Source organism: Anabrus simplex, chromosome 1 (genome assembly GCF_040414725.1).
Source record: "Anabrus simplex isolate iqAnaSimp1 chromosome 1, ASM4041472v1, whole genome shotgun sequence".
NCBI lineage: Eukaryota > Metazoa > Arthropoda > Insecta > Orthoptera > Tettigoniidae > Anabrus > Anabrus simplex.
In genome coordinates, this window is record NC_090265.1 from 265290741 (window position 1) to 265362829 (window position 72089).

Genomic DNA, 72089 nt, shown 5'->3' on the forward strand with positions numbered 1-72089 from the left:
AAAGCACCCATTAACAAGAGAAAAGTTGAAGATATGAAGGAACAGGTACAGTGACTTCAAACAGCTCATTTCTTGGCCTACTGTGGTACTAGAAAAGGTAAATGAAATTGATGGTTATAGAAAGTAAACGGTTTTTTCTAATGACATTTCAGTACCTATTCTGTATCTTTATACTAGAAAATATATTGTTATTTGATATCAAAATTAATATTCAGATACTTTTGCGTTAAGAATTAAAACATGTCTAAAGAGTGTGAGAGTTTAGGGATAATTCCAATAGTTTAAAAAATATGCAAGTGTAAAATACTGGTTAAGTTAATGAAACCTATTCAGAGGAATCCTAACAGTTATCGTCTAATTAATCACGATCAATAAAACTACGCACTCCAGGTAGTCCTTCTTGATTTCCTACAACTTAGTAAAACTGGACTAACTGCTCTTTTCCTTATGAACTAATTCATGTGTGTATTAAGTCCGTACTTATGGCCGGATCTCTTGCCTGAGCCCAACGATATATGGAAGGTTGTATTAACTATTACATGTTTCTTTCTTTCTTTCTTTCTTTCTTTCTTTCTTTCTTTCTTTCCTTTACGAGTGGTTTAAGCTCCTAATGCAAGATAGGTTTTAGATAACGACAAGATAGGGAATGGCTAAGATGGGGAAGGAAGCTGCCGTGGTCTTAATCAAGGTAGAAAACCAGCATGTTCCTGATGTGAAAATGAGTACATCACAGAATTATCTGAAGAGCTGCCGCTCGCGAATTCATGCTCAAAGCTACGCGGCCCGTGGCAGCCAGCTGGTTCGGTGTTGCATATATCTGTGGCGGACAGTATTGTATTGTATGTAAATGAAGATGTTTACTGCATTAAGGCGAACACGGACAACAAATCCCCGAGCCGGAGGAATTAACCAGACGCCGCTAAAAGCCCTGGACAAGCCGTAAATCGAACTCGGAGCCTTCTCAACAGAAGGCCCCTACGCTGGGAGCCGGACCTTAGTTATCTGCAGTGAATCTTAACTCTCTCTTGAGACTTGTCAGTCCTTCATTGTTTCTTAATGGAACTACACGGACTTTGAAGGGGCTGTAAGAAATGTTGTTCGGCCGTAACGGTTGTTGATCTTACCACCGGAAACGGATTGTCAAATGACTATGACCTTTCATTGTGTCGTAACAAAACTTTTAAGTGCTTTGTGGATTATACCTTTCTAAGTAAGATTCCACAGCAGGTCCCTATTTTAGAAACAGCTCATTCCTGAGTGTTTCATGTTTCAGATAGAATAATTCAGTAGTATGTATAACTGATAATCTGACTACCAAAGGCTTATACAGGAATATCAAAACGATGGATGCCTAAACCAGGAGTTCCAATGGATCACCTGTTCTTCGATATACAGGAATAAAGTTCGAATCAGCAATGCCTACCCCAGCCGCAACAGCTGCTACGATAGTTCATATCTATGCTTCGTACCGTTGATGAGCAAGACCAGGGGCCACTTGCTCTACTTTCTGAAACATGGTGCCTGTATTGATATGAAACTCTATTACAGTACATTCAAGTACAGCGACCTACGGACCATGATATCACAAGCCCCTAAAATGAAATAAGAAGCAATATCTGTTTGTGGGACTTTATATAATTTGAATGAAAACTAACCAGTATTAAGTTCCTGAAATCCCTTTTACCGTTTCCTTCCAGACTGTTCGGTTCACTGAGGACGAGAGGTCCCTGACCTTCGCTCACAGCCTTTTATTCCAGAATGGATTTTATCGGCGCTCCACAAATGTATGGGACTATCGATTGATGATATCGATAACTTGCCTCTTCTGAAATTCAAAGTGTACCTAAAGAGAAAGATATTTAAATAAACTACCGCTTGTGTCTGTGAGGATATGACAGACTGACAGGAAGTATATGAAAACATGCATAAGGTGATAATTTGAATTTATTATTTAACTGATTGACTGAATGATGAACGAAGGGCGAAAATTCGTGTGTACACATTTTTACACTTTATTTATTTATTTATTTATTTATTTATTTATTTATTTATTTATTTATTTATTTATTTATTTATTTATTTATTTATTTATTTATTTATTTATTTATTTATTTATTCATTCATTTATTAAACCATCAAATATTGTAACTATCATCATTTAAAGTATAGGTGATGGAAGCACTGCGCGGTCTCCAGAAGGCCAAGAGTAATGTACAAGAGGATTCGTTGCGCTGACCACGCGGCTTTCGGGCTGCGCAGTGGCCACTTGGTAGACCAAGGCCCATAAGGGCTGTAGCACCATTTATTTTTCTAGGAAGCCAAATCAAACTCCATGGCGCAACAGCCTGGAAAGGCCATAGCGTACCAAGCGACCGTTGCTCAGCCAGAAGACTTGCGGATTGCGAGGGATTATCGTGTAGTCGACACGACGAATCCACTTGGCTGTTATTCGTGGCTTTTGACAGGGGGGCTGCTATCTCACCGTCAGATAGCTCCTAAAATTTAATCACGTAGGCTGAGAGGACCTCGAACAACGCCTCAAACCCAGGTCAAAATCCCTGATGTGGCCGGGAATCGAACCCGGGGCCTCGGCGTAAGAGGCAAGACGCAGATAAGGGACCCCTACACCACGGAGCCAGCTTTATTTAAAAAAAAAGCATTGCTTACATACGTCCATAAAAAGTCTTTCATGGCCACAGATCTAAATATCACAGCGACAGAAAGCATTTCTTTGGGTAGTTAGACCGTGTGCGTTTGCACAGTTTCGCCCAGACGTGCCATTTGGGCTCATCAGTTGGATTACCACGCCCTTCCAAGACAGCTTAGCAGTGGAAGACCAACTACTACTACTAAAACTTTTTCATCCTCTGAAGGGGGAGGCGGTCCTCTTAGACGGTAACGCCGTCTGCCAGGCCGGGAGATTTGTTACGGTGAAGGAGACGCACGGAGAAGATGAGGGGTTGTTGGCCGTGGCCTATACTAGGAACTGTCCCGGCATTCGCCTTAGTGCAGGAGAATGAAACACCACAGAAAACCATTCTCAGGACGGCCGACGGTTGGGACCAGTCATGAGGTCCATCCTTGTTCCGTCGTCCGAATGCAGAGGCGTAGAGCCACCGTAGAGCCGTGGCCACCCCTCCTCTGCTCGGTTGGCCGGTCAGAGTGCAGAGTTGTTGGACCACGGACCAGCCGTGGCCACTTGTGGGCCGAGACCCACTCTGCATTCACCGACCGACCGACTACACGGTCCCGCCGACTTAGCATGTAGGGATTGCTAACCTGCTAAAGGAGAAGTGCATTCTCTATCTGGGGAGAGGGGTCCAATCCAATTTATGAGCCCAAATGGTACGTCTGGGCGAAGAATTCTGCAAACGCACACGGTCTAACCACCCTAAAACGGGTTCTATTGCTGTGATATTTCCCTGTTTCTGCTTTCAAAGTCATAGTAAATACATAATACTAAGACTAATTCAAAATTACAAGAATTAGAAAACTTATGGTTGGAAGCTTTAATTATAGGCTTGGTCATCAGTGAATTAAACTTGTGTAATGTTACAAAAAGACTCAAATCTAAGATTTGTGCTGGTTCAGGATATTTTCAAGTGTTGATGTATGTTTACGTCACAGGAATATGATTACAATCCAATGACTGATCACTTTTCCGCAGGCCTCGACATTTTATAACAGATGCCAGGTCATTGTATTGTGACCGTGAGGCCACAAATGAGTGAACAGGTGTTGGTGCGGCTTGTGTTCGCTTGTCGGCGAGATGGGGTGCGCGCGACCTTGGACAAGGGCGAGAACGAGTTTTTTTTGTGCGGAGAGCGGCCGGCTGGCTAACGGAATAAAAATAAAAAAATGAAGGTTGGCGAGTGAAAGAAGGAGGCCAGCGCGTGTCACCTGTAATTGCGAGGAACGATATGAATGAAATATTTGTAATATCTTTGGTGGCGACGTGCATAATTACGGAAGGCTCAAGGGCTAAAGTAAAATAAACTGGATAAAAGAATAGCACATTTGGAGGATATAAATTAAAAAACTGAAATTTTGAAATAATTTACACGACCTTGTGGCTAAAATGGTGATGAAGTTGTAGATTCGTACAGTAAAAGAATTTAGTGTCTAAATTGACTTTACTTCCGTGCATGTGCACCAGACATGATATTTAAGTCATGTGATACGAATACTCATTCTCACACACTGGCGTGTTCCTGGACGATCACCTTCAGTCGCTCAGCGTGGAACGTCGTGAATACTGGCTTCACTCCTGTGCTCTACACCTCTGAAAATTGGATATAATTTAGAACAGTGCTGTGATCAGACGTCGAATGTGCAGATATTAATCCCTTAAGTACGTGTCATTTCCAAAATACAGTTACGTGTGTGTTTGGAGCCTACTCTAAAGCATTTTGTGTAAGTTTCAGCTTTCTTACGAGTGGACGCGGAAGACGTGGACGTGAATATTTCCAGAAGAGGACGGAATCTCACATCATGGATTACCAGTGCTTCGCCATGAAGTTCTAAACTATTGACCATCGTCAGCGGCGTCGGGATGCAGATTCTTTCGTCCTGGCATGGCTGATTGAGAACCCAGACTTCCAAACATGAAGATTTCTCTATAAGTTAAGTCGATTACGTCTCATTTATATCTGTTCTATGTAGTTTTGTTCTATTCTTTCTTTCTTCTTAGTAAGCTATTTTGACACATTTTATGGTTGTTATTTGCTCGAATACGTCGTAAAACTGACACATGTGATTACTTAATGACCATGTGGCCATGAATTTGACAGTGAGGGTTCTGATAGAGTTATCCATGTGTTATCGACACCATCTTTGCTTATTGAGTAAATTTCGTCACGAATATGAATTAATTTATGTCCGATGGATTTAATGGTAGGATATTTCGTCCACATTTTCTGTATTTCCTTGTAATGGAACTTCTACTTGTACCTCGTGTCTGAGACAACGTGTCATCGGGATATTGAGTCCGAATTCTATGTACGAATTTAATGTGAACATGTGCATTGGGAGCATGTGATAATTAGTTGGAGTAATTAATCATCGAGACACTTTTAAGTGGATATTATGTATTTGTAGGACGTTGGTAGGTCCTGATATTTCATGACTACACATATTTGAGATTAGGATGCGACGAGTTAGGGTCGTCATTGTGGTACACTGTACGTGTAGAGTATATGGAATAATTGTGCATGGCACGAATCTTCGCGAAACTGAGCTTTTCACATGTTAATGGATTATTCGCGATAAATGCAGTGTAGTCTCATGTTAGTGTCTTCAGATGAAGAAAATGAAAGTCCATGTTAATCGATGTACTTTTTAATTCGTGGGAATATCCCAACTTTTCTCAAGTAATCCAGTCATTTCAAGCTCAAGGTACAGGCGAATGTTCGAGAAGGCCTTAGGTCTAAAGAACAGGTCTTCGACGAAATATCTAAATAATATCTGATTCGTGACTATATCAGCTCATTCGTTGATGCAATTTTTCGCTCTCATGTGATAACTCAATCTTGCTGTAACTCAATAAATTCGTTAATAGGAGAGTAATACGGTTGATCGACACTCGTCGACATGTACATAGTGTAGATATTTTCTTCTTGGTACTTACAGTCTTCTTGACAATTTCCGTAGTTAGCTGTATAAGTAGTTATTTGTTAGTATTTAGAGGATTATTTTTTTATGTGTTCTGTTCTGAAATATGTGACACTGATATTATCGATTGATAGTGGACAGGATCTCCACATGGATGGTATTCTCCCCATTTACTTACGTTTGCAAGCCCAGGAGGCGTTTTATTTTGTTTAATTGTTGGTCAAATACTTAACGTTTAGTATAATTCTCACGGAAAGAGATGTGAGACGACGTGAACAGGTATATCCGACGTCTCGGATTAACTTAGAGAAAACCAAGGCAAATTCAACTTTTCATTTTATTGTTAAGACAACGACTGTAAATTTTATTTTTTGCTATGAGTGTTAACTTTTGAATCTTGGATATTTCTTTATTATACTCGTTCTTACAATTACTGCATTTTTTCCAGATTATCGATGAAGGCTTGGCCCAGACCTCATTTTTTCTGAATGAAAATTTTAATTCAGCTTTAAACAAATAACTTAATAACTTTAAAGACGAGAAAAAAATTTTTTTCACAATGTAAATACTCTGTTAGAATGTCAGGGAAATAACTGTCGTGTACCATCCCATTTGATTGCACATAGGTTTGTTACATCAAGAGCCATATTAAATTCCATAACGTAACGATCATAACCATAATCACAGATTTCAGGATGGCCAATACTGCATTTAATTAAATAAAAGTGTCACATTTGTTCTATACTTGGAACGTGCTTATTTGATGAACCCTATGATAATCCTGCCACATTCATTTATTTTATAAGCCTACAGCCACCGAACTGAGCACCCCTGGGGTGTCTCGTGTTCGCAGACTGACTACGACGGGCACAGTATGATGTTTAATACCCAGCCCGAAGGCTGGTTGGAACACTCATAGATCCACAATCGCTGTCACAGATAACCTAGGCTTCACCAAAAAGGTATATAATAAGTACATACAGTTTGTTGTTGCTTTCTTACTGTGCCAGAAAATGGCAATACTGAAATGCACACACGAACTGACCCAGTGAGCAACACTTTCACGTTATTCACAACAGAGACTGGCTGACTGATGTAGAAATATAGTGCATAGCCTTGCGCCCCTCTGCTATTTACATGAATACGGCATATGCTCGTGCTAAGCCAGCCTACGTTATTCTTCTCGTATGCCCACGACAGGGTTGGTCACGATGAGCACCGAGGAATAAATAACCGGAAATACCAACACATAGACAGACAGAAAGACATCGAAAAATAAAAAAATAAAAAATAGTGGAAGCTCCAATCAACCAGAGGTAACGGGGCGATGAATAAATACCTACCTATCAAAGTTTGCGCGGACTGGGTCGAAAATGACCAGAAACAAAAGTCATGAACTGAACTCGAGCCTATTAAATCAAAAGAGTGAGATTTAAAAGGCTACTCCCTCAATAATAACGCCGAGTATCAAACGTATAGTTTATTAAATAAATATCATATAAAAATAATATCAATGGCCGCACGAAAATCAGAAACGAACAAAATAATTAAAGAAAACAAGCCTCGAGGAATCATTACATATAAACCTGTTCACTACCATCATAGCGCCGGACCTATCCATAATATGATCCAGCCAACGGGTTTAACCTTCATAAATAAAAATATAAATAATATAGGGAAAGAAATTTTTACCTTAGGAACAAAATAGCCTTGTTGCATTACACAGACCTCGTCCCAAAGCAATATATCATTTTGATATCCATATCAACAGCACGAGGATTTACAGGTGGCGACACACGGTTCTAAAATGAAATGCAACTCACAACAATCGTTTCCAACGAACTTCAACAAAAGACGGAAAGATAAAATATGGCCGGATCAAAGATCAAAAGAAAGGGAGGGTAAAGCGCAAGCATGGCGCCTACGATCAGGAACAAACAAGGATTTGCTAAGGAAACACACCAAAATGCAAGTGGCCAATAAAATGCAAAGATAAGAACAAACAAACGACACAACTAGGCAATATGATATGCGTCGTACATATCTCACATTCGAACACTCACGCAATAGGTTAAAACGGCGCAAGGAACAGAGAACAACGGTCAGAAGACACTGCAAAAGTGTAGAAGTACGGTTCATAAATAACGTCTCACGTGGATATTCGAAGCCAAAACTCACACAAGATCGGAGACCTAATTGACATCATCAATACGTCTCTCATATACAACTCAAATGAGAACGTTGCACCAGCCTACCATGTACTGACTTTTCAGATACACAACCACATAGCGGGGACATCGGAGAGAAAATTGGTACATGAGTAATAAGATAGAGACCTCCACAACCTGAACCGTAGAACAAAGTCGACGTAACACACTTTCGAGGTGCAACAGAGCTCATTCACGCTTAGTATAGGTTTAGTGTAGTTAAGCAGTTAGTTTAGTTAGATGTAGAGGTATCGTCTTTCATGTGGAACTGGCTATCCGCTCACGTGTGGGATGCTATATAGTATACCTAGTAGAAAATTAACTAGATTTAGTGGAGTCAAGTAGTTGGTTCTCATGAACTTCTTTATTACCTTATACTGATGGCTTGTGTACTATGGTTGGCAATAAAGATGATTGTTTAGTCTTTGCTTAGCTCATTCACGCAATACAAACACTCAAACAGGTTAATGTACCGAGTTGTGACACCAAGAAAAACATAGCTATTATAAATAATGTTATATAGACAACAAAGGACCGAACAAAGACCGGCCACAAAATAAGTAAATAGCTACGGAGAATAAAGAAATAGTAGCCAACCACAATGCCACATGGTGAAATAAAACAAACATGATTCACGAGGCCAACCCCTAAAACAGGGAGAAAAAAAACTCGAAATGACTATTACCTTAATCAGGCCATTCATGTAAGTGCAATAAAGCCACGTTGGAAATCTCCGAGACCAATATTGTTCATATCCTAAAACGTTTGAAATAACGCCTGTAAAAACAAGCGTCGAGAAACATCATGCCGTTCTCTATTACCCTTCACCAAGATAAAACCTTAGAAGAAGAGACATGGAAAAGCCAGATAGACAAGATCGGGAACATAAAATCATAAAATCACAAGACGACAAAGGCGACATCTTTTATCTCCTTGGGCTAAGTTTGCGTGTACAATTAGAAGTCAAAGTCGGCCGTGATAGCCATGTCAATTAGCACACTTATGCAACAGAAGGCAAGAAGTTCATCAGAAAAGCGAACGAGATGAAGACAGAGATGGCCAGGTATGACACTGTACCGTACCCAGGGGTAAGTAACCTCTAGGACGATGCCTCCATTCCTGTATAAACATCCGACTAACTCAGGGTTGGGCAGAGAGTGGGTTGATCGTCGATGGGTCAGGCTAAAAGTCGAAGTTCCGCACTTAAATGTAAGTAAATGACAGGAAAATGGAGGTATAACTCGAATGAGAAACAATAATATGGGGTAGGATGAGTTTATTCACAAATATCCCCGAATCATACTAATAGAAAATCCAAGTAAATCAAATAATAAAAATGTCACTAACAAAATCTCGAAATTGAAGAAAGAACAGGACATTAAAAAAGTTAATTGATCAAAGAAATAAATGTGAAATGAAGTATCAAACACAACATTGAATATCTGAATACTTTTAGAAATGATCTTCTTCTGTTTGTCCATTGTTCATATATCTAATAATAGACGTACGAAAATACTGACATGTATTCATTTCGGATGGAGTAACACACTATAAGTTATCACATTGATAAGGGGTTTGTAATTTATTTGAGTCGTCGCATATTAAACGTTAAAAGAAAATTACAATAAAAGAAAATTACGATGAAAGGAATAAGATAAAAGAAAAATTAAGACGCAATGGAACATGTTATGAATTATGGAAAGTACTAGTGGCATATCCCTACGCTATATTTACAATGAAAAACATAAGCAAAATATCACACCTATTTACATCGGATAAAGAGAAGAAAATCTTACATACTACACTGATTCGACGTGAATCGCGGTTCACCAAAAGTATCTAGTGAGAACTAGATTGACCATCAATATTACTCAGCACTCGGGCTGTTCCCCATTAAACAAGACAACATATCCAAACAACATTAAACATCAATAAACACCATCCTGTAAGAGAAAAGCATATAATTATCCTTATAAAACATGTGGAAAGCAATAGGCAACATTGCTTTCTTCTGCTGCATTTGCGCACTCAAAAGCGCGATCATCCGTCACGTATTTCCTGCTATGCTGTGAGCTGAAAGTAAATGTTGGAACTCAACACTGTACTAAGGCTTGGTTTCTGTCCGCCAAGATTGTATCACGGAAATACCATCTCATTCACGCTGTCTAAGTAAACAGGGCCAATATATCAGCTTGCAGTGCGATATCATCTCTCTTCGGCTGCACGGAAACTCACGTATAATCGTATTCCTTCCTAGCATGCTTCGACAATTTACACAAATCCGACTCATTGGTTTGGAATCAAGTCCGTTAATTCTGATAATTAATATTCTCTCAGAAGACAATAGCAGGTGCATATCCACTGCACATCATTCTTTCACTTATCAGGCAAGCAACCGGCCTGCATAATCACTTTATAACTCCGCATGCATTATAACCTCTTATATCTCTCACAATTCTCATCAGCCTTTTACATTATGAGACCCCGTACAAATCATTGGGCAAGACAGTTTCCAACGAAAGTCATAAGATCCTATTCTTTCAACGTTGTTATGCAGCTCCTTACTGTTCTGCTTCTGAAATACCATGCGCAATGAAATTTAACTGTTACTAACTCTCTAAATGACCAAGATTTAATTGAATTTACACTCAACGTAGCAAGTGTTTAACTTGGAAATTGGATGAACTTGTCAATCTACTCCTCCTAGCACTAATATACAAAGAAAAATCGGAATAATACTAAGCTAAATTATCATGCATAAATTAACAACAAATAATCCTAACAACTCCCTCATTATCCCATCTAACTAGTCATAAATCAGAATAAAAATAAAGAGAACATGCATTTCTCTCTTATCCGTATTTACAACAATACAAAAGTGAAATAAACACATGCCGTCAGGCTTACTTTACGTTAAAGAAAATCCCTACACTAAACTGCACTAGTATTTTAACATAACCCATATAACATTCCATAATTAAAACATGCGCCTTATCTAGGACGACTCTCCGGACACATGGCAGCGGCTCACATCCCTGCTTCGTTAGGTGTTTTCTCCATGTTGATCACCGCTTTAACACATAGAAATACTCTTCCTTCTTCAATGGGCGATGCCATCTTCTTGCTGAAAGTTATGGAACACTGCAACACAGAAGGCTTTGGATGAATATCTCTTCGCCGCTCAATTCTGCACGTGCCGAACAACCCTTTGTTGACTACAAACTCAGCCAACACACTGACACTTGAAATTTAACACTTTAGGGTATATATACACAGTTATTGAGAGCGGTTCACGGTACCGATCGAGAGTTCCTCGCGAAACGCGACCGACACGAACATATGAGACAACTGAGCGTCTCTGCTTCACTTTTCAAACTGCGGCTAATTATCACCGTCTATTTATTGGTAGTGAAATTTGCGCTATAAAATGATCTGCAATTAGACTCTGGATCAGTTAATTTATTCAACTACACGACTGAAAACACTGTTTATTGGTCTTAAAACCATGTACTATTACTGATATATTCACGTGGCGACTTTCACATACAATTCTCGGAGCACACCGAACAACGTTCACATCACGTCAGTATCCGTGATCAGAGTGACGCTCTCCAGAGCTTGAGGTGCTAAGGAAGCGTCGCTAACGCCGTTGTAGCTATGGGATTCCCGCATGTCTAGACAAACCACCAATCAGAGTGCTTGCCACTCATAACGACACAATAGTATTTATACCACATCAATAAAACACAGTTCAAATAATATCAAATCTCTTCCTATAATTTTTATATCGTACTCCTGATTATATTCCACTTGTAGACCTGTGGAAATTCGTCAAATACCAAAATTGATTTCAAGCAACGTTTCATGCTGGTCAACCTGGGATTATGACTTCGTGCGATGTAGACTCCATATTTGCCACATCCACGCATTCTCATTGGCTGAATATTTATCATGGCCAACATCTTGTACACGTTCCGAGATGTGCCAACTCCTAGTGACGCTAAGCCTTTCTCACGGTCCCGAGGAAGTGTTGGGCAATATCCAGCGACTTGATGTCTACATAGACTTCCGGTCTCAGCTATCCTGCGATTCATTACTTTACCATATATGACTGAAATTTATATGAATAAAATTATATATATTATGTCAAATAATGATCTGAGTATCTCGTATGGGCCGGCAGGATACGGCTCAACACAGCCTTCAGAGCGAGCAGTTGTTTACCTCCTCTGGTTTGATGGGAGACTGAAATGATATAACGCACAGTGTATACAGTACACGTGAGAGTTCTTGTTAGCTAACTTATTACTTGCGTTCAGCGTGAACGTTCAAAATAGAAAATGTTGGACAACAGAAGAATGAACTTACAATTAAATATAAATGCAAAACATAATGTAAATATCAACAACTTAAGTTAATAGATCTCAAATTGTGTCCCGATGATTCAGGAATCCAGTTCCGATGGTGGGCTTTACATGTTACCCGCAACTGAAATATTAAATAAATTGGTTACTGAGCAAGTAAAAAGAAAGGAAATAATATACAGTTTACCCATAACAATAAACAATAATGTCCTACTCGTAGAATAAAATCGTCCAATATATCACTACGATAAATTGTGGCTCAACAACATTTACGAAATATTGACAGTGAATGAATTGAATTTCTGTGAATAATATCCCTACTTGTCTCGCACTGGGGAAACGTTTTAAATTTTAGAAGATGGTGTAAAATTCTTGAATAGAACAACAGATAGACCTTCAGCTTGGTTGGAGTTCTTTTCCCACTAGTCTCGTTGTCTTGAAGATGATGAGTGGCACGTTCAATGCACATAATTAATTAACATGCACAACTCGTAAATGAGTGAATTGTGCCCTTTAATACCAGCACACTAGAGTATTTAATACACTACCTTGACGTTAAATTATGCTGGGGCTGTACCTTAATTAAGGCCACGGCCGCTTCCTTCCAACTCCTAGGCCTTTCCTATCCCATCGTCGCCATAAGACCTATCTGTGGCAGTGCGACGTAAAGCCCCTAGCAAGAAAAATTACTTTAAATTACAGTACTTTAAACGCTGGCGTGCCTTCCTCTTACCTGGAATCCTCGGGTTCGATTCCTTGCCAATGTAGCGATTTTAATTCTAGACTGAAGGCTCGGGTAGGGTTCACTCAGCCTTGTGAAACCAGCTGGGAAGCTAACCATGTAGCACTCCAGTATGCGCAGGCTATCCGGCTGGGCAGCAGTCGTGTTGGTGGACCAGGGGATGTAACGCCATGGGTATGTTTTGTTTTCTTGACTTGAAATACTTCTACGTACTTCAAGGAACCACAAATCTGGTCGTTCTCACTACAGAAAATCTAGCTGACCTACTTTTACGGGTTTCTTTAAGTCAACAAGTTAGACTGCAGAACTGAAATCCTGTCAGAAAACCAGAATGAAATCCTACAAGTCTTCGTAAGGAAAGGATGATTTTCTTCCTTAAACGGCATAATGACGCCATGTTCGGGGGCGAGAATACTCACGGCACCTCTTTATAAATCACCAGATAATTAACACCCCTGTAAAATCTATCTCAAACTCAGCATTAAAAATTCATCTACAGTATTTTAAGAAGACGCCACTTAAGTTCCGGCTCCATGGCTAATTTGTTAGCGTGTTGGGCTTTGGTCCCAGGGCTCCCGGATTCTATACCCGGCAGGGTCGAGAATTTTAATCACAATTTGTTCATTTCACTGGCACGGGGGGCCTATGTGTCGTCTTCAACATAATTTCATCTTCATCATGGTGCGCAGGTCGCCTATGTGTGTCAAATGAAAAAGATATGCATCTGGCGAGCCGAACTTGTCCTCGGATACTCCCGGCACTACAAGCCGTACGCCATTTAATTTTAACTAAATGAATTACTGTTACTCAGCACTGCCTGTCCTAGTCCTATGCTGATATTTTTTAAGTTACAGTATTATATAGGCCGGCCCCGTGCTGTAGGGGTAGCGTGTCTGTCTCTTACCCGGATGACCCAAAATTCGATTCCCGCCAGATTAGGGATTTTTACCTGGACCTGAGGGCTGGTTCGAGGTCCACTCAGCCTACGTGATTAGAATTGAGGAGCTATCTGACGGTGAGATAGCGGCCCCTGCCTAAAAAGTCAAGAATAACGACCGAGAGGATTCGTCGTGCTGACCACACGACACATCGTAATCTGCAGGCCTTCGGGCTGAGCAGCGGTCGCTTGGTAGGCCAAGGCCCTTCAAGACCTGTAGTACCATAAGGGGGGTATTATAATAGGCTATAGGATATATAAAAGCTTCATGTAATACATCGCGGTCCAAAGTAAAATTAACCGCAACCTCGTTCTGGTAATGCCATTCATTCAATGCGAGTTATTGCACGTTTCCAAGCGGATTTGTCAATATTCTGTGAGCTACACGATCTTCACATGGACAAGATGCCACCGCCCGTACTGGCTGATGTTTCCCGGTCGGTTGATTTTAAGGGGCACAGATTTTCTATATCCTGCATTAAATCCTCATCTATCAGTGTGTGTGTGTGTGTGATACAGTTTTGTGGGGATTACTGACAAAATAGTGCTTTAGATCCACTCCACGTAGTGTTTCACATCTTCGGAAGAATCGAGTCGTCTCTACAGAATATCAGCGGGGAGCTGCGTGAAGCTATGATTACGAGGCTTGCTGAGCGTATGGAGCTCGTCATAAATAATGGCGGAAGACACAGCGAATGCATTGTTGTTCGATAAGTGATGTGCTAAATGTCCATCGTTAATTGTGTTACAAAAGGTCATAAAATTAATTATATAATTAGAAGAAAGTTATTTCGGATACTATTTTTGGGTCACACAACAGGCCTACAGGGTGTACTTGAAAAACAGTTGCAGTATTTACATAGGAGGCATCATGCAACAAAGACAATGTCCTATATACATTGGTCGCAAACCGAATGTCTTCAGAGTTATGGTCCACTAGCACTACCATTGGTGATCACCATGTCCCTGATCTACTCTTCACAAAAAGTGCTCGATGTGATCGCCATCCATTGCAATGCAGCCTTCCACTCTGTGTTGAATGGAATCACGCGTTAATTGGAACACCCCTGGCTGTATCGTATTCACAAGACGCACATACGGGATGCTGTCAGTTGTGTACACTGTTTCATTTTACAAGTTATATACACACTAATGAGTCACCATCTTGAATTCGACTGTATCGAACAAGAAGAAGAAGATGGCTGCCATATTAGCATGACAACCAACTACAGAACACTACCAACATAACATGAGTTCACATACTCGACTAACGACTTTCACTAACAACTCCACTCAACAACCCAAAACTGTCTCTTTATATAACTTGCGTAGCCAGGCTTCTACAAAAGTACGACACAACATGCTTTCTCGTATCTTCTCGAGTCTCCATTAATCTACATATGTACAAATGAATAGAACATTCTGTAAAACTCGAGTGACGAAGGTGCGTTGTTCTAGAATCTTATCAGGTGTTGCAAAACATTACATTGGATTTATACATCATATTTACAAAAGCAAAGTCAACTCCGTACAGGCTATGAAAGCCCTTGGAGGGGTGGAATGTGAAGGGTTCCACCATTCGTAACCTCGGCACGGGTTGGGGTAGAGTGGTTAGCTCTACGCCCGGCCGCCTTTGCCCCCAGGAATTAACCTGGTACTCATTTTTGGTGTAGGCCATATGCACCTCCGGAAGTGGAAATTTCGTTTCTTAAATGTTACGACTTCCTGACGGGGATTCGAACTCATGTCCTTCCGGGCGAACCGAGAACGCCTTTACCGCCTCGGCCAGGCAGCCCCTATCATATTTACAGGTAATACTAAATTATATACTATTAATTACGTGTTCTTACATTACATAAAGTCGTATTAATATAGCCTTCATACAGCAGAAGTATCGTGACATAACCTCACATGTTTTGTTACACAAGACACACAACACACAAATAATAAATAATACCACTACGATTTCTGACAACCTGTCGACATAACTGCGCAGATAACAATAATAATATAATTTCGTGTGGTTATTTCTAGCCGAGTGCAGCCCTTGTAAGGCAGACCCTCCGATGAGGGTGGGCGGCATCTGCCATGTGTAGGTAACTGCGTGTTATTGTGGTGGAGGATAGTGTTATGTGTGGTGTGTGAGTTGCAGGGATGTTGGGGACACCACAAACACCCAGCCCCCGGGCCATTGGAATTAACCAATGAAGGTTAAAATCCCCGATCCGGCCGGGAATCGAACCCGGGACCCTATGAATCGAAGGCCAGTACGCTGACCATTCAGCCAACGAGTCGGACAGATAATAATAATAGACATGAACAGCTTCATAGCCACACTTCACAAGTCATAATGACAATAAATAATAATAATAATAATAATAATAATAATAATAATAATAATAATAACAACAACAATAATAATAATAATAATAATAATAATAATAATACCTACTAATCGAGCTCGATATTTTCAAATTTACCCATGGGTTTAGAGAAGTTTTTTCCAAGTTATATTAGTTCATTACACACTTGAGTCAGCTGTTGCCGGATTGCATCACAGGCGTTTAACATGCGTTCTCGTAGTGTATCCACATTATTTATGGGGGCCACATACACTATGGTTTTTTCGTGTCCTGAAAGCCAGCAATCTAAAGGTCAGGTGAACGGGAAGGCCAAGGTAGTCATCTTCTCCATTCCATCCATCGCTCCAGGAAGATCCGTGTTAGGTGTCACCTAAACCTAACACGAAAACGGGCGGGTTCTCCATCATGCACGCACCACGTTTATAGTCGTAATGTTTAGGTAGTAACGTGTTTCCGTTTTTTGTTTTGTTTGTTTTGTTTGTTTTTGTTTGGTTCTTTTTTTTTTGTGCATGCGACCTACCGTAAATTATTCGAACGTCGTGATCATTGATATTAGCAGTTGCGGACCATAATTGTGAAGATAATGGGTTTGTGATCAATGTTTATAGGACCTTTCTTCCTTCGTTTGTACCGTGCTGCCTCTTCTGTACACACAGAAACCTTTTGCAAGGACACCCTGTATAAATTATACACATTGTAACAAGTTTTGGTTCTAACTGAGTGGCTCAGACGGTTGAGGCGCCGGCCTTTTGACCCCAACATGGCAGGTTCGATCCTGGCTCAGTCCGGTGGTATTTGAAGGTGCTCAAATACGTCAGCCTCGTGTCGGTAGATTTACTGGCACGTAAAAGAACTCCTGCGGGACTAAATTCCGGCACTTCGACGTCTCCGAAAACCGTAAAAGAGTAGTTAATGGGACGTAAAGTCAATTACATTACTATTAACAGGTTTTGGACCAAGTCCATTTGATACCCTTTGGAGAAATTAAGCCTTGAAGTTTACAAATCCAGTGAAGTCCACTGAATTGGTAATGCAAATATAACACCGTAAATTGAAACTATTCATTTGATAGTTTCATAGGCTTAACGTTCCCATCCGACGGACGAATCACCATCAACAGCGTCAAATGTCCTCACTCCTTATTAACACTGCGGAGAGCTTTAGAATTTAATGTAGGCCTTTGGCACGAATCTAGAGATTAGAAATTGCATATCACCACTTCCCCTATCCTGCCGGCCAACATTCTGATAGTGAAACATTTTTTTCACCAATGGGACTCGAACCGGCTAACCACGGTTTCAGACCATATAGACTTTAACGCCTTAACGATCATGACCACCTGGCAAATAAATAAATAAATAAATAAATAAATAAATAAATAAATAAATAAATAAATAAATAAATAAATAAATAAATAAATAAATAATAAATAAATAAATAAATAAATAAATTAATGTAACATGCCTGTGAAAGTCTCATATAATGATAACTAACTGTGAAATAATATATGCTTAGATATGATATACATATGAAGCATGGTAATGACAGATAGGCCAAAAATGTCACTACATCGTTCTGTATAGCTTTGAGTTCTTGCCTTTAGAATTCCCAGAGATATTCAAACGGATCTGATGTGGGATAGCTATGGTGTTATCAGAGGTATTTCGTTTTCCAAGCTCAGTGTATTAAACATGACCACTCTCCCTTTTCTGCGGTCTGAATTAAAAGGCTTGTGGTCACTGTACAAACAATCGACTCGACAAAGCAAATAGTGTGCGTCTTTCAAACAGTAGACTGCAGTATGCTAATTCATAAAACCCCACTAATGTACCTTTCAGAGCACACACCTTGTTAATAACGTATCAACTTTCTGTTCTAATGGCACTTCCAAACGTTGTCTGTCTTTGATCGCAGCGTGGCTATGTTTGAATATAAGTTCTGTACGGTACAATTCTACTGCTGCCACCGTGGTAATACAGACATCAAACATTAGTGTAGCAAAGCACAGATGTTACAAAGTGCGTCCCATGACCGTTAAATACATTATCATGATATTGTTTATTTAGTATATTAGTCTGTGGAGAGTTTGTGGGGGTGCTAATGTGGGCAGACCGCCCTTATCGTTAACCGCTCACCCTTCACTGGGGACAAGACAGTGGCCGAGACTCAGCATGCAGTCTTTGTACCCCCTCCCCCTTCTCAACCCCAAGGGGGAGCTGAAACACATCCCGTGTTCCATATTGACTTTATGACGGGCTTAACGTCATTTGTGAAGACTCAACCCACCCACCCCGGGAATACTCTCACAAAAACCTTTGTGACTAACGAATGGGCTAGGATATACAGTATATCCAACCACAAAAATATATTATGAGGTCATAACAAAAGGGGAACCAAATATGCTTTACTTCCTTATTTGCAGTGATTTTTACATAAGCCATAATATCATCTTAGTAGTCTGGGACCCTCGATGTGTTCTCAGCACTGGCAGTTCGGGTTCCCATAGCTCTAGAAATTCATTCTCTATTTTGTACAGTAAGTCGTGCATTCAGGCCCGGTCCCTGTTGGCGAGTGGGGAGAAACACTTGCTCTCCACTCTAAGGAACTCATCTATTCCCTCAGAAAAGTTTCTTAATATTTCATATTGCGCGTTTAAAAGTTTACCGCACTTTATGTTCGCAGTTTTACATTCTTACCACTAAAAATCAACAGCAGAATGGGGCATGACTGTCAAGAAACAGATACCTCCCCTCAGACTGGACGATCCTGAAACCAGGTGAACTCAGACTCAATAAAACAGTCGAGAAGTAAAGTGAATTAAAATTCCAATGTATGATTTCGCACATCAATTTTGGGATGCTAATTTACATAAATTATAGTCCGTTTCAATCAGTCTAAGCAAGCTTGTAATGTTACGTGACTGCTGATAACATCATCATGATAATGTACCTCCTGTTTTACCTGGAATCAAAAACATAGGGATAGGATGCTTCATTTAAAAATCCCCATATCCATAGACCGGTAATCGAACCGTGGCAATCTCTCAGGTTTATGGTGGCTGTGGTATAGGAGAAGGCTAGGCTGGGAAGAAAGCAAACGAGGCGTGAATTAAGGTACAAACCCAGCATTTACCAGGTGTGGAAATGAGAAACCAAGGGAAACCATGCAGAGGAAAGGGTTAAACAGTAAATTATATAAATAAATGAAAAATAAATCAAGTCTATAGGGATTAGTGGGTAGAGGTTGTTTCTTTCTTTCTTTCTTTCTTATTTTTTCTTTCTTATTTTCTTTATTTTTTCTCTCCTTTCCTTCTTTCTTACTGTCTTCTTCCGCTCCTAAAGCAATAACTACAGCAATTGAAGTGTAATGCTTGTTTCCAAGTCTTGTAAAATTTAGAAAGTGAAAATAGCACGTTTGCGTGTTTGCCACTTCAGCTAATTTGAAAATATGAGTGCAGTGTAAAGTAACGAACATGTCAATATGTATTCTAATGAAGTCAAACTAGAACAACTACGACAATTACGACGTCGACCACTTAAGAGATTACAGTAGCTGTTGAATACCGCTGATTGTTTCGTGTGATTGGTGACGTATGATCGGTTGTGTGATTGTGGTAGGTAGGCTAGTAACTTTTCATTTTACTGTACGGCTGAACAACTCTCGTGTTTCTTTTAATTAATATTATTAATTATTATTATTATTATTATTATTATTATTATTATTATTATTATTATTATTATTATTATTATTATTACGTCCATTTAGAAAGGCTCGGCTTGTGCCGGTAATATAATGGGCTGACTCGGCCAAAGCAAGGAGTCGCCCTCTTGATTATGAAACTATAGGTACATATATCTACAAATATTTAGAACAGAAATAATTACAACATATACCATTATACAATAAATATGCACATATGATGTCGCTAAACAACTTCTTATCTCCCCGTTTTGGGAATCTCTTCTTCACCGTTACGGGAACTGCGTCCTGGAACTTAATGCTATTTGGCGTAAGTCAGAGGAAAAGTCGTTCCTAGATACTTTCTCACAATGTGGCAGGTGGTCAGGAGGGAGACTTTCTGTAGTTCAACGTACTCGTATGTGTGATGATGCAGGTTTAATGCGGCCAGAGAGCTGTGCAAGCTCTTTGCAATAACACCAGTACATGATATTACTATTGGAACTGTGATGACTGAGTTCCACAGGCGTTGTATTTCTATTGCCAGTTCTGTGTATTTTGATATCTTTGTGGATATTGTTGTTTGCAGATTGGAGGTGTTTGGACAAGCAATTTCTATAAGGAATACAGATCTTTTTTATTTATCGATTAGAATAATATCTGGCCTATTGTTGCTGAGCGTGACATCGGTTATGACTTCTCGCTCCCATGGTAGGTAGTTTGTTTGAAGAGTTTTCTAGAACGGGTGGAGGTGTGTATTTCCAATATGCAGTTGATGACTGAAGAAATCCACATTTTACAGAAAGTTTCAGGTGGATGATTTTAGCTACCTGATCATGTCGGTGCTTATAATCGGTGTTGGCCAAGTGTGGGCAACCAGAGATGACGTGCTGTATGCTCTCTGTAGTTCTGGAACAGCGGCGGCAGTTGTCTGTGACAACTGTTGGATCATTCATGATAAATCTACGGTAGTTCCGTGTAGCAAGTACTTGAAGTTGGATGGCCAGAACAAATCCTTCTGTTTCTGTGAAAAGACCAGAGTAGGTCAGTCAAGCGTGCGATGCAGGTTTGTTGATATGAGGCTGATCCAGTTCGTAGGGGGTATTTCCCGTGAAGAGGCTTTTGCTTCCACGTGGCCATATTCATCTCCTTTGCAGGTGGAGTAGAAACAGGCATTTCCGGCGACAACAGATTGAGAGGTGTATAGTTTATATCAGCTCTGGAAACAGCTTGATGAAGACACGATGCATTTGGTATCGGGTGAGTGAAACTGCTGTGTTCGTTTGTAACTACTGAAGTTCTGTTTGGGTCCATTTTAAGACGCCAAAGGAGTATGTGAGCAGTGGTATGGCGTACGTATTGACTGCTTTGGTAAGATGTTTAGCTGTCAGTTTTGATGATAGTACTTTGTTGAGGCGTGTTATGTATTGCTGCGTGACATCTCTCTTGATGTCGGCATGTTTCATACGAGTGCTCTGTTGAAAACCGAGATATTTGTACATTTTTTCTTCCTCCAGCTGTTCTATGGATTCGTCGCTTAAACTATGAGGTGTCCCTCATGCTGAGTAGGATCCTCTGATGACAGATTGGGTTCTGCATTTGTCCAATCCAAACCGCATGCCTGTATCTGAAAAAAACTTTTTGGTAATTGAGAAGAGATGTTGGAGATGGGGTTTGGTAGAGGCATTCAGCTTAACCCATTAATACCCAGATAATTTTTTTGGTCAAAATTATCTGAAATTCGAATAAATAGTTACAAGGTCAGTTGTGATGTCAGAAATAATGTTAAAACATTTTTGATGTTACCGTAATAATGACCTGTATGATATATTAGATCGGAGTGCGTAACGTTTGGACCCAGGAAGGAAGAATCATAGTTCTAGGCAAGAACAAAAACAAATTTAATGTGACCACTAAAGCGGAACTAAAAGCTGTTATTTCAGGACTAGGTACACGACTCATGGATTTACGTTTTTATTATAAGTGGTTTTATTATAAGTTTGGTGTGAGTGAATGTTTAAATGATTCAAGTGGCTTACGTATACAAGAGGAAACCATGTTAAGTTGCCTTGTGTTTATTTTTTATTATGGCTAACACAGGTAGTAATGTAGCTTTCTCCCTGGGCAGGGTAAACGACCTTCACCTTGATACTGAACCGTCTCAACCTTCTCTTTCCCTGAGTCCTTCTGACCCCGCCCGCAGTCACCCGGAGATTTCTCGTCCTTTCCCCGCTCATTACTGTGTGCCCATGTCAATGATCAGTCTATAATTGCCCATCACACAGAGCTGAAAGCTATTTTTGAAGGAAGCATGCTAAAAGTTGTAGCAATTAGTGAGAGTCGGATGAAGGACTCGGTCCCTCTAAACACGGTAAATACAGAAGGATTTAATGCAGTTTGTCACTGTAGACCGAAGCGCCGTGGAGGAGAAGTAGCTCTATACTAGTCCAACCCCGCGGTGTAGGGAGCAACGCGTCCGCCTGTCACCCGGCGGCCCCGAGTTTGATTCCCGGCCAGGTCAGGGGTTTTTAATTGCAAATGATTAATATCCCTGGCCTGGGGACTGGGTGTTTGTGTCGTCCTTAACGTTCCTTTCCTCACATTCAACACTTTGCACTTCCGCAATATAAAAAAGAGGTTCATAACATATGGTGCAAGTAGGGGCAAAATATCTCTGTAGTTCGACGGCTCGAATAAATAGCATTTTGAAAAGCTCTATACTACAAAACCAGTTTAACGGGGAAGATTATACAAACGTCGACAATATCTACTGACACCTTAACTGAATATATGTTTGTTGAACTATCTATTAATAAGTTATTAGTACTTATTGGAGTTGTTTACAAACTACCAAAAGCAGGAAACTTCATCGGTTTCGAAGAAAATTTACTAAGGCTCATACCTACCTACGAACATGTACTCATATTTGGTGACTTTAACACAAACCTCTTAATAGACTCCATTGAATCAAATCGTTTACAGAACATATTTACCACTTGTAACATATCAGTATTGCCACTTAACCCTACTCAGCACGTGCATACGGCTAACGGATGCTCACACACTCTAATATATTTACACATCACAAACAATCCTCAGAAAATACTAAAACACGGACAAACTTCTGTACCTTGTATATCCTACCACGATCTCATATATTTAGCTTATTCTTTGAAAATTCCCAAAACAAAGCCGAAGTGGATAACCTAGAGACATGAAAAAGTTAAATCCTCAACAATTAATACTAGACGCTATTATCTGCCCGTGGGACGAAATACTGCACTTGACTGACAATGACGAAAAAGTAAAGAGGTTTAACACATTATTGTTGGGATTGTATAACAAACACGTACCTAAATGCACTGCTAGGGTGACTCGCATAGCTGCTCCGCAATGGCTGAACGTGATGCACTACACAGATGTTACAAGCAGACATTATCAACTTTCGGTTTTCAAAAGTACCGTGTGCTTAGAAATAAAGTTAAACAAATAATCAGAAACAAAAAAAATGCGTACTTCCAACAATTAGCCAGTAACCTGAACATAAAAAGTACTTGGCAACAACTCAGATCCGTAGGTATTGGGAGGCAAACTACAAACTCCAATATGCATAACATAAATCCAGGTGAATGAAATGCCCACTTTACTAGAGAAATAGTTAGTACCCACCCCCATATTATACAAACAGCAACAAATTCTCTTCAATTTATTCCATTACCACAACGGCCTTTGTTCAAAGTTCGTAAAGTAAAGGAAACTAATGTAAGGAGAAAACTAACATCAATCAAATCACAAGCAATCGGAGTGGACGACATCCTGATATCCTTTGTCTTTAACTTGATAGATGTAGTATAGCCAGTTTTAACCCACATACGTAACTCATGTCTTTCGGAAGGCTACTTCCCAACTGTTTGGAAGGATGCTTTAATTTTCCCAGTACCAAAAAAATCTCTAGCAAATATTCCATCTGACTATCGGCCTGTGTGTATACTTTCATCACTTTCGAAAGTCTCGGAAAACTCATGCATGAACAACTGCTCCAGTATTTGAAGCACCATTCGTTACTTGATCACTTGCAATCTGGATTTTAAAAAGGAGATAGTACATCTATTGCTCTTCTAAAAATTACGGATGACGTAATAAAAGCAATGGATAAACGTAAAGTGACCGTGCTCATTCTCCTCGACTTCAGTAGTGCTTTTGACACTATCAGTACGGACATATTAATAGCGAAATTGCATTCCTTCCATCTTAGCCACGCTGCTCTCAATTTGTTCGCTTCCTACCTCCATAACCGACGACAGTGTATTGTCGTGAATGAAAAAAGAACGGAGTGGAAGTACAAAGTCAATGGTGTGCCACAAGGTTCTATACTCGGCCCCCTGTTATTTATTTTATATTTGAATGACATCTTTTCTAAGTTGGAAAACGGAAACTACCGCCTCTGTGCCGATGAACTTCAAATTTACTGCCACACAAAAGTCAATGACATAAATTCAGCTATTGAAAAAATGAACCGAAACTTGGAGCACATCAGCTGTTATGCAGCTGAGAATTCTCTCTCCATAAACCCAACGAAAACACACGCTCCCTACTAGGGCAGAGAAAACTGCTTGCCAATTTAAACAGTCTACAACTTCCAGTCATTCAACTAAATGGCGTTGCTATCCCATTCTGTAAATCAGTAAAAAGCCTTGGAGTCACTATAAATGAAACTCTAAACTGGGATGAGCATATCACTAATGTATGCAGGAAGGTTCATTCATCACTTCATCCCTTTAAGGTTCACCAGACCGTATTACCTCTCAACTTAAAAATAAGACTGGTTCAAACATTGATACTTAACATTTTTAACAATTGTGATGTTGTGTTGCTGGATGCTACCAGTGAACAAAATAAGAAACTGCAGAGAGCTTTAAACTCCTACATTAGATTTACTTTTTCATTGAATTTTGCCTCGCATGTATCCCCTTTATATGTACAACTTTATTGGTTAAAAGTAGAGCAGCAGATAAATCAGCATGTATCAACCCTTATCTATCGACTCTTGACTGAAAATATACCTGAATATCTCTCCATAATTTCCGTTTTCTATCTTCCTTTCATGACCGTGACACGCGATCTTGGTCAAGGCAGAGTCTGGAGGAACCTGGAAGCACAGTACTAGAAGAAACCCTTGAAACAATGAAGCAAATGTTGGCCGCATTATCCAAGGCGCCTCAAAAGATACCAAAACACCACGGAGAGAAAATCACAGAACGAAAGTTACGAAAGAAATTAGAAACAGTTCTACAACAATGTGAACGAGAGAACACAAGATGCAGCACAAGATGGAAATACACCCATCGAGGAAGAAATTCACAGCTATTGGTCGGGAGTATGGTCGAATCTAATAGAGCACAATGCTGATGCACACTGGATCACGGAACTGAAAGACAGAACTAATGAAGTGAAGCATATGGCAATCAAGGTGGTTGAGATCGGAGAAATACAACAGAGCATCAATAAAATACAGCAGAACTGGAAGGCCCCAGGCATTCATCGCATACACACTTATTATTACAAGAAATTTACATGTACTCATTTCCTTCTGACTCAACATTTCCAGAAGTTTCTAGACAATCTTGCAATATTCCCAGCTTTTCTGTGCACTGGCATCACATACCTGAAATCAAAAGATGAAGATCTGCAAAAGCCAGCGAAGTATCGGCCTGTAACATGTCTATCTACTATATATAAGATATTTACATCTATATTAGCCAACAGAATTCTGAAACAATGCGAGGAAAACCACATCATTGCCGAGGAGCAAAAGGGTTGCAGGAAGAATACCAAGGGCTGCAAGGAGTATCTGATTATCGACACTGTGGTCCTGGAACAAGCACACCAGGAACCTATACACGTGCTTCATTGACTATCAAAAGGCCTTTGATTCAGCATCACACACTTGGCTCATACATGTTCTGGAACTATATAATGTTGACCCCTCAATCATTCACTCCCTGAAGACTGTAATAGCAGACTGGAACACCTCACTTCACGTCTCTGAGGAACAACAATGTTGCAACAAGACCCATACCAATACGACGAGGTTATCTTCCAAGGGGACTCACAGAGTCCATTATGGTTCTGCATGGAATTAAATCCACTTCCTACCTACTGAACACAAGTGGGTATGGATTTAGCATTAAGAACAAGCGAGAAGAGCTATTCAAAATCAGCCACCTACTCTATATGGGTTATGTCTAGCTCTTACTAAATTCAGAGCTAAACCCTCACGCAAGCCGACCGGGCACAGTTATTTTTCATTATGACTTTGTCTCTTTCTTTTTACTTTTTGCTCCAGATGTATTTTATTTTTATTCTATTTTATTTGTTGAACTTTGCTTTCCTTCTTCATTACATATTCCCCACATCTTTAATTTTTATCTTATCTTTGATTCTACTATTAGAATATTACATTTCTTTTATACATGTATCATTATTATTATTATTATTATTATTATTATTATTATTATTATTATTATTATTATTATTATTATTATTATTATTATTATTATTATTATAGTGTAAATGTACATAATATTTAGCTTTTAAATCATGTACATAGAATACTTTTCGTGACCATACTTATATTTCCATTTACTTTATTACGTACTGTATTCTCTTTATGCATTGCTTATATTTTTCAGTTTGCATTTTACTTTTTCATTATGACTTTGTCTCTTTCTTTTTACCTTTTTGCTCCAGATGTATTTTATTTTTATTCTATTTTATTTGTTGAACTTTGCTTTCCTTCTTCATTACATATTCCCCACATCTTTAATTTTTATCTTATCTTTGATTCTACTATTAGAATATTACATTTCTTTTATACATGTATCATCTGTAAATTACGTGGTTGTATAAGAGAGGGCTACGAGCCCTAACTTCGCCACTGCTAAAGTCAAATAAATAAATAAATAAATAAATAAATAAATAAATAAATAAATAAATAAATAAATAAATAAATAAATAAATAAATAAATAAATAAATAAAATGTAAGCCAAGAGCCGTCGAAGTCAATTTAATGAAAGACGTTGTTGAGGAAGTTAAAGTTATAAAATCACTTTGAAACTGCTTTTCTTTTTCTTTTTTTTTTCTGCTCTCATAAAGAGTAGAGAATTTCACAGTCTTTAGTTTAAAATAGTGTCGAGAAATGAATATTAAAATGTTTCAGACAGTAAGAATAGAAAACGAGCAGACCACTGTTTCCGAAATCTAGCCTCAATGAATTGGAAATATATTCACCTGTAACGATATTACATGCATAAGGTCATTATCCAGAATCCCTACTCCACAAGGCTGGAGACCACTGCAGATTCGTGTCTCGCATTCATCCTCGAGGTTATGCAGCTCATTCCCCCGCCCGTCCACCAACTCTTATTGTTGTTGTTGTAGGGTAATTATGGTTTAACTTCACTTTATTATCACTTACAGTGTTAAGCTAGTAGTAAGCCGTAGTGTTAAGCACTGGAAATACTTAAGTTGTGTGTGAATTTGTATATGATGATGCTGGATTTAGAATGTTAAACTTGTAGTATTTCTTGTAATATTTTCTTTTCATATATTTGCTTGTTGTACTCTTGTTGTTTGTTTGTTTGTTTGTTTGTTTGTTTGTTGGGTAATTATGTTAACTTTATTATTACGTTACAGTAAGTGACCATTGCCACCGGGGTATTTCCCACTTGCAATGCATTTGTTAATAATAATAATAATAATAATAATAATAATAATAATAATAATAATAATAATAATAATAGAAATGAGTTGCATATACTTTTTCAACCACATACAAACGCCTTGTCAATCTTAATTCTCTGGCTGAGCCGGCAATTAAACCCACACCTCCAAAGTCAGCAGGTAGTAGCGGTAACCATTACATTACGGTGGTACCGAGCTCGATAGCTGCAGTCGCTTAAGTGCGACCAGTATCCAGTAATCGGGAGATAGTGGGTTCGAGCCCCACTGTCGGCAGCCCTGAAGATGGTTTTCCGTGGTTTCCCATTTTCACACCAGGCAAATGCCGGGGCTGTACCTTAATTAAGGCCACGGCCGCTTCCTTCCACTTCCTAGGCATTTTCCTATCCCATCGTCGCCATAAGACATATCTGTGTCGGTGCGACGTAAAGCAAAATAGCAAAAAAAAAAAAACATTACGGTGGTTGAGGACGACCAGTACATTTAGTGTAAAGACATGGAGCTTCTCATACTTTGGAGGTTATGAGATGCCCTTTACATCAATGAATTAAAGCTCCTCCTCTCTTTTTCTTTTCGTTACAACTATTGTATCATGTGTATCTAAGGTCTGCCTTACATCGTGAATATGACGTTTCTAGGATCGTGAACAATCAAACTCCGAGTACGAGTCTCACAAGCGCCAGAGACTGCAAAACACATGTCTAAATAGGAAATATAGCTGTGAGATTCAAATCCACCAACATGTACAGTATAAATATTCATAAAGTGAATACCTTCCGGAACACTCATGTAATATGCAAACAAATAATTTATTCACGGTTGAAATTTGTAAGACATGTTGCCCGTTTCCTGACTACGCTATCTCACTTCACTAACATGTTCGACCTCCACCACGATATGCATGTGAAATACACTTGCTTGGTATTTGTATGAAATTACTAAATTTGTGTCATCGAACGAATCCTATTTTATACAAGAAGATTTTTCTCCCATAAAATAGCTCACGAAGAGCAACATCACCATTAATACTCAAGTATACGCGCGGAGAAATACTATGCTTCGCTGTTAGTTTCAATTATGACACCAAAATAATGTATTCCGTAATTTCTTGGCTTAAATGAAACATAATATAATAAAGGAATAGAAACACAGTCTATCTTTCTTCTTTTTTTCTTTTCCTACCGCATTTCCCACACCTGTGGGGTCATGGGTGCGAAATGCGTTGCACATGTGGATTTGGCCCAGTTTTACAGCCGGATTCCCTTCCCGACGCCAACCCTACCTGGAGGGATGTAATCACTATTACTTGTTTCTGTGGTGGTTGGTAGTGTAGTGTGTTGTGTAAATATGAAGAGGAGAGGGTTGGGACGGACACAAACACCCAGTCCGAGCCAGAAGAATTAATCAGAAGCGATTAAAATTCCCGACCCGGTTGGGAATCGAACCCGGGACTCTCTGAACCGAAGGTCAGTACGCTAACCATTCAGCCAACGAGTCGAACAATAGAAACACAGTCTATATCAGCGCAAATCGATTTCTTTTTAATAACTGGTTTTCGGAATTAAATTCCATCATCAGTAACATACTGAAAATGAAAATACACATCTTGTTTCAATCATTCGACCGGGTCAGGAATGGAATGAAGCCCCCATCTAGCTGTGAGGCTAGGAATTTTGCCGGCTGCCGAATCCTGTCGCACTCTTCTGGGGCAATGATTAATGCATTTTTTGGTAGTGGCTCTACGTCACACCGACACAGATAGGTCTTATGGCGACGATGGGATAGGAAATGCCTAGCAGTTGGAAGTAAGCGGCCGTGGCCTTAATTAAGGTACAGCCCCAGCATTTGCCTGGTGTGAAAGTGGGAAACCACGGAAAACCATTTTCAGCGCTGCCGACAGTGGGGCTCGAACTCACTATCTCCCGGATGCAAGTTCACAGCCGCGCGCCCCTAACCGCACAGCCAACTCGCCCGGTGATACTAAAGATAAAGACAGTTCAATCACTCATTTAGTTTAAACATTTGGCGATTAATTTGAAAAAAAGCCTTTATTTCTATTTTTCGTAAGAGTTAATCTATTCGCTTATTTCAATCGATTATCCATCCGACACGCTTAATTGAACCGAAAACTTTATTCATGACATCCGATTATTGGATGCGATACAACTGAATGATATTGGGAACTCATTCGATTATTTATTCGATTATTTAAATAATCGGGTAGAGGTTATTCGATTTTAAAAGCATTCGATTATCCCATCACTACTGCACTATGAGGAACAAACAACACCATCTACTAACGTGATACACTCTGCGTGTTCTTGACATACCACTCACTAGTCTGCTGCGGTATTATACCCCGGTTGTCACCATGAGTCTGAAGACGAAGGAACATGCATTGTCGTCATAGAACAGTGTTGCTCCATTCGCAAGGGAAAAGCTATCGACAGATTGGTGAGGGAGTTTCTGTTAGCTACACCGCAGTAAAGGCCATCTATCTATCTATCTATCTATATATATATAGGCCTATATAAAATAAGAGTTTTGTCTGTACATTTCACAAAATTTTAAAAATTGTATTTCTGTATCGGTCGTGTCCACAGTAACAATAAAATGCACTCTTTCAATTTCCGTAATGTCTGTCTGTCTGTCTGTCTGTCTGTCTGTAATGCATGTATGTATGTAATAATAATAATTAATTTCGTGTGGCTATTTCTAGCCGAGTGCAGCCCTTGTAAGGCAGACCCTCCGATGAGGGTGGGCGGCATCTGCCATGTGTAGGGAACTGCGTGTTATTGTGGTGGAGGACAGTGTTATGTGTGGTGTGTGAGTTGCAGGGATGTTGGGGACAGCACAAACACCCAGCCCCCGGGCCATTGGAATTAACCAATTAAGATTAAAATCCCCGACCCGGCCGGGAATCGAACGCGGGACCCTCTGAACCGAAGGCCAGTACGCTGACCGTTCAGCCAACGAGTCGGACTATGTATGTATGTATGTATGTATGTATGTATGTATGTATGTATGCATGTATGTCTGTCTGTCTGTCTGTCTGTCTGCCTGTATGTATGTATGTATGTATGTATGTATGTATGTATGTATGTATGTATTTATGTATGTATGTATGTATGTATGCATGCATGTATGTATGTATGCATGCATGTATGTATGTATGTATGTATGTATGTATGTATGTATGTATGTATGTATGCACGCTCATCACGAGAAAACGGCTGAAGAGAATTTGATGAAAATCGGTATGCAAAGTTGGGGAATAAGTCGCTGCAATCTAGGCCATAAATAATTTTATTCACGCTGACTGAAATGGTAGTTTAGGGAAAGGCCTTAAATTTAATTCTCAAATATTTATGTTATAAGTGGTCCTATCGACAAATACTGCATAACTAAAGTTATATAGAATTAAATTTCCGATCATTTATGTCTTATACATTTATACCGTTCCGGCTATAATAACAGAGATATTCATGAATTTGTATTTTTGTTGCTGAAAGTTCGTATCACCGCCGATTCACAAGAAAATGGGTGAAGAGATTAAAATGAGAGTCGGTATGTAAAGTTTGGGAATAAGGAACTACAGTCTACGCTATAAACAATTGTATAAGATGTCCTAATGTCACAGAGTCGGGAGAAAACTCTGAAGGCCTGCAACATAGAAAGTGCATAAAATTGATCAATAATAACATTACATTGACCATAGTTTGTTGTGATGTGCTTTGTGTCTTCTCGCTGCCACTCATCTCCGATAGATGGGATTACTGCTGCGTACCGAGTATAGCAGTCTGCCTGAATATTGTCGGGAAGTAGCTAGGGAGTTCGATCTCTCTCTTCTTTAGCATGCCATTCCTCTGGTTCATAAATTTTCTGATACTACTGGTATGTAACACACTGGTTCATCGGCATTCGAGCTATTCAGTCCCTACTCTGAGCCACTGATTGGAATGAGCAGTGTGCACATTTAACGGAATAATGGCAGAGGATTGTTCACGGCCTGGTTATTCCAGAACTGGAACTTTGGATAGTTAGATCGGCAGTGTAGTACTGTTTGTTAAAAGTGGGAAAATGTGCGGCTTTTCATTTGATCGAGTATTGTGTATGATAACATTGTTTTTAATCGCTACATTCCTACTGACATCATTGTAATATTGACTTAAGTTGGGATAAACCACAAAGACAGTCTTTCTGAAAATTCCGTAGCGAAGCGCGGGTATACCAGCTAGTCATTACTAAATACAAGGTGACAGACACAACAGTAAATAAGCGTCGATCTGGACAACCAAAAGTGCTTACAATCCGAGAGCGTGGACGGATCATCAGCCTCGCTAAGAGTGAACCGTTTACAAGTGCAGGAACTATTGCTGTGGATATTCAAACACCTTCCAACAAGCGAGTGAGTCTTCAAACTATACGCAGTGTTTTGAATGGGGTATGATGGTAGATCTCCCAGGAAGAAGCCATACATTTCGGAAATTAACCGATTGAAACGCCTGCAGTTTGCGAAGGACTACAGCAGCAAGCCGATTTAATTTTGGAACACGGTTATTTTTTTGGACGAACCGAAGTTCAATGTGTTCTGATCCGATAAAAGGAAGAAAGTGTAACCCAAGCCCAGCACAGAGCTCCAAGACTAACACATGTTTTTCACGGTGAGACATGGTGGAGGAGGAGTCATAGTATGGGGATATACGGCGGCGTCCACGTTGAAAGTCTAGCTGTAATCCACGGTAAAATGGATTATATGAAAAGCATCAACGTGTTGTAAGGTAAGTGAGCAGAAATTGGGAGTGGATGGGGTGTTTTATTTTCCGTAAGACAACGATACAAAAAATACTGCCATGAAAACCCGGGAGTGGTTACTATATAACGCTCCACGGAGGGTGATTTACCCACCGCGGAGTCCCGATCTCAACCCAATTGAGAACCTGTGGGCTCATCTCGACAAAGAAGTCAGACAACGGCATTCGTCCGAAAAACAGCCATTTGAGAGAGTACTCCTGGAGGAATGGTCAACAATTACCCCTGACGTGATCCAGAATTCAGACCACAATTCTCATAGGTCCCGGCGGACCAGTGAGGAGTTCTAGCCCATCGACCACTTTCAGGCCTTGAGTGCTATTTCTTGAATTCATGATAATTGTAACAGAATGGGTATAGGTAATGTGTGGAACTTTTAGTTTAAGGGATCGAACTGGCCAGAATATGGCCTGCGCCTCTTGCGAGGCGAATGTTGGGGGTGGGGGACGTTGGCACTCGGTTACCAGAGGCCAACAGGGTGAGGGTTGAAGCGGTATCGGGTGGAAGGTCACCCATCCATTGGGTGACCACGCCCGATGTTGCTTAGTCTTAGCTTTTCCTTATTAATAAATGTGCCCAGAACAAGTAAGGGAGGAATGGTAGGGTGTCAGAGAATGTGCTGGCGCTGTGGCAGGGTGGTTCTGATGAGAGCTTGATGAGGAGTTAAATCGTCTGGGTGCAGGGCAGGATTCGAACAGGGAGGGATTAGCTAATGATTAGCTGTCTGCTTGGTAGTGGAGGCGGGTTTAGGGTCGAGAGTAACTGGATAAGGAGCAGGTTTAACAGGGTGGAGTTGTCAAAGCTTGGCGGGGGAGTATGCTGGGTAGGTGGTGGTACTGGGTTCGAGTGAGGAGTTATTTCGAGTTAGGGCAGAGGGGGAGGATTGGTGTGAGTGTTCAAGTGTTGTGAATGTCTGTAGTGTGCCCTTATTGCCTTTTTTAGAAAGGGACAGCCAAGGAAGGAGGCAGCGTGACTACCTTCGCAGTTCGCGCGCCTCGCCTGGTCCCTCGGTACCTTGCAGACAGTATGGCGGTGGGGACCACCGCATCTGTTGCAGCAGGTATCTTCTGGGCACGAGGCCGCAGAGTGATTTAATTTGAGGCAGTTGTAGCACTGTGTAACAAGAGAGGAGGGGCGGGGTTGTGTAATTGTTTTGGAAGTGTGAAGTGTTGTCGTGGGTTTGGACATGGGGGCAGGTTTGTTACGCCTGCTCCCAGTTTGAGTGTGTTTGGATTGTTTGTTATCAGATTGAAGGGGTCTCACTTTCGGGCTCGGGAGGTGGTAGGGAGTCAGTGAGTGGGGGTGGTGAGATTGTGGATGGTGTTGTCTGTAGATCAGGTGGAAGTGTGATGTCAGATTGAGTGGGTCTGGTGATTTTGGGTGGGAGGCGGGAGAATAGAGTTTGGCTGTGTTTGTGATTGAAGGATGGGGGGGTCTGCGTTGCCTGGTGGATGGTCTGAGGTGGGTTTAAGAGAGGAGTGGGTGTGTCAGGTGGGAGTGTGAGGTCGGTTTGAGTGGCCATGTCATCAATTTCAAATGCCTCATGACATGTGTAAAAGAACACATTGTGGAATGCCAGTTGGTCAGCGACGCTAAGCCAACCATCTTTGTCGTGAGTGAAGATGAGATACCTAGCTATTATACTGTGCAATTTCGTGAAAGAAACGAACAATCCAATCAGTGTCATGCGTGTGCCAATATTGTTTTGTCTGCAGAAGGGAGATATTTATTTTCTTAACACTGTATTTTGATGGCATGGGCAGTACGTTGGACTGCCTGGTAATGAATGTTCTGCAATGTAACAATTCTGTTTCGATTACAACGCGGTCGTGCAAATTCAATATTCATTAATTGTGTTGTTTACTGACATATCTTGTTTCTTTTTTTTTTTTTTTTTTTTTTTTGTACCCACCAGCCCCTAAATTGCAGGAGTGCCAATACTTTTGGACCACTGTAAGTTAACAACCGATAGGGAATCTGCCACCTGGACGAATGCCTTAACTGCAGATCAGTGGTGATTTATTGACGTTTACGTAATTCCAAGTATGTGAGAGTGTACGTGAGATTGAATGAGTTGCGTACTGTGCCTAAAAATAGTTCATGTGTGCTGGCTGGAACCCGCACTCAACTCATTGTTGTGTGTAATGCGAGTAGTGGGGAGAGAGCCAGTGAGCGAGTGTGGGGATGCCGAGAAATATCGCTGCCTTCCGTGCACTTTGAGTCCACACAGCCGTAAAACTAGATCAAATCCATCTTCTAATGTCGATTCCAAATAAATGTGAAAGGGGCCAGGAAGAATAATAAGATCAGAAATAATAATAATAATAATAATAATAATAATAATAATAATAATAATAATAATAATAATAATAATAATAATAATAGATTCATCAGTACATGGACTGGTTTGATGCAGCTCTCTATGCCATCCTCCCTGTGGTAACCGTTTCATTTCTACGTAACTGCTGCATCCTACATCTGCTATCATATGCTTGTCACATTCATCCCTTGGTCTACCCCTACCGTTCTTACCCACTACACTTCCCTCAAAATCCAACTGAACAAGTCCTGGATGTCTTAAGATGTGTCCTATCATTCTATCCCTACTTCTCGTCAAATTTAGCCAAATCGACCTCCTCTCACCAGTTCGATTCAGGAACTCTTCACTCGTGATTCGATCTATCCGTCTCACCTTCAGCATTCTCCTGTAACACCAAATTTCAAAAGCTTCAATTCCAGTCCTTTCTGAACTAGTTCATGTTTCACTTCCGTGCACTACCACGCTCAAGGCGAAAATCTTCAAAAACGTCTTTCTAATTCCTATAACAATGTTCAAAGTGAGCAAATTTATTTTCTTAAGAAAGGCCTTCTTTGCTTATGCTAGTCTGCATTTTATGTCCTCCTTACATCTGCCATCGTTAGTAACTTTACTACCCGAGTAACAATATTCATCTACTTCATCTTATACTTTATTTGTTGATATAATATTACCTGCATCACCTGACTTCGTTCGACTGCACTCCATTCCTTTGATTTTGGACTTACTTATTTTCATCTTGTAGTCTTCGCCCATGCAATTCAGCAATTTCTCCAGATCTTCTGTACTTTCAGATAATATAACAATATCATCCGCAACTCTCAGGGCTTTGAATTCCTCTCCTTGGATTGTGATTACCTTTTCAAATTCCCCATTGCTTTTCTTTACTGCCTGTTCTATGTAAACATTGAAAAGGAGGCGGTACAAACTGTAGCCTTGCCCTACTCCTTTCTGGATTGCTGTTTGTATTTCAAAGCCCTCGATTCTTATCATTGAACACTAATTTTTATACAGATTGCAGATAATTCTTCGTTCTCGTTATCTCATCCCGAACACCTTCAGAATCTCAAACAGCTTGGTCCAATCAACATTATCGAATGCCTTCTCTAGATCTACGGACGCCATGTACGTGGGCTTGTCCTTCTTAATTCGATCCTCTAAGATCAGAAGTAAAGTCAGGGTTGCTTCTCGTGTTTCTACGTTTCTACTGAAGCCAAACTGATCTTCTCCCAACTCAGTTTCAACTTGTCTTTCCATTCTTGTGTAAATAGTACGTGTTAAAATGATGGTGCGGTAGTTTTCACACTTGTCATCACCGGCTTTCTTGGAATAGGTATAACAACATTCTGCCGAAAATAGGATGGCACTTCTCATACATCTTACACACTAAATGGAATAACTTCGCCATGCTGGTTTCTCCTTAGTTCAGAGGGAACGTCATCAATTTCGTGTGCCTTGTTCCTATTCAGTTCTCTCAAAGTTCTGTGGGATTCTGACCTCAAAATTGGGTCTCCAATTTCATCAGCATCAACACCCTCTTCTTGTTGCAGGGCCAGATCATCTACGTCTTTATCTTGATACAACGATTTGATATGTTCCTGCCATCTTTCTACCTTGTATTCTTTCTCTAGAAGTGTATTTTCCATCTGAGCGCTTAATATTCATACATCTAGTTGTCCTTTCTCCAAAGGTTCTCTTGATTTTCCTGTATGCAGCATCTACATTTCCCAGGACCATACAACTTCCAACATCCTTCCACTTCTTCTTCAGATATTTTTCCTTAGATATCCTGCACTTTCTATCCACTTCATTCTTTAATTGCCTGTATTCTTCCTGTCCTCTTCATTTTTTGCATTCTTGTATTTTCGTCGTTTGTCGATCAGGTGTAGTATCTCCTGAGTTATCCATTGATTCCTATTGTTCCTTTCTTCCTAGCATTTCTTCAGAAGCCCTAGAGACCTCTTTCTTCATGACTGTCCACTCTTCCTCTATTGTTTTTCCTTCAGTCTTTTCATTTACTCGTTGTGCAATATGGTCCTTAAAAGAAGCCCTCACACTCTTTTATTACAGTAGGTCTAGATCCCATCTCCTTGCATTTTCTTGAATTTGTTCAACTTCAGGCGGCATTTCATGACCAACAAGTTGTGACCAGAGTCCACGTCTTCTCCTGGGAAGCTTTTGCAATCCAACACCTGGTTTCTGAATCTCTGCCTAATCATATAGTCTTGAATAGTATTAATATTTCATCAAAATAAACGAGAACACTCCAAACTAAGACTAGTTTCTGGTAATAACGGTGAATAGAGTGTGTCATTCCTGTGTTGTATTGTGCATAGGTGAAGGAAACTCCGAGACGTGTGCTCGGTAACTGTTCCTTCAATTCGCTATTCATTAATCATAGACACTAAAAGAAAAGCCCCAACTTACGAAATTCTTGATGAGTGTGGGTTATGAGGGTTTCGAAGAGTTCCATGCACTGGTTGAACATGGCTCCAATAGATTTCTTGATATTGCTGTTTTCAAGGAAGATTGTAGTATTCCTGATCCGAGAATTCGGCTAGGCGCGGACATGTGATTTATAATCGAGCTATTGTTAGCCGCAAACATGAAACTCATTGCTACAAATACGAATGTACGTACATGCGACTGTATAATCGCAACGATTTAAAATGTGCAACCAGACCTATTTTCTTGGTGACGCGACTATCGTCTCTCAGAATGAGTTACGTAGGTAGGAATGAACCTGCGCCCACAAACGACCGACCATTCAGCTAGACTTGGACAGAAGTGCATTGCCTACGCTGTCTGCCTGCATGACTTTAGAATAGCATCAGAAATGTCTGACAACGAATCAAGCGGAGACAATGACCTTATAAATAGTGTGCTCAATGCGGATAGACTGATAATGGTGATTCAAAAACACCAGCTCTTTTCAATAAAGTACTCAAAGAATATAGCGATCGCAGCACAAGAGGAAAACGTCGGTGAGAAGTATGTTTACATGTCTATCGAAATCGGGATGAATCTTCCAGACCGGAGAAGAAAAATAAAGGTGTGTCTGATACTCTATTTCAGTAGAGTGTAATTATTTACGTGTACTAGAGTGTTTATCAGTGTTAGATTGTTGTGGTGTTTCAAAGGTGATGAGCGTGTAACATTGAAAACGTCGGTGAGAAGTATGTTTACATGTCTATCGAAATCGGGATGAATCTTCCAGACCGGAGAAGAAAAATAAAGGTGTGTCTGATACTCTATTTCAGTAGAGTGTAATTATTTACGTGTACTAGAGTGTTTATCAGTGTTAGATTGTTGTGGTGTTTCAAAGGTGATGAGCGTGTAACATTTCCGGGCAAATGATATTGGGAACAAATTCATTTATTTGTTATAAATATATATACACTTTTTGGATTTAATGAAATGTAACCAATAATTCTGATAATCGATGAGTTAGTTATTAGCGTATTAAATATTAAAAGCGATAAAATGATACAGCAGTAGTCTAATAATTGTGATCGAACGAGATTTTTTAATATCTTTGGGCACTCGAAATACCGCAATATTGGTACTGTACGGCTACAACATTGACAAATTAATTATGTGAACTTAAGATACACAAATAATTGAAGGAAGATGTCAACAGTCATGTAGTTATGTTATTTAAAAACATTCCAGCTCCATGGCTAAATGGTTAGCGTGCTGGACTTTCGTCACAGAGGTCCCGGGTTCGATTCCCGGCAGGGTCGGGAATTTTAACCATAATTGGTTAATTCCTCTGGCACGTTGAGTGTATGTGTCATCTTCATCATCATTTCATCGTCATCACGTCGCGCAGGTCGCGCAGATCGCCTACGGGCGTTAAATCAAAAGGTCTGCATATGACGAGCCAAACTTGTCTTCGGACACTCCCGGCACTAAAAGCCATACACCTTTTCTTTTTTATGACAACTGGAGATTATTATTATTATTATTATTATTATTATTATTATTATTATCTGCAAGTTGCTTTATGTCGCATCGACACAGATAGGTCTTATGGCAACGATGGGACAGGAAAGGGCTAGGAGTGTGAAGGAAGCGGTCGTGGCCTTAATTAAGGTGCAGCCTGGTGTGAAAATGGGAAACTACGGAAAATCACCATCAGGGCTGCCGACAGTGGGGTTCGAACCCACTATCTCCCGAATACTGGATACTGGCCGCACTTATGCGACTGCAGCTATCGAGCTCGGTATTATTATTATTATTATTATTATTATTATTACTACTGTTATTATTATTTTCTTTGATTCGTTGTGCCCAGCTGTGGAGCGCGTTTGAACTTATTTTGCACAATGTTTCTTCTTCTTTTCTTCCCAATATCTCTTCATTTTTTCACTGTGTTCCTTTCTGCGTGTTTCTGTCCAGCCTGTATTTTTTCTTGTTGGTTTCTCTGCAAATTTATGTTCGTTTACTAACCTTCTAAATTTCATTCTATCTTGAATGGTTTCGTCTTCAATACCCATTTCTTGTAGATCTTCATGTATTTCTGCTAACCAATTGTTGCGGATTTTCAGGGTTAGAGCTAGATTTAGAATTTTCTTTGTCAGCCTGTTGTTATCCATTCTGTGTAGGTGTCCGTAGAATTTTAGTCGTCTCTTTCTGATGGTATCTGTGATTTTTTCTGTGAATTGAAAAATTTCGTGTGGTTTCTTTTTCATCCAAATTCCATTTTCGAACTTTGGTCCTAGGATTTTTCTGAGAATTTTCCTCTCTTGTTTCTCAATGCTTTTCATTTGTGACCTGCCGCCAATGATCAGTGTTTCAGATGCATAAAGTGCCTCTGGTTTGATGACTGTATTGTAGTGTCGTAATTTTGCATTTTTTGATATACATCTTTTGTTGTATCTGTTCCATGTGATTTTGTAAGCCCTTTGCAGTTTAGCAGTTCTTTCTTTGTTAGCTTCCTGATTTAACCCTGCTGGCTGAATAATTTCACCTAGATACTTGAATTTGTCTACTTGGGAAATTATTCCACAATTGGTGATTAATGGTTGATTGTCGAATCTTGATTTAGTTCCTTCCATAAACTGCGTCTTTTCAAATGAAATTTGAAGTCCGGTTTTTGCGGCTATTTCATTCAATTTTTCTATGGATTGGATTGCTTCTTGTCTGTTGTTCGAAAGGATCGCAAGGTCATCTGCGAAAGCTAAGTCAACAGCTAAGCAGCCAGAAAACATCTTGAGGCAACCTCTGAGGCTCAATACCTTAGTTGTAACTATGAGATTGACAAAGATCAATCTCCCCATTATCTTCAACTTACTAGCATGATGGCAACGTCAGTTAATGATACTACTGTTATTATTATTATTATTATTATTATTATTATTATTATTATTATTATTATTATTATTATTATTATTATTATTACGAATGAAAGAAGTAGACAAAGTTTGACTGGCCATTGTACTCGTAGGCCTACTTACTGACTTTGGAGCACACTTTGAATGTGGTATCTCCCCTATCACTTTCATGCATACTGAACTTGTGCAGATATAGCAGAAATAAACATGCGCTACTGGACAGAACAAGTAAAACACTCATAAAGCATTATCCCATGAACAAAACATACTCCTCAAAGGTAATAATAAAAATGGAGTGTGGCCTCCGGAGAGGCCTGGTGCAGGTCTCGCGAGTTGGTGTCCTATAGGCGACCTGCGCGTCTATAAGGATGGGGCCATACCTAACATGAAATATTATGCTAAAAACGTCACAAACACAAAGCTCCCGAGCGACAGGAATGAACTTTTGAAAGGTAAAATCCCCGACCAGACCGGGAATGGAACCCGGGACTTCTTGAACCAAAGGCCAGCACGCTAACCATTTAGCCATCGAGCCGAACTGCTCAAAGGTAGACCTCAAAGAAGCGTATAGGTGATCTCACTGACGTAAGAAGAACATCACACGAGTTGGCCTATGTCGTATACAGGTGTACCACTTGCTTTTGTTTTTGGTTTGTTTGTTTTTGCTATTGATGTTACGACATACCCACGCCGACGGGTCTTACGGCGACGATGAGATAGGACAGGGATAGGACGGGGAAGGAAGCGACCGTGACCTTAATTAAGATACAGCCTGATATTCAATTGGGAAATCGCGGAAAACAGTTCTTCATGGCTGCCAACAGTGGGATTATAACCCACCCATCGTTCCCCAATATAAACTCACAACTATGTGACAAGAACGGCTCAGACAACTCACTCGGGGGCTCTACTTGTCACATAACAAAAAAGAAACGCCGTTGCACAAGCCGTGAGCGTACATGTACATGTGACCGCAGAGGATGCCCAGCCAAAGATTCTAAGAGCTATTTTTTACTTTATTATTAACAAATACATCGCAATTGGGAGATATTTACAGTAGTAAAGTAATAAAGTAAACACATAATTATCCAAGAACAACAACATGGTCCACCTCTGTGGTGTAGTGGTTAGTGTGATTAGCTGCCACCCCCAGAGGCCCGGGTTCGATTCCCGGCTCTGCCACGAAATTTGAAAAGTGGTACGAGGACTGGAACGGGGCCCACTCAGCCTCGTGAGGTCGATTGACTAGAGGGAGGTTCAATTCCCTCCTCAGCCATCCTCGAAGTGGTTTTCCGTCGGTTCCCACTTCTCCTCCAGGCAAATGCCAGGATGGTACCTAACTTAAGGCCACGACCGCTTCCTTCCCTCTTCCTTGTCTATCCCTTCCAATCTTCCCATCCCCCACGAGGCCCCTGTTCAGCATAGCAGGCGAGGCCGCCTAAGAGGGGTACTGATCATCCTCCCCAATTGTATCCTTCGACCCAAAGTCTGAAGCTCCAGGGAAAAACCAACCCTGGACGGTAAACAGCTTAAGAAGAAGAAGAACAAAAGCACAACAAGAAATTACACAGAAAGAAAATATTTCAAGTAATACTACTAGCATCATCATACACAAATTCACACACAACTTAAGTATTTCCAGTGCTTAACACTACGGCTAACAATACTGTAGGTTGAGCTTGCTACTAGTTCAACATTACAAGTGATAATAAAATAATAATTACCCAGCAACAACTACAACAATAAGAGTACAACAGGCAATTCCATGGCAAGAAAATATTACAAGAAATACTACTAGAATCATCAAGTACAAAATCGCACACTGCGTAAGTATTTCCAGTGCTTAACACTACGCTTAAAATGCTATAGGTTGAGCTTACTGACACCCGTCCATCATCAATCTCGTCTTCTGCAATTCGGAGAACGGAAACTTTGAAGACAGGAATGACTTCGGATTTGCCATCTCGGATGAGTCACGTTTCACTCTAGGTTACAGCGATGGACGCATGAGAACGGCAAAACCATCCGGTGCATATTATGGATCGACATAGGGCCTCTACACATGGAGCTATTGTCCTAGGGATCATTAGTTAGGACTCTGGTGTTTGTACAGGGTTCACTGATATCCCTCCTCCAGCACCATTTCTGCCATTTCTCTAGAGTATGCCGAATGGATTTCAGCAACACGACAGCGCTCGACCACATGCCGCAGTCATGGTTCAACAGACCGTACAGAGTACTGACATTCATCTTGACCTGCGATGTCAGTAGATCTTCCTCCTACAGAACATGTGTGGAACTAGTTGGATTGGTGTCTGCTCAGGAATGGAGAATTCTACCTCAGGGCGATATACGGCACCAGTAATCACATCCCTGAACGCTAGAGGTAACCACACCACTTATTGAATCATGCAAGAACCACTATGATTCTGTTACGCAAGTCCCTCTGTACCAAGTGCTGATCCTTAGTTTGCAGAACTACGGGTTATTTGATATATGTCTGTCCTACAGTCATAGAATTCGTACAGTTTTGTGCATCAGGTCGGGTGTTTCATATTCTCTGTCCAGTAGAGTATACACTTGAATGACTATTCGTGTGTCTCATGACAGTGCCTGGTAAATACCCCTCCATTGCATTATTAAGAAACTTCGTAATGTTGATACATAATCGCCAGTACATCTACTGTTGCATATACTACTACTACTACTACTACTACTACTACTAATAATAATAATAATAATGATTATTTAACATCCCATCGATTGTTATCGATTTTAAGAGACAGTAGAGTTTACATTTCGTTCTGCAGGAGTTATATAAAATGAATAGCCAGTGATTTGGAGTTACCACATTTAAACAGGGACCTTTTTTTTTTTGCTAGGGCTTTACGTCGCACCGACACAGATAGGTCTTATGGCGACGATGGGATAGGAGTTGGAAGGAAGCGGCCGTGGCCTTAATTAAGGTACAGCCCCAGCATTTGCCTGGTGTGAAAATGGGAAACCACGGAAAACCACTCCGCTACTGAGGTCAACACGAGCTAGGCTAAAATCTTTATGTTTGAGTAAATACTCAGTTACACTGTCGGCTCCTTGGCTGAACGGTCAACGAAATGGCCTTCGGTTCTGAGGACGCCGGGTTCGATTCCCGGCCTGCGCATGATTAATTCCTCTGGCTCGGAGACTGGGTTTTTGTGTTGGTCTTAACGCTTTCCTCTTCATCTACATCTACATAAATACACAAGAGAAACAGGCAATAGTGTATATATCTCTCCATATACGGTTGGAGTTAGGAAGGGCATCTGGTAGTAAAATTTGGTCAAATTCACATCCAGTGCCGATTTCCATTACGGAAAAAGAGTCATGTAGAAAAAAAAATACCCAGTAACACTAGTACCAACACGTACCAGTCAGTAACCGCCTCCCTGAACGCTAGAGGAAGCCACACCACTTACTGAGTCATGCGAGAACAACTGTTCCGCAGGTCCCTTTGTACGAAGTGGTGATGCTTAGTTTGCAGAACTACTGCCTATTTGCAATGATTTTATCCTACAGACATAGAATTCGTACAGCAAACGGATATCATACGTATAAGGTGACTTGGCTGCTTACCAAAATACAGTCGATATTCGAAATTTAAAGTTACGTTCCAGAAGTTGAGAAATTCCACATAAACTGTACGTGCCACGGCATCTTCATTACTAATTTAATCAGCAATAAAACTCGAAGCTTACTCGCTTACATTTTCCCTACAAGATCCAATGTTCGTTGTTCGCTTGCTTGCTTCGTCACTTACCTTCTTGCATATTCGTTTGTTTTGTTGCTTACCTTCTTCCTTATCCATCTGTTTCGTCGCTTACTTTCATATTTATCGCTTTTTAGCTAAGCCACTTATTAAGTAGCATTCTACCACGCTTGGATGCTTGCTTGTTTATCCGCTCGTATGCTTGCTTGCTTACCTACTTACTTAATTGCTTAAGTATGTAATTGTTCCTTTCTTTTTACTTTTTGCTAGTGCTCGCTTATTTATTTTCATGCTTGCCTTTTTCATTGTTCATTTACCTATTTATTGTCTAGCTTGCTTACCTGTTTGATCGCTCGCTTACTCAGTAAGTTTCTTGCTGGCATTTCTCTTTCATCGCTTACCTGCCTGGTAATATATTCGTTTATTTTATCACTACCGGCCGAGTTGGCCGTGCGGTTAGGGGCGCGCAGCTGTGAGCTTGCATCCGGGAGATATTGCGTTCGAATCCCACTGTCGACAGCCCTGAAGATGGTTTTCCGTGGTTTCCCATTTTCACACCAGTCAAATGCTGGAGCTGTACCTTAATAAAGGCCGCGGCCGCTTCCTTCCCATTCCTAGGCTTTTCCTATCCCATCGTTGCCGTAGGACCTATCTGTGTCGGTGCGACGTAAAACAAATAACAAAAAAAGGTCTTTATCACTTTCCCTTTCAGCTTACTCGCTTATTGTTTTGATTTACGGCGTGCTTACTTTTGACTAGCTTGCTCGCTTGCTTGAGTTTAAGCTAGCCAGGTATTCTCTGGTAAGTTGTCCAGTGTCCCGTCTTCTGACGCCCAGATTGTATCTCTCAACGTATGACAAACTGGCCATTCTTGTAGACACAGGAAGGAAGGCGCCTGTTCCCTCTGTGGCACTGTGCTAGATGATTACATTAGCACCGGAAAGCCGCACGCCATTACGACATTACAATGACTGATATTGACATATACATGGAGAAACACGATCATAAGCTGCGCACACAAAGCCCAGTTTTTGTTTTCCTTCTCCTTGCGGTCGCATGTGTATAAAAAGAAGAGTTAATCTCCGTTAGGTTTAACCAGAGCCAATCAATCCCCAGGGAATATCTGTATGCTGTAACTGGAGACAGTGGTTGGGGGGTTGCGATCCGATTATTGCTTGGGGAAGTAGGGGAGGGGGTAGCAATGCGTCACGAGGTAATGGCATCGTTATGGGGCGGCGAGCACAGCATAGTGGTCTGCCAGAAGCATGACGGGCTTGTCTTAACGTGGCCAGGCCATTAAATCCCTCATTCGGGTGGAAATGTGCAAGCCACTTTCTGCAGCTAAGAGGGAGCTGCAGCCAAACAAAAAGATGCCATCACCTCTTCCAGCAACGCTGTTGTTTACACCTTCCATTATGATGTCTCATATACTAGAAATAATAGATCTAAAAATAACTCGAGGGCAATACAACTCTCAAAGAATTTCCGTGAAAAGATGGTCACGGTCAAAGCATGCGGTATATTAACAGTAAATAAATATATATGTGAATAATAATAATAATAATAATAATAATAATAATAATTTCATATTGTCGAGCTGAATAGCTCGGGTAGTACAGTGCTGGCCTTCTGAGCTCAAGGTGGCGGGTTCAATTCCGGCTCAGTCCGGTGGTATTTAAATCTGCTCAAATAAGACATTATTATTATTCATTTGATATTACTTTGTCGTGATAAAAATATCCCCCTTGTGGGAGAGGGTTGTAGAAACTAACCAGGGTATCCTTTGCCTGTCAAAAGAGGTGACTAAAAGGCATAAAACTCAGGGTCTCTCAACTAGGGTTGGGCAGACCGGAGCAGTCAGTTGTTCCGGAACATTAGGAGCTTGAGGTGGAGTGTTTCGGTACAGTGTGCCGGCACACGGGACTGTAACTGCGCAGTAGAGGGAACTTCGTAAGGCAACATGACATGCTCCGCATTAGCGAGAAAGTGCTGCTCTACCGGACGTGCTGTGTGTAGTTACGGGTTATGGCCAGCATAAAGCTGCACGGAACGTGAAGGAACAGTCGGAACACTGAAATTCGTGCCCAATAATCACGTTTAAAGGCTGCTTTTATGTTAGAAATTTTTCGATCAATATTAAACACACATAACTCGGTAACAATGGCAGTACAGGTATTAAAAGTAACTAATCCAAGGACATTTTCACCAGTTGATTGTATCGGTCTGTATTGTGAGTTGGGCCAGGATAAAACTTCACGGCACGTGAAAAAAGCAGTCGGAACTCTGAAATACGCACCCAAAAAATCATGTCTAAATGTTGTTTCTAGGATAAGAATGTTTTCATTCATTCCAAAATACACCTGTTACAATTACACCGGCAGGAGATGTGTTTACAATGTTTAAGTTTGAAATGTCGTGTCATTACGCCGGTTGAAGATCCCTTTGCAGACAAAATAGAAGAACATAAATTTCATTTCACTCCGTCCGGTTTTATTCTAGTAAAATGTCCTAAACAGGACTCCGATGCGACGTTATGAAAAGTTTACCGTCTTTCGTACGGTTACATTACTAGGCTTCAATGAAAATACTCTTACAAAACAGTTTAAAACAAAACAGAACATATTACATTATTCGCATATACCGAAGGCCAGCTGCCGGTGCAACGGAATTCACAGAACAAAGAGGATGCGACAGAACACGGAACACTCCAGCAACTGGCGGTACACAGCTGGTATTGACAGTCGGCTAGTAGGCGATGGGCAGTCCATAGTGGCGCTTCTGACGGGACAGCGAGTCACTGTCTCGGTCTCGCTTGAGAATGTTTCGGAACAATTGACACTCGGTGTTCCGGAACAGCGGAACATAACCGTGCACCGGCACTGTGTGCCGAACAAGAGATATAGTACCCAACCCTACTCTCAACTAGGGATCCCTCTGTGAGTGGGGGCGGTAGAATAACACACACTGTATCCCTGCGTGTCGTAAGAGGTGAATAAAAGCAGCCCCGGAGACTCTTGAGTTGGGAGCGTGGGTTGACGATCACGGGGCCGTCAGCTGAGTCCTGGCATTGCTTCCACTTACTTGTGTTAGGCTCCTCACTTTCATGTATCCTACCCGACTTCCCTTGGTCAATTTTTGTACTCTTCCGTCCTTCTTGACTTAAAGGACCTTATTTTCACACTGTATGCATATAATTGGATTGTTAAATTTGTTAAATATTGTGCTTATACATCATTCATTGTGCGACAGTGGTGATGAACATTAATTAAGGCCATGGCCACTTCCTTCACAGTCATAGAGTCCTTTCCCTTCCAATTGTCACCGAAAATCTGAGTAGACTACACGCGATCTTATATCACTAGTAATAAAATAATAATAACAACATGGATAATAATAATAATAATAATAATAATAATAATAATAATAATAATAATAATAATAATAATAATAATAATAATAATAATAATATATGTTCGCCTTCTTGGCTGAATGGTGAGGGTAGTGGCTTTCTGTTCAGATGGCATTGGTTACGATACCTAGGTATGACGTAAGCTACGACTGTTTCTCAAGAATGTTTTCGACAACGGAAGGATCGGAAAGGGCTAGGATTAGGAAGGTAACATGGCCGTAGCCTTAATTAAGGTACAGCCCCAGCGTTTGCCTGGTGTGAAAATGGGAAAGCACAGTAAACACCATCATCAAGGCTGTCGACGTTGGGATTTGAACCCACCATCTCCCTATTGCAAGATCACAGTTACACGACCCTAACCGCACAGCCAACTTAGGTCAAAACAAGTGAGCTTGGGTTTTTACGTGGTTGTCGTAAACCAAGGATTGTATTGTATTGTATTGTATTGTATTGTATTGTATTGTATTGTATTGTATTGTATTGTATTGTATTGTATTGTATTGTATTGTATTGTATTGTATTTATTCTTGAACTAACAGGCGTTCAGCCCCAAATACAAACCAAGGAATATAGAAACTTAACGTGGAATCTGAACCACTGTCTATATGACTCGTAATGGCTGGAATTCAAACTACAGCTTCTTGTTAAGAACATAGCCAATGAACTACTGTCACCACACCCAAGAACATGTAACGACGCCTAACTCAGTTGTATAAAAATAATGTTTTTCGGAAGAAAGAGCTAAGAAAGTACATGCAATGGAGGACACTTTCGGAAACCTGGGAATGCTCCTTAGGGTGATGAAAGTATCAAGCAAGAGGTGAAATTAAGATTTTTGTAACTATTGATCACTACACCAAGAGGTTACATGGAATCTCAACAACAGGAACCAGACTTTCCATTTCACACTTTTAACTTTCATTGACTGCAACTTTATTTTCATAAAATTTCTATAGGTTTGAAACTGAGAATATCTCTGTTTACAACTCTCCATATTAAATACGAAATAGCCTAATGATATGTAGCCTACGCAGTCTCCAGTTTTCTTTGTGTTTTCACTTTTTTTTTACTTCGTACGGACACAGACAGGGATATAATAGGGTCAGGAATGGAAAGGAAGCGACCGTGGTCTTAATTAAGTTACAGCCCCAGCATTTGCCTGGTGTGAAAATGGGAAACTAGGGAAAACCATTTCTTGAGCTGTTGATAGTGGGGTTCGAACCCAATATCTCCCGAATATGAGGTCGCAGATATGTGATCAAAACCTCACAGCAAATTCACTCGGTGATATCCAATTCGTGGGACTGATAGCCCTATCAAAGATTAAAATAACATATTTAAATGCCACTTTTACATGTACTAAATATGGTGGGAAAATGTTTATGTGAGAGTCCGGCTTCTTGGCTGAATTGTCAGCGTAGAGACCTTCGCTTCAGAGGGTTCTGAGTTCGATTCCTGCTTGTGTGGAATTTCGACCACGTTTAGTTAATTGCTCCAACTCGGGAACTGGATGTTTGTGTTTGGCCCAATGCACTCCTATCCCACACACACACACACGCACACACACACGCGCGCGTGCGCAGAAACTCCCCCACTACAAGCTACTGTAGAAACACAATAATGAATGCACCCCTCATACTCTGACCTTTCTTGGTTAACTCTTGTTTTCTTCCGATCCCTATCCCTCATTACAATCAACCTTCACCACCACCACCACCACCACCACCACCACCACCAGCAGCAGCAGCAGCAGCAGCAGCAACAGCAGCAACAACTGGAGGAATGTTATCCATTTCAGGATCCAGGCAGCAAAGTTGCTGTGTATGAACTCTTCTCTATTAGCAACCAGATTTTTTACCTCAAACTATTACCTTGGAATAATTACAAATAGAGTCTTCTCACTGTCTCTTTATCTTACCCTCCACGATCGTAAGCATGGTAACCAGTACGTGCACCTCCTTTCGCCTCACATGGCCTGTACAACGCAACCAGTTCGTTTATGCACAGTTTCAAAGAATGTATTCATTTCTAACAGAGACTTAACTCTTGACTGCGAATACATTGCTCCCGCACGCTTATATCAGATGTCATTCTCTGTAATCTCCATTAAAATATCCGAAATCCACCCTGCTTTCAGTCCTACTGAACTAAGTCTTCCTGAAAACAGAAATGTAAGGATAATATCGTCCACATACCTGTTTTCTTCCTAGCAAGCAACACAACAAATTATATATATTTTGGCATGAATAGTCTGCTTAGGGTATCTGAAAGCCATTTATTTGCATTTTGTCTATGCTGCCGATTACCGAATATGCCCAACTAATTTTTCTTACCGACGGCCCAGTATTTTACGATCTGAAATAAATTGAAATTTAGCTGTACCAGAAGTATTTGGCAACACTATACCACATACATTCTAAATGTGTATATTCAAGAACCAAATGAATGCTTTCTCAGCTTAACACATCAACATTTTACTACAAGAGGACTGTTTATGTGAGTTGCTATTGCTATCTAGAGACCGAGCAAGTGGCTATGCGGTTTATGAGTCACGTAGCTGTCAGTTTGCGTTCGGGAGATAGTGGGTTCGAACCCCAATGTCGGCAGCCCTGATGATTGTTTTCTGTGGTTTCTCAATTTCCCACAAGGCAAAAGCAGGGGCTGTACATTGGCATTCGAATAAGTTTGTCTAGTTACACAACTCTACTCGCACTTATTTTTCTGGAAATGTAAGGTTATAGTGATATATATTCTTGCGGCTAAATCTGAAGTTCTTTACATTATTGCCTGAATCTGGAAATGAATATTTTGTTGTTTACGTTTACCCTCTGTGCAGCACGTCTCGAAGCAAACATCTCGATGAAGGCCTAGTTTCACTGCGAAGATTTTAAAGAAGTGGATTTCTCTTCGCCTTCCTTTGTTCTGTGTATTACTGCACTCAGTAAAGTCATTTTTGATATTCTGAGTATGTGCCTAGATTAAGCGTGACTCTTCGTTCAGTGGGTCCCTCATCTTGTATGAAAAAATACTTCCCACAGATCGTAAACTGATACTTTACAGACGCGGTACTGTCAAAAGGTCGCTAAAAGCTTAAATGGGGCCGTTAACGTGCGCTGTTCTTGGAATAAACATATCCGATATACGCGTGCAAAGGTTTAAGTGAGGCCATGGTCGGTTCCTTGCCACTCCTAGCCCTTTCCTATCCCATCGTCTCCATCTGACTTGTCTGTGTGGGTGAAACGTAAAGCTATTTGTAAAAAAAAATTTAAAAATGTGTTAGCAACAAGTAAATATATTAGACTGAAACTTATAGTAGGCTTATGTTTTACGAATTATTCACCTAGATAGTGGGCTGTCCAGGCAACGTGATTCACCTGGAAGAATGTGGTTGAAATTCACCATATGGCAATTGAAAAGTTTAGAAACGGAACTTCCACTTGTGGAGAGGCACATGACGCTGCAGTTAATCAGTCTACATACGAAGTGAATTCCAGGTTAATTTCGTGGCGTAAAGGCGTAGAGCTAACTACTTTAAATGGAGCTTCAAACCTGGAAGAAAGGAAGAGATGGCTTTTCTTTAAAATGTGTGTTACTGAAGTTAATTTGGGTAGATCAAATCACAAAGAAAGATAATTAAGTTTGAAAGAGGAGAACCCTTTGGCAAAATTTGAGACCTCAAAACTCGTTCAGTTGCTTTTGGAGGCAAGTGCAGCCAACCAAGGCATGCAGATGGTAATATACAGAGTGGTCCAACAGCCCCTTAAAGTTTAACTTCATGCAACCCGCAGTTTATATTAACCCAAAATTATAGATCCCTGTTCCTATAAAGGATTGGTACAACAATTATGTTTAGATTTGTCCTCGACAATACAGCCAGAATTGTTAGAGTCAATGGAAACAGTAACGAAGGCAGGAAACGACCACAGCTGCGAACAACACTTCGGTTAGAACAGCAAGCGTGCATTAGGCCTCCAAATAGGTACAACAGAAAGCAAACTTCCAACTTAATGCTAGGGATTATCCTAGCTAAGGCGGCAAAAACGTGTACACACACCTGTATGGTTAGAAAACCACGCCATGCTGAGGCTGGTTGAAATCTCAGACAGCACGGTATTTTTACCTGTCCGTTACTGTAATAAGGTATGGGCACATACCTACTCATCCTCAAAGAATTGATTTTTATCTAGCTCTGAAAATATCAGTTTTTAATTCGATGTTACGTTTCGTGATTTTTTGTGAAAGTGTGATTCATCTGAAAATTAAACTCTTCAATGAAAGATTGCATCACTGCCCATTTTGTGTAATATCCATTGACAAAATATTCCTCAAGCATCGAAGATAGATCGTGAAGCTTCTAACGTAATTACAGATGGTTCGGATGATATCTATTGTTAGGTAATAGAATAATCGCAAGACAGATAACCGGCTGGTCTTGGTTTGTTGTATAAGTACCTTCGTACATAGGGGCATTCAGAACAGCATCTAAATCGTCTCTTTAATTACGACTAGATGTTATACAACTACTGTAATTGAAAATTTCCTTCCAAGTGCTCCAGATGAATACAAGCTTCGTTCAAGGCTCGGGAACATATTGGCTGTTGGTTTTCTTCTCTCAGGGAATTACTTGTCATACAGAAATCCTGACTGCAGTGACTTCTGTCATGTATCTTCATTGATCACTAACATTTTGAACGATACAATGCATCACAATGCGTTTCATTACTGGTACCATCAAATCAACTCCATGTCACTGGTTACCTGTTCTGAGTCACATCCCTCCACCTCACTTAAGGCGAAAGCAAGCTCTACTAAGTGAAGCTAAGAAAATCTTTGCATCACCCTCCTTGCCACTGCACCAAGAATTTTGTCATCCGTCGCTGCAGCGACTGAAATCAAGAAGACCAGCAAGTGTCACTGCAGGGCAACTCACTGCAGATGGATTTGACCTAAATGAAGGCTGGAAGCATGAGTGATCAACAAAAACATTGGGAATAAGTGTACACCATCTTAATCCAACAAAGAAGCCAAGCGGTTTTGAACTGCCGAGGAACCTCTGGTGCCGTATCAACAGGTTATGGACTGGGCATGATTGTTGCAATTATTTCAGGTACAAGTGTGGTTGGATCAGTTCACCAATGTGTGATTGTAACCTAGAAGAACAGACGATTGAGCACCTGGTCCAGCGCTGTCCTCTTCATTCGTACCCAGGCACTCCTGACGATTTGTTCGCTCTCAAACCCGGTTTAACTGAATGGCTGAGAAGTATGAACTATAAAGTTTGTTTTTGCCTTGTATATATATTGTATAAAATCACCATACGATTAAATAAACTAACATTTTAATGTGTTCATTACTGGAATACGTCACGAGTGTAGATTAGTAAAACCTTATATTCACTTCCAGTACGAGCGAATGGGTAAGCTTTGTGTTGTGATCTCTTTTAATACCTGTGAATTTCAGGTAACCTACATGCTTAACATAACACTGCCTTATCGTCCCAAAGCGGACACTGTTTTGTACATAGATACAACGAAGCTTGTGAATATCATCAAAAATATCTGCGTAGAGCGGGATTCGAATCATGCATTCATATATCTGACTTCAAAGATCTTACGGACTCATCCAAAATGACGACACACTCATTGCTCTCGGGGAGATCGCTACAAAATCATGCCTCTTCCACTTCGCCTTTTAATTCCTGAGCCATACATGTGATTCATATTTTCTTTCTTTCGTAATCCGTTTATCCTCCAGAGTTGGTTTTACCCTCCGACTCAGCGAGGGATCCTACCTCTACCGCCTCGACGGCAGTGTCCCGAAGCGTAAGACTGTAGGTCTGGGGGGTATGAATGGGAAGGAGGACCAGTACTTCGCCCAGGTGGCATCGCCTGCTATGCTGAAGGGAGGTCTTGTAGGGGAATGGGAATATTGGAAGGGGTAGCTAATGGTTGAGAGAAGGAAGCTGCCGTGGCCATAACTTAGGTAAAATGCCGGCATTTGCCTGGAGGAGAAGTGGGAAACCACGGAAAATCACTTCGAAGATGAATGGGGTGAGAATCGAATGCCCTCCATTCAGTTGACCTCCCGAGGCTGAGTGGACCCCATTCCAGCCTTCGTAGCACTTTTCAAATTTCTTGGCAGAGCCGGGAATCCAACCCGGGCCTCGGGGGATGGCAGTTAATCACATTAGCCACTACAACACAGAAGCGGACGATTCATATTTTACATCGTTCATTTAGGTTCTGTCACAAAAGATCGCTTTGCACAACCCACTAACTTGATCGTATTTGCGGTATTTGTGTTGTAACAACACGCAATAAAGATTATGTTTGTGGAATAGTCCTTTCAATTTGGTGCGAAGTTTGTATATACTGTAGTCGTTTTCATTGCGCAAGGCCGGCTTGTTTTTCGTTGCTGACATATAGGTAGCAAGCACAGCAATATCCATCTTATATACTAGTACTGTTAGATGGGTGGCATATCTTCATGAATTTTAAGGCGCTGGTGGTTCACTATGGCGCAGTAATTACTTCGAGATAAGAGTTTAGCATAAGATATAGTAGTGTATAACCAGCACAGTATATGGACTGATGACCTGAACACCCACAATAAAATCCTTACTTATTTAAATAATAATACAATCATAAAGTCAGGTTAATAAAATGTTTTGTTTGGGTCACCAGTCCGTAGACCGCTTTGATACAGTTACTCTATCGTGCCCCAACCTTCTCATTTGTACATAACTACTGCATTCTACATGTACTCTAATCTGTTGACCATATTCATGTCTTGGACCACCCCTCCCGTTTTTACCTCTTACACTTCCCTTAAAAACTAGCTGAATGAATCCTGGGTGTCTTAAAGATGTGTCCTATCATTCTATCTCTTTCTCTAGCCAAATTTCGCCAAACATTTATCCTTTCACTAATTCGATCCATTAGCTCTTCATTCTTGATTCAATCTACCTATTTCACCTTCGGCATTCTTCTGTAACACCACATTTCAAATGCTCCTATTCTCGTTCTTTTTGAGCTAGTTATTATCCACGTGTCACTTCCATACAATTCCACACTAGATACCAGTACTCTGCTCACATGTCTACTTCCTACCTCTGAGGGTCATAGACTACGTTCAAGGTGTCCTCTGCATGTCGTAAGAGCCGACTAAAAGAGGCGACTTACAGGGCGCTCTCAACTTGTCACCGTGGATTGCTGACCACAGGGCCCCTAGCAGGGTTTGTGATTGTTTTCACTTACATGTCCCAGGATTCTCATATTTTATATCTCACCGTCCATATTCAGCTCTTGTTCATTTTTAGGTGTATTTCATGTTCACGCCCTTTAAGGACCTTTCACTTGTCTATACTTTTATTCTCTGAAGGGACAAAGCTCATCCTTTCCTCTTCACATCAAAGTTAAAATGGAATGGTTGGCTAGTTGTACTTCCCCTTAAAACAATAATCACCACCACTATCGAGAGTCTAGTTCCCTTTTTAAAAGTTTTATGGCCTCTTCTGCCTTCAAGTGCCCATGAAGAGTTCAGAAACTATTGCGGCGTGGCAAGTGGAACTCGTTCAACTCTATATTGCCGAGAAGAATTGAATTGGTTTCACTGAAAAATGGTTTAAACCCGCATAATCGTTCGGGCTCGCGTGTAAAGGTACATAAAATATTTTGCTACTTGTGCAGTTGGTCATTTATTTTCAGTTATCTGGAATTGTTGTTACCTATATCAGTCTGAACCTATTTGAGCCTTAGGTCTACAGTATAAAAGAAGCTCCGTTGTATTCCTCTTATTTTATAGTCCGTTATAAATATTAATCAATGAACTACAGGAAGCGTGTTATTTGCTTCCCTTAGTGAAGTGCCATTGCGGTGCTTTCTCGGTCACTTCTGTGAGCGCTGTCAAGAGGGAGGGGAGGGAAGGAGGTGTCAACTGTGTTTAGAATTAGCGTGGAGTTAATTATTAGCTCAGTTGTGACTTCAGTTAAGTCCTCATCCCATTTGGCGACGAAGCGTTGGCCGGTCACGTGGATGCGATGGCCGCTTCAATTTGCAGGCGCACGCCGCTCGCTTGTCATTTGTCAGTGCCATGGGTCACGTGGCCAAGATAGATGGCGCGCAGCAGGATCCCCCAAGTCGACAATGCAGAGCAGAAACAATGCAATCAAGAATACAGAGCAGCAGTTTACGTGTTGCGTAACAAACATCTTGGATTATTAATGTTGCCATTCTTCGGAGAGAAAGGAGCCCATTTGTAGGTTGCAACCAAGCATAAATTAACCCCATCACGTGACGTGCGTGAGACTGAACAAGAGAAGTGAAATTACGAGTGTCAGCTAATGGTTGAAGAAGTCATTCCCCTATCTTCCACTAAAACAAATTCTCATGGAACTTGAAGTGCCCACCGTGGAATATAGACTGATCTGGTTCAATTTTCGGATCTGTCACGAATTTAATGTCAACTTCAGTGACTGGAATGGGGTGACCCAATTCCTAGGATAATACTAAGACACTTCTGGAGTACAGCCATCTGTCCCAGATTTGACCAAAATGGAAAAGTAAACGGTCTTTGCTTCATGTAATAAAAAGCAAAAGCAAAAACGGTCATCGCCGTAGAGGCCATGAAGGCCCTTGGACGGGTGGAAGGTAAAGGCTTCCACTATTCGTAACCTCGGCACATGATGGGGTAGAGTGGTTAGCTCTACGCCGCTCCGCCTTTGCCCCCAGGAATTAACCTTGTACTCATTTTTGGTGTAGGCTGAGTGAACCTGAGGTTCATATGCACCTCCAGAAGTGGAAATCTAATTTCATAAATTTTACGACTTCGAACCCACGTCCTTCCAGGGGAACCGAGCACGCCTTTACCGCCTCGGCCAAGCAGCCCCTGCTTCATGTAATAACAAGATGCTAAAAATAGTTTATATTGCACAAGTCTTCCGGAAGTAATACTGTATATCGAAACAATAAAAGATTTGGAAGTATTCCATAAACTTGTCAATTGTGCAACTATCATAATAACAATTCTTCGAACTGTTGGCTCAGTGTTCGCAAAGTTTTCAACTGAATTGTATGGAACTGTAAAACAAATGGCTACAGGTAACAGCTGTTTGGCGGTGGTTGAAGTGTTAAGGCGCTCTGTATTGTGATGTGACGGGTGATATAAAAGTGATTTGATTCCTCTGGTATGTTTTGACTTCTTTAATGAGTCGTAAATGAAATTTAAATTTCGGTGATCATCTGTTAAGTCAGTTTTAGTTCTTAAAGATGTAGAAGGACTTTGATAATGCACAGTTGCATGTTTGAAGTGTGTTAAGTATTTTCCCTTGATCATGACAGACGCTGAGATACTGCAGATCATTTGAAGTCTTACATGCATTAGCCCTTCAAACTACTTTGAGTTTCGAAAAACATTTTAATACCAATTGAATCTGAAAGTGACTGTTTTGAATCATCAGCGAGTTAGAGTGTCCAGACTGTCAAACACCATCGTAGTTTCGATGACATGTTCATCCAAACTATTCGGCAAAAAAAGTAAAAAAAAATCTTATGCGCTTGTCAGAAAACAAAGCATATTGTAGTAAATGTCTTAACGCCATATGCAATGCAGAAAATTGCTCACGAGTTAGAAAAAGTGTGATTAACTTTAGTGATAATTCTAATAGTAAATGTCCAAAAATAGGTCCTGTGCTTGTACATTATTTTTTGCCTTATAGCCTACAATACAGGTATAATGGCTACTATTTGTTGTTTCACATTTGTTTTACTTCCCACTGACACAGACAGGTTCTATGGAGACGTTGAGATACTAGGAAGAAAGTGACCATGGTCTTAATTAAGGTACAGCATAAAAAATGGGAAACCACAGAAAAACATATTTAGGGCTGTCGACAGTGGGGTCTGAACACATTATCTCCCGAATGCAAGCTTACAGCTGCATGATCCGAACCGCGTAGCGAATTCACTCAGTACGTGACTATTTATGACATAGCTCTAATGACCGGTCTGATAGAAGAATTTCAACATCAATCTATCACCAGAATTTTATCATTTATCCTTTTCATTTTATAGCACGTATCTGTATTTGTTTTTATATAAATTCATCGGACTAGCGCCGTGAAACATCTTCACTACTTTTGGCCACAGACGGTACAATGAACAGGATGTAACTGTGGTATTCCCATGAAGCCAAGAGCCGACGTATTGAGGGACTGTGACCCAAAGAGTTTAAATACAATAATAAAGCAGCATATGTCCGTGCTGAAAGTTTAGTACTCCATCCAAGTTATGATCACCTGTGTATTTAATTTTTTTATGTTTATGCACTTGTATTAACATTACCTATTTAGTTTTGTAGTTATTCACTATAGACTCATAATAAATAGACTACAACTCGAGCTCGAGATTGTCTAGATATAGTCTGGATCTCTCGTTATATTACTACCAAAAAGGCTGCGATTCAGTAACGAGAATGATGTAACTCCTGATATACTCAGAGATATAATTTTGGAAGCTATCGTAAATATTTCTGCTAATAACGTAAACACAAATTTTGACAGAGTTATACTTGTCCCGAGCTTTAAAGGCTTTTATATAGCAACCTTATCGTGGGAACACGACTAAAATTAAAACATAAAAAATCTCTGCCACTTTCTATGGGTTCCTCCTTAACTTCTAGACCAATGATATCACCAAACATGCAGTACAGACCACGACAGCTTCCTTGCCTCAGTTAATAATAAGAAAAATACATACAGCAGCGCAGATAGAACAGAGAGGCTTCACAGGCACTAGTCTGGTCTATTTATTAAAATTTCTTCTTCATAATAATGTTATTTGCTTTACGTCCCACTACTTTTACGGTTTTCGGAGGCGCCGAGGTGCCAGAATTTAGTCCCACAGGAATTATTTTACATGTCAGTAAATCTACCGACACGAGGCTGCCATATTTGAGCACCTTCAAATACCACCGCATTGAGCCAGGATCGAGTCTGCCAAATTGGGGTCAGAAGGCCAGCGCCTCAACCGTCTGAGCCACTCAACCCGGCTCTTCTTAAGATCATTTGTTCAAGCTTGGCTGTGTGACTCAGACGATATAGTGACAACCTTTCGAACACATCTCGTGGGGTCCGATCTTGGTTCATCCCCGTGATATTTGAGTGTTTAAATACGCTGGAGAGTCAAGAATCCGCTGCGAGACAAAACTGAGTTTCCTGGAAGCCTGCAAGAATCATAAAACTAATTAATAGAACGTAAAACAGGACAATTATTTTTATTATTCATGTATTTGAAAATTCTTGTCACAAAGCTATTAAGAAATGTTAACGGGATTTTTAAAATTTCCGATAAATGTATAAAAATGGCACCAGAGTGACAGATTAAGAAAACGTAGATATTGTTAAATACACGTAGGTAACTATACAACTTAATTTTGTCGTATCGAATACGATGATAATGTGCGATATTAAAATTACAATATATAATACTTATACTACAGAAGATAACATTGCCACTTACGTAACTGAGGTCTGAGGAACTTTAAGAATATGTGAATAAGAGACCGGGAATCCTTCTGTGGGGTTAAGATGAGATGAAGTAATAATAATACCGAACAGGTTAGCACAGTGCGTTGCCTCACTGTCAATTATGGCTACTACATAAGTGCTCGGCTTCGAATCCTCCCGTCAGCCATCTTCGAAGAGATTTTCCGTGACTTCTCATTTTAGTTCCAGGCAAATGCAGGCATGTTACCTTTCTCAAGGCCTAGGCCTCTTCCTTCCCATTCCTAGCCCACACGATTACACCCATGCCAACAGACAACACACTCATACAACAGTGAATGTAGACCAACACCATGGGATATACCGCGAAAAGCAGCTACAGAACTGGCGGGCCGAAAGTGTCCTCGGATAGTGGTGGTGATTATTGTTTTAAGAGGAAGTACAACTAGGCAACCATCCTCTATATAACACTAATCAGAGGGAAAAATGGAAGGGATCCGACACTTCGAAAAATGAAGGTATCGGCCAAAGGAAGACAAGGACCACGAAGGGCGTGAAAATGAAAGACTCCCTAGCCCTCGCAAACCTAATAGCATCGGGGTCGGAAAAGAACGAGAGTTGACCAAGAGAGGTCGGATAGGATAGATGAAAGTGAGGAGCCTGGCACAAGTAAGTGGAAGCAATGCCAGGACTCAGCTTAGGGCCTCGTGGACGCCAACCCACGCTCCAAAGTTCAGAGCCCCTGAGGCCCCCACCCACAGGGGGTGTTGTGTCCTCGGATACTCCTGGCACTGAAAGAAACCATAAGCTAAATAATAATAATAATAATAATAATAATAATAATAATAATAATAATAATAATAATAATAATGTCACAGGGGCTGCCTGAATGAGGCGGTAAAGGCGTGCTTAGTTCATCTGGGAGGACAGGGGTTCGATTACCCATCAGGAAGTCCAAATTTAAGAAACGAGCTTTCCAGTTCCGAAGGTGCACATGGCCCTGAGGTTCACTCAGTCTACCCAGAAAATGAGTACCAGATTAACTTATTGGGGCAAAGGTGACGGGGCGTAGGGCTGACCACTCTACCCCCATCAAACGCCAAGGTTACGGATAGTGGAAGCCTTTACATTCCACCCCTCCTAGGACCTTCATGGCCTGTACAGACTTTTTGTTTCATATCCTACTACATACGTTTACGGTTTCAGAGACGCAGAGATGCTAGACTTTCGTCCCGTAGGATTTATCTTATGAGCCTATACAGATACCAACACGACGCTGGTGTATTTTAGCGGCTGCAAATACCCTCGGACTGAATCGGGATCGAACTCACCAACTTGGTCTCAGACGGCCAGCGTTCAACCCTCTGCGCCACTCAGTCTGTTGCACTGAACGTGAAGAAAGAAGAGATCTGTAACTGATCGTGTATTGCTAATACCGCCAACGCCATCATCAGTCCTAAGATTTCAAGGTCTGACACTCCATAGCCTACTGCGATGTCCTATAGGCCTCAGCAATCTGCTTGCTTGCTTGTTAAAGGTGTAAGTTGCATATTTCTCCGTTTGGCACTGATAGCCTAGCCTGAATGTCAGCAGAGGCATGATGCGAAATCGAGCTACAGGTTCAGACACACAGAAATTGACAGCTTATCTGTTTATTATTTCAGTTGCTTAAGCACTTTCGTAGTTACTACAGAGATAGTTTCAAAATAACAGGGAAGTTTACTTCGTTAATTATAGTATAGTGCATTTCACTTTCACTGTTTGCGAGATAATCACTAACATTCAAAGGAGGTAGTAATATTTCTCCAAGTTCTTTCTCGTATCCCTGGTCTACCTTGGTAGAAAGCCAAGAATAATGGCTGAGAGGTTTCGTCGTACCGACTACATGACACCTCGTAATCTGCAGGCCTTTGGGCTGAGCAACGATCGCTTGGTAGGCCAAGGCCCTTTGACATTGTTGTGCCATGGGGTTTGGTTTGGTTTGTTCTTTCTCCTGTATGTCTTTGGCAATTAGAGACAGCACATTCTGTGAACTTCTATATTAAATATAAAAGTGCTATAAACCTAGATAATGGATGGATAATGGAACGTGGAGTTTTTATCACTTTTGTGTGTGGGAACAGAGTTGCAGTTTGTACTTATCAAAGTTGCCTTGGCATGTAGCATAGGGCACCTCAGGAAAGATGTTTTACACCACAAAACATCCTACCTATGCCAGGGAAGACAAGGCTGAATAGTCTGACAAGAAACTTTCCCTTTAGCAGTTCAACACCGAGCTCGACAGCTGCAGTCGCTTAAGTGCGGCCAGTATCCAGTATTCGGGAGATAGTAGGTTCGAACCCCACTCTAGGCAGCCCTGAAAATGGTTTTCCGTGATTTCCAATTTTCACACCAGGCAAATGCTGGGGCTGTACCTTAATTAAGGCCACGGCCGCTTCCATCCCACTCCTAGCCCTCTCCTGTCCCATCGTCGCCATAAGACCTATCTGTGTCGGTGCGACGTAAAGCAACTAGCAAAAAAAAGCAGTTAAACGTCGTACTGACATAGATAATATTCTGGCTACGATGGGGTAGGAATGGCTAGAACTGGGAAGAAATGACAGGGTGGCCTTAAATAAGATACAGATTCATCATTTACGTGGTGTAAATATGAGAAACTACAAAAATGTCCTGGCACGATCCGCGCAGCTAACTCGCTCGGTACTCCCTCTAACCATCCGTTTAGGAGTAAAATCACACATAGATCCATACCAAAAGCGATTTCTATCACCTCATTTCAGATTCCTTTTTTATGCAGAGTAACAATTGAAAAAAGAAGTAGCTGCAAGGAAAATTCTACGAAAGTGCAAATCATGTAAAGGAATTCATGAGATAATTCTATTATTGAGAGGAGTTCCTCTTGTAATAGAACTATTTTCCTGTGTGGTAGTGTAGGTTGTTTGAACCAGAAGGAGGGATAGTGGGATGTGGTCTCGTGGTTTGTAACCTTGTTACATCGTGTACTGCCTTCAGTGTCAAAGTGAGTGGGAGCACGGCTTTGTTGGTATACTGTTATGACTAGCGCTGCACTCCCATAACGAACTTAAGATTTCTTAAATCACATCACATAGGATTCACAAACGACGAAAGTTTAGTCTAAAGAAGGACCTATACCACAATACTTTCTCATAAAAGAACTACAGTCTAATGTACTTGTTCGACTATGAGTTAAATTTGAGTCCAAATAACCTAACAGCTATAATAGCTGTACTCGGATTTCACATCAGTACATGTATGTTACATTAGAATAATTTTATTGTAGTTGTTGGACCAGAGAGCTACTGTGTTAGAAGATGGCCAGGTGTTAAAAATAACTCTGATAATGGTAGTTCTTCGAAGATTTATTCTCTTATCTTTGCTCTTGTAAATGTATTCAGAACGGATTTTCACGATATTTGATTAGATTATTATTATTATTATTATTATTATTATTATTATTATTATTATTATTATTATTATTATTATTATTATTATTAAGTGCACCGTACAAAATATCATATCGATATAGGCTACAAAAATTATTTGATAGTTGCTTTACATCGCACCGACACAGATACGTCTTACGGCGACGATGGGACAGGAAAGGACTAGGAGGGGGAAGGAAGCGGCCGTGGCCTTAATTAAGGTGCAGCCCCAGCATTTGTCTGGTGTGAAAATGGGAAACCACGGAAAACCATTTTCAAGGCTTCCGACAGTGGGGTTCGAACCTACTATCTGCCGAATACTGGATATTGGCCGCACTTTAGCGACTGCAGCTATCGAGCTCGGTTCAAAGATTATTACACATTTACAAAGTTCACAGTTTAACATCAAAATTCTGCATTTAGACCACTGTCTCAAGAGTTGCACGGACACAATCCTCATATCTTCCATGGTAACGCCTCTACGGACACACAGACACTATGCACTTTATTCTCTGTCTCTCACATTCACAATCAAAGTGATGAAAGGGAAACTTATTCCACTTGTACAATGAGTCACCACATATTACATGATAGTTCTCTTCAAAACCCCAAACCCCATAGCACTACAGCCCTTGAAGGGCCTTGGCCTACTAAGCGACCGCTGCTCAACCCGAAAGCCTGCAGATTACAAGGTGTCATGTGGTTAGCGTGACGAATCCTCTCGGCCGTTATTCTTGGCTTTCTAGACCGGGGCCGATGAATTCTAATCACATAGGCTGAGTAGACATCGAACCAGCCCTCAAGTCCAGGTAAAAATCCCTGACCTGGCCGGCAATCGAACCCAGGGCCTCCGGGTGAGAGGCAGGCACGCTACCCCTACACCACGAGGGCGGCGAAAATTTTTTCAGCTCGGACCAAATACCTTTGGGCATAGGAAAATAAGATGACATTTTGTGGAATTCTGAAAGATCAAACAAACTCCAATCAGATGAATCCAATCTTATTATGCAACAGTTCTCGGTTGCTCGGTTGTGAAAATACTGCCGGTGGTGTCTTGATCGAAGCTGGTAGACTGTACGGCAGCAAGATAACCGTGAATTGGCAGATACTGATTTCTATAGCTCTCTAACCAAAGCATTGAGCCTACGAAGGTGTAGTGGAGGGATGTGGCTCAGAAAAAGGAAGCCATTGAGTTGGTGTGGATTTTAGCGTTCTCGAAATCAACCTAATGGCGTTGTTTAGCTGAAAATCGATTTTCTTGAAATAAGAACTGCTGTTCCACATAGGGGCACAGCAGTCAACAGTGGAAAAAGTAAGACCAGTGGCTGTCATGGAATGGTTAACCATTAGCGCACCGTGTTAAATCAGGTGGTTTATGAATGTTATTCAGAGTGTTTAATTTTGCAGCACCCTTTGTGAGATATCCTTTAGTGGTCAGTTTACCATCATACGTTATTCCTAAGTAGTGCGAAGTACTGTTGCCCTTCAATAATGTATTATCAAAAAGTAGAGAGACTCAATCAATGAGTGGTGTCATTTCATCATTGCGTCTGCGAAAACTCGCTATGTGATAATGCTGTAGGAGAAATACTGACCCGCAACACATATAGTATTACCGTGAGCGAGAATTCTGTGACACATCTCGCCCAGATGACAGAAACATACCGGCTAAATTTCTAAGCTGTAAGATTTCACATAGCGGTTTTCGCAGGCGCAACGACGAATTGTAATAATATGCCATATTTGAAGATACTGTCCAGCTAATAGCAAGTCTTAAAAATTTATAAAAACTACTCAGAAGTATTCCTAATAATATTTTAAAGAAGTATTTGCTTAAAACCCTCCCAATCAATGTGTTTTTAATAGATGTCCATGTTCGGAATCTTGTCCCACAGGAGTTCTTAAAAGTCGTGGAAACAAGTGACGCTGTGTTATAGTATTTAAGCACCCTCAAGTATTTCCGACATCGGTGGGGATAAACCTGCTGTCTTGAAAACAGTGAGAACGACTAACGTAACCACTGTGGTCGGAATTATACCATGAGCCAGGAACTGAATGTGTAGAAGACAAAATAGACTGTTGACAATGCAAAAAAGAGAGAGAGTTCAGGGCACTCGTAGATTAGAAAAAGAAAGGATTCAGAAACTGGCATCATACAAATGCCTGGGTATCATTTCTTCAGAGTCCGGTTCCATGGCTAAATGGTTAGTGTGTTGGTCTTTGGTCACAGGAGTCTCGGATTCGATTCTCGGCAGGGTCGGGAATTTTAACCTTAATTGGTTAATTTCGCTGGCACAGGGGCTGGGTGTATGTGTCGTCTTCATCATTATTTCATCCTCATCACGACGCGCAGGTCGCCTACGGGTGTCAAATCAAAAGGCCTGCATATGGAGAGCCGAACATGTCCTCCGACACTCCCGGCACTAAACGCCATACGCCATTTCATTTCATTTCTTCAGAAAGAAAATTGAGTAGGTATCTACTAAGAACGGAAATAATAGACTGATAGGCTGAATATCACAGACAGTAGAACGCTGGCTTTCTATACTCAAGCTGACCGATCGCACTTCGGAACCATAAGCGTCCCTTCTTGTGCCAGTTCATCAGAATAATGGCAAGAATGAAATTTCATCACGGTCGTTTATCTCAGCATCTCCACAAAATCCAAGTACTGTGATCTCCGTTCTGTGCACGTTCAGCTGATACACTTGCAACTCACACATTATTTGGACGTCCACACCACTTTGTTCGCACTATTTGTCTGCTACACGAGTTATTGTCATTGGGATACCAATTACCACCTGTTCTTTTGCCAGCTCTCCATTAAAGTGATTAATCTGCCTAGCTTGAGTTATATGCATTTCTTTCTGATATTGGATATTGGATTTCGGATCTAAAACCTTCACCTAGTATCGATCTTACCATACCTTACCAGAACTACACCACTGCTACCTCCTTCCTTTCCATGGCCTACTCACGTGTACCACCGAAAGTCATAAAGTGCCTTATGACTAGAAGCTGACTCCATCTCTCCTGTATCCCAACAGCAATTACAATTCATAAATCGTTTCCTTACATAATTCACTTGCCGAGTCGGCTTTGTCCCGAATGCCACGAAGAAAAAAGAAAAGAAGAAATAGGATGTAAAATAAATAACATTATTTTGATATGGAAGCCAAAGGTACGCATTTATAGAAGTGAAGCTATACAGTCCATATCTCTCGTAGTAGACCGTGACTGTATTGTCCTACAAAGGTGACTCGCAGTGGTGTCTCGAAAGCTCACTAGCCGCCAGCGTCTTGAAAAGATGTGACAATCGAACTGACAAACCCGCTTCCACACTGGCGCAAAACAATAGTAATTACACGACTGAAAAGGTCTAAAGAGCTTGAGTACATTATTATTATTATTATTATTATTATTATTATTATTATTATTATTATTATTATTAATCTGTTTACCCTACAGGGTTGGTTTTTCCCTCCGACTCAGCGAGGGACCCCACCTCTACCACCTCAAGGGCAGTGTCCTGGAGCGTGAGATATTAGGTCGAGGGATACAACTGTGGAGGATGACCAGTACCTCACCCAGGCGGCCTCACCTGCTATGCTGAACAGGGGCCTTAAGTTAGGTACCATCCCGGCATTTTCCTGGAGGAGAAGTGGGAAACCACGGAAAACCCCTTCCAGGAGGGCTGAGGTGGGAATCGGACCCACCTCTACTCATTTGACCTCCCGAGGCTAAGTTGACCCAGTTCCAGCCCTCATACCACTTTTCAAATTTTGTGGCAGAGCCGGGAATCGAACCCGGGTCTCCGGGGGTGGCAGCCTATCACACTAACCACAACACCACAGAGGAGGACATTATTATTATTATTATTATTATTATTATTATTATTATTACTATTATTATTATTATTATTATTATTATTATTTTCTACGTATCTGACATTATTCTACTAACCTTACAATCCCAAAGAAATTTATCAGTGAATTACACTACTAAATGTTCGGTGAAATCTTTCAGCATACGTCAAAATGAGCATTCGCAAGTTTGACTCCTCGTAAGGCAATATTCTTGCTGCCAACATGCGAACAGAAAGATAAATGCAAGATCTGGAATCAGCAACTTCACTGGATAGCTTCACCCAACAGGTTTTATTGTTTGTTTAGCGTATGCTTTTAGTGCCGGGAATGTCTGAGGAGAAGTTCGACAGGCCAGTTGTGTAGCTGCTTTTCCGGTATAACCCATGGGAGGTGAGTTACATGTACCGCAGTGGGTGAGGATGTTGTCTGTGAGTGCACGGGCTTTCCAAGACGCTGTCGGCTAGGGCGCTGTTGTGACACCTCTGCAAGTCTATTTTTTAGGGCAAGGCAGTGACAGTGCACTATGCACTAGGGGAGATATGTATTGAAGAAGGTACCATCCCGGCATTTGCCTAGTGTTGCAATGAGAAACCACGGAAAACCATTTCGAGGATGACCGACGGGGGATTCGAACGCACCTGCCTCACGAGCACTGAGCTATCAGCCTTTTGGTCGTGCCGCAATACACTGTAGTAGATAATAATAATAATAATAATAATAATAATAATAATAATAATAATAATAATAATGTAATTGGTTTTAAGTCCCACTAACTACTTTTACGGTTTTCGGAGACGCTGAGATGCCAGAATTTTGACCCGAAGGATTTCTTCTACGTGTCACTAAATCTATCGGCACGAGGCTAGCGTACTTCAATACCTTGAAATATCTCCGGACATAGTCGGGATCGAGCCCGTCAACTTGAACAAAAAATGCCACCGCTCTACCGGCTGAACTACTCAGTACAGAGCTCGATAGCTGCAGTCGCTTAAGTGCGGTCAGTATCCAGTATTCGGGAGATAGTGGGTTCGAACCCCACTGTCGGCAGCCCTGAAGATGGTTTTCCGTGGTTTCCCATTTTCACACTAGGCAAATGCTGGGGCTGTACCTTAATTAAGGCCACGGCCGCTTCCTTCCCACTCCTAGCCCCTCCCTGTCCCATCGTCGCTATAAGACCTATCTGTGTCGGTGCGACGTAAAGCAACTAGCAAAAGAAAGAACTACTCAGTCCGGCGTAATACAGTAATAATTAATCATCAGCTTCAGTAGTAATCGGAGGAAACTTTTAAAATTTACCTTTTAGGGACCATCGTCACAATATGTCATATGAACCGAATGAACTATTAGGTTAGCTCAATTGATATCCCTTTTCTTATATAAGTTGCACTGACACAGATAGTTCTTATGGTGACGGTGGAATCGGAAACGGCTAGAAGTGGAAAGGAAGCGACCGTAGTCTTAATTAAGGTACAGACCCAGAGTTTTCCTGATGTGAAAATGGGAAACCACGGGAAAGTATTCTCTGGGCTGCCTTGACTTTATCAGTTCCGACAAGAGGGAAAGTATAGGGGAAGTCCGGGCAAAGTGAATAAACTAATTTTAAATCAGTTTCTTTCTGTAATTACGAACGACAATGACATGATCTTCACTGTAATTGTTCCTTGTTATCTTTCCATTTAATTGATATAAAAATCAGAATCAATTGTTAAACTATTCATAGTTAAAATTCGGTTTTAAGTAATTATATCAAATTATTCACTTTGCCCACATAGCCGGGCAAAGTGAATATTCACATGCGGGCAAAGTGGATAACGAAATGAATTGTTTAAAAGTGAGAATGTTATTACTAAGAAACGATATGTTTGATATTTGCATACAAATGAAATTCAGAAATTTGTTTTCAATAGTTTTTATAGCGTTCACAGTTTACATGTTATAGCTAATTTAAAGATAAAAAAGGGAGAAAGGACACATTCAATACACTGAAAGTTAATAATTCTTATACCGTTCCTTTAAGTGAAATCCAAACTTTATATCACAATGTCCATACTGAACAGAGTACTTGCCGTTATATTGATTTTGTTTATTTGTTCCGATAGAATACTGTAGAATCGATTTACTTGAGGACGATTAAACCAGCAAGCCCTTGCAACTAATGTTGGTTCTGGAGTCCGCAATACAATATCGCGATGTCGACTTTGAAACCCCTTCAACCAGTCAGCTCCAGCACTAAAATTTTTTTCCATCTTGAAGGACAAGGGACTTTATTTCTATTGGTAAAATTATATGCCAATTTCATAAATTCCCTTCTTGTAAGTCCGTAGAAAAGACTGTTCATTTCTCTCAAACAGTCAGCCAGTTCGAGTTCTTATTCCTCACTGAAAACTAATATTCTAAATCTGCCTAACTGCTTCTTGCTAGAGCCGGATTTTCAGTGCCGGTACAGCGTAGAAAAGGGCGGACCGTATTTTGTAGCAACGGAGTTAATAGGATTTGTACTACATGCCTCCAGAACTTTCGTCATTGTCTCTTCGGATCAGCTGCCCTGATCACTGGTTCGTTTGTAATTGTAAACCATCTGCAAACAAAAATTACAATATTTAGTTTATTATTGATACACTTGATATGTTAATTTTTCATGTTATTTAGTAATGGTTAAAATTAATCTGCTTTGAACAGGCTACAATCCTGCTGGACCTACCAGTTTACACTGGTCTGCGTGGTAAAATAAATAAATAAATAAATAAATAAATAAATAAATAAATAAATAAATAAATAAATAAATAAATAAATAAATAAATAAATAAATAAACAGTTTGATATTTCTGTAAAGACAAACTATTACTCACTCTAAAGTAATTATGGACAAAGTATTCAACAACATTAACCTGCCCGGGCAAAGTGAATAAATATCCACTTTGCCCTATTCACTTTGCCCAGCTGTGCTCCATTAAGGAAATCGTGAAAAACGCTCAAATGTAATGTAGTTACGTTACGCTTAATAAAATTACAAGTCCACATGGTAAAATAAAACAAATTATAGAATTCTTTCCTATTTAACAATGACTACCATCACAGATCCATCTACTTATTGTTTGTTCCAACACAATACCTACAAGGTTATCTATTGACCAAACTCAACTACGTATAAAAATGAAAGAACGACAAAAATTGAAAATAAAATTTATTATCGGCTGACGAATCGAACCCGAATTCGTAACTCAAGTCTCACACTAATACGTTGAGTATCAACACGCACAATATAAAAGCAAAACGGACGTCAGAACGACAAACAATTAAGTCCGTAAAATAAAATAAAATACTGAAGTTAATTAAACTCAAACACGCATGGCGAGCTGCAGTAAATATTCAATCACCGCTAGCTCAGTACCCAATGTTGGACAACCCTCATATTCAGGCTATTAGTGATTCCATAATCTTAGGTAAACACCTTCCAGCTGTTGAGGGCTGCAAGCAGGCTTGGCATCATTATTACTGAGCTAACACTCTTCGCATTGCAAACACTACTGCAGACACTACCATCGCTCAAGTCACTTCGCAAAAACATCTAATCTAAAACTTGAGTATGTACATCTGACATCCCAGACCTATCGTCGGGCCTACCTAATGTCAGCACACCCTAACACTAACCTCTATGTACACATACCTTCCTAACCCTATCGTTGAGCGTGAACTAGGACTCTCATCATCAGTATACTCATAGGATAACATGTAACGTCCTAAATCTATTGTCGAGCGGAAATTGGGTTGTATACGCTTCCTCTAGCACATCAGGCGAAATCGTAATTTCAAACACACTCTTAAATATATTTTAGCTGGAAACCTGGTCGAAACTAATAACACACAACGAAACGAAACTTGCCACAGAATGAACGCAAGTCGGGAAATGCAAGTAAGTCCCTATCTTGTTACTAAAACGTGAACTTGAAAATAAATAACCCGTGGTGAGCAATCCACAAATGAAACACGATCCCAGCATGCGCAATGAAGTTTGGAAAAATAATAATAACTTCCAACACACGTCGAACACTACTTGACTGTCGCCAAACAATAATAATCATCACCACCGTAAAAATCCACACTGTAATTTTAGGGTGAAGCCCTCAAATCGCCTATCGTCATTTTCCAAATATTCATATCCATGACCATCCAGTGAAACGAAACCCAATGAATCTACACAGCCAAACATATCGCTTTAATAACGTCCAATATCTCATCCCACAATGTTTCCGATTTAATGATAAATTACCGCCTTGTAATTTATGAACTTTACTAATTGGAAACTTGTCATTACCGTCAAATAACACCAACCGTGTATTCACAATGCCCTTCTACCATTGAGGTCATATTACTATAATATTCATTATACTGACTTTACGTAACTAGTCATTTGATTTTTTCTACCAAGATTTACAATCCTCACCAAGAATTGTTTCACTTGGGATCTTAGCTTGAAATTTCACTGTGCCTCACACAATAATCATCTCGAACCAACCTTCTCCAGGTCTCAGTTTTCGGATTGTTAGCGGAATATACTACAGCCTGCCACATAAATCTCACATTTAATATACAGCCTGTCTCAAAAATTCTACTGTCCAAAAGCAAATATAGCCTGTCTCAAAAATTCATTCTCATCGCCTTCTCATGGCGGTATTATATGAAATATACAGGCTTCCTCTGCCTTCAACATCTATACAACTCTTATCTCAACATGTATAAATTCTTCGCCCTCAATCCATTTTCTTATATTTCAAGACCTTTCAAACCTCAATCGTCTCGTGGCAAACAACTTTTATAAAAATATACCTTTTTATTTTTATTTTTACTACAACTTTCGGACCTCAAGAATACAACAACACACCTTGATTTTCCATATCACCGACATACACGATGTCACATATCATTGGAATTTTCTAGACACCCGCAAACCTTGTAGAACATACCTGTTAAATCCACTTTTAACATAGAAAAATTTTATCCCGCGGTAAACATTATTATTATTATTATTATTATTATTATTATTATTATTATTATTATTATTATTATTATTATTATTATTATTATTATTATTATTATTGTACCGGGTGGTACACCTCCGCTCCGCTAATTCAAACATTGCGCCAGTTGAAACTCCTCTACTGGAGGAAGCCTGAACTTTAACTACAGTGTTAATTCTCTAGTTTCTCAGAAGATGTCCCTACTTGTAAATTTTGAAGTGTTCTGAACTGTGTCGTTTTCGATGTATTTTTGTTTTGCCTGTAGTAAGAAGTGTGAACATTCTCTTCTAGATGGCACTACTGAAGGACTACAATTATGCACCCTAGTGCGAAGTGAAAGAACTGTGTTTTTGGAGAAATTTTGTGTTCATAAGTTTGTTCTTTGTTAAATTTCTTTCAGTCATTGTTTAGGTTGGCTGTATAACCCTTCACTTTCCGCCAGTTTTGAATTCGACCAATGAGTAATTTTTGTAATTAATTTTCCACCAATCCTGGTTTTCTTCTTCAGCTTTGACATGTAATCTTTTGGCCGTCCAATAAAATGCTTGTGGGCCTGTGTTCTTATTCCTGAAAGGTCTCGAATGTTCCGCGAGGGTATATAAACTGCTGATTTTCGGGTCTCTGCGCCACTTCAGTAACATCTATCATTGTGTAAATTATGTAGCAGGGGGCGGGTAGCGCCTCTTTCTTCGGGCAGCGGTTCATCAATAAGGTAATGGCCTTTTAATAACTTCTTTCTTGCTAGCTCAGCAGTTTAACTCTCGGGGCGGGTTCGAAACCTTTTACTATGTAACCTTCCTCTAAAATGTAAAAGACTCTTGATCTAAATTCTGCCTCTGTAACTACATATAGGGATAGAGAGTGCTTAACCCTCTCGAGCTCCCATTCATATTGCTTTGAGGTGAACTTATTTTCACAACCGTTTCTTCCCTTCCAATGTAATGTAAATCGTTTCCTTATATAAGTCACCTCTTTAGTATGGGATTAGCCCTTGCATATGC